General features: G+C 39.2%; 1 protein-coding gene across 1 annotated transcript; it reads left to right on the forward strand.

Annotated features, from left to right (window-relative positions):
- Positions 1–26055: 26055 nt before the first annotated feature.
- LOC118854714 (60S ribosomal protein L32-like) lies at positions 26056–32364 on the forward strand. Its single transcript, XM_036765000.1, has 2 exons — positions 26056–26264; positions 31938–32364. The coding sequence occupies exons 1-2, from the start codon at positions 26056–26058 to the stop codon at positions 32362–32364; spliced, it is 636 nt and encodes a 211-aa protein (XP_036620895.1).
- The last annotated feature ends 39725 nt before the right edge of the window (positions 32365–72089 follow it).

The raw sequence follows: 72089 nt of genomic DNA on the forward strand, positions 1-72089 counted from the left end.
CAGTGAGGAAGGAAACATGGCTTCCTAAGGATCAAGCATCCTCAACCCACAATCTCTGCTCCATGAGATGTTGGCCACCTAAAGTAAAACTCTGTTCGGCCAAATTTGTCATAGCTCTCTTCGATAAAATGGTGCTATTGACCTTGAAGTAAATGGAAGATCATCAGAAGGGAGACATAAAGACAGTGCTAAGGACAAACTTCACTTCTCTAGCAATTACATCTATGACTGGTCAGGTCTATTATCTTAATTCTTTTTTGTGTGAGTGTCTCAAAAGTAAAAATGGGAAGACATTTGCTTGTCCTCTCATCTTTGAGACTCCAATGTATTTTAGTTCTTCTTTCAAATCTATTCCTTTTTCACAGACCATATGGTAGGATGGAGGCAAGGTGACCTAATAGACTACTCCTGGTCCAGGGGTTCTGCTGCATTCTCTCTGAGCCTCTGTTTTCTCAACTCCCAAATGAGTGGGTTGAACTAGATGACCTCTATGGTCCCTTCAAGCATAAAGAATCTTTTCACTACAGTCTCTCAAGGGGAATGAAGGACCTGCATCTCCTCACCGCTCACTCTGTTCATCTTTGGCACTTCATTGATTTCTTAGGAAACTTCTGGCATAAAGCTGGGGGATTTTCCTTCTAGAAACATGTATGGAATTGTCTCTTTCACTTTTAAAATTGGAAAGAAAATAGGGGCAGATGTTCCAGCATTAAGTGCCAGCTATTGTCTTTCTTACTAAGGATGATTAAGCCAAAATTGCTAACAATTTTGCTTCCTAAGAAGCCCAACCAGGAGTCTTTCTAAAAGTAATTATATTTGGGATTCCTGAGGCCATTCTGACCTAGAGCTTTGGACTGTTCATGGCATTTGAGCATCTGGCAACATAGAGGGGGAGGAATGCAGTATACTCCAGTGTGCAATATTCTCATTTCTTTCAAAGGGTCTGTTTTGGGAAAGACAGGTATATTGTAAAGTAGCTTCAAATCAGCATATGATGACAGAATCAATCTAGGACAATGAGTTCAAATCTCATATCTGACCCTACTTAGGTCACTCTAGCTTCCTGGGCCTCATTTGAAAAATGAAAGGGTTGGATTAGTGTAATGACAAGCAGGGTGGGACTTTTTGCTGTTTTTTTTTGTTTTGGAGTGCTTCTCATCACTAAGACAATCAAGTAAATTTTAGTCTTGCCTTTGTTTGAATCAAGAGTCTTTGATTGAATGGGGAGTCTTTGATGGTCTGCTTAAGTCATGGAGAAGGCCTAGTTCATATCAGTTTAAGTCACATGGTTGTGATGCCCTCTGACCCTGAAGAAGTGTATATGTACTCTGAGGTTAGCATTTTGTTTGGGGGCTCACTCACTGGAAGAGGGTTGCGTGATTTGACCAGATGAGACTCTGGGTAGCTGTCACAGAGCCCCCTGGCTTTGAAAACCCAGATGTTGTTGCTTCTCCCTCTGGTAACAATGTAGGCAATGTCTTGGACAGACTGATAGAAGCCTGTCTGTTGATGTGTTTTTATTTGCTCTGTTTATAAAATTTCTGCTTATGATTTCTGTTTGTGTTTTCTCTGAATTTCAGGGTATTGGCTTTTCCCCCTGAGCTAAGTGAATGATGTATGTATGTTTAATTAAAGTAAGATTGTTAACCCCTTAAAGTTGCTTTCATTAGAAAAGGAGATCAAAAAACTTGTGCTAGCGGCCCTCCTGTGTGCTGGTGTTGTTGGTCTTACATAGCTACAGCAGCAGCAAGCAGCATCGTTCTTATAATTAGATGTTAGATGATTCCTTATAACTCTATAGTCATCCTTTGATTTCAAATAAACACCCACCTTCAATGGCTCAGGTATAATAAACCTGCTATTTCCAGTAGGGGTGAGCAGAGAGGATTGGGCAGACGCACAGCTTTCTCAGTCGTGTTGATCTGTTTACTTTCATTTTAGAGGGCAGATACAAGAGGGTAATTACAGTCACAGTAGGTTGTGTATAGATGGTACCTCATACATTATGAAGCCCTTTCACATATGATATCTCATGTTAATCTTAGAATAGCTTTGTGAGGTATGCAGAACAGCTCATCTACTCCTCATTTCACAGAGGAGGACAAGGAGGTTCCGAGACGGTAAGTCACAGAACTGAGAGGTGGGATGGTACAATAGACAAGGTACTGGATTTGGAGAGAGAGGAAGTGGGTTCAGATCTTGGAGTTGGACTAGATGGTCTCTAAGGTCCCTTCCATCTCTAACTCAGTGATCCTAGTTGATAAGAACTCAAACCCAGGTGTCACGACTTTGTCCATTGTTCTCATCACAGATTTGACCTGCCTCTGTATAGTGTGTCAAGGATGTATGGGGTATGCAGGGAGGACTGGCACCTCTGGCGTGAGGGCTTGCCAAGCCCTTTTCAGGGCTACTCATCCACATTTGATGTCCTCTGTCACATGGTTCCACAAAGTTGTAGCATATGCAGGAACAACAGCCCGCAGATGAACTAAACCAGGTTGAGAGTAACCAGCAGGCCTCAAACTTGTCAGTGAGTTAGGGGACGTCTACCCTAGGCATCTGAAGACTTCCCCAGCAGATAAGAATAATTTGTTCTAATGGCTATGAAGGCAGCTGAAGCAGGCACTGTGGAGTGCTTAGAGCTTGGTCAGACATCAAAGATGCCAAGGTTATCCACTGCATCCCGGGCCATTGTAATATTAATTAAGGTGGGACTTTTTTTTTTTTTACTGTTTTCTCTTTGAGAATGCTGAAGTAATCAAGTGCCTTTGATTAAGTCTTACTAGGTGCTAAGCCCCAGGCCCACAGCCTTTTGCTGATTAGGTGTGAATCCTTTGGGCCCTAAGAAGGGTATATAAACTAAGAGGTTAGCATTTTGTTTGGAGCTCTCACTCATTGGAAGAGTGTTGATGTGGAGACTCTGGGTAGCTGCTGGAGGCCCGCCCTCCCCCCTCATCCCCCCAACTTGGAAAAACCCAGATCTTGGCAACTATGTATTGTGATTTGATCTGTTTATATTGTCTCTGTTTGTAATTTCTGTTTGTATTTGCTATGAAGTTCGGGGTGCTGGCTTTTCCCCCTGAACTAAGTGAATGATATATGTATGTCTAATTAAAGTAAGATTGTTAACCCCTTAAAGTTGCTTTCCTTAGAAACGCAGATCAAAGAACCTGTGCTGGCAGCTCTTGCTGGTCTCGTTGGGTCTTACACCGCTACGGCAGCTGCTAGCTGAATTGTTGTTACAGCCATCACCAATCATCTTGAATTTTGTCCTACCACTAGACTTCAGTGACTCTGGCAGAGGGAGTGAGGCCGAAGGTTTTGTACGACTCTGCCTTACTTAAATCCAATCCACCTATGAGTCAAGACATCAGCCCAAAATGCAAAGGACAAACAACAACAACATATTAAAGAACAGAGGCAAAGTCCCATTCCTTAAGCTAATAACACAACTCAGGGATACAGGAAGATATGCACACTTATTTCATTGTCACATTTGGGTTCCAATGTTGGCCTGCCTTTGGAAGATGAAGTAACACTTATAACTCCTTCTAGGAAAATGGTTCCACTTAGGCAGAGGCAGATTCAGAATGGCCCAAGGTTTTTAGGGATTTTATGGTTTTATACATACAATGGTAGACAAAAAAATTTGGAGCTTGTAAATCAAGTACCATTTTAGGGGAATTAGACCCAAGGTATGTTTTAATATACTAATCATGAATTGTTCAGATAAGCATAATCATAAGGGCTGGTAGAATTCCTTTAGCAAGGAGCTACAGTCATGCCCTCATTAGTCGTTAAGAAGACAGCATGGTATAGTGAAAATAACTCTGGAGTCAAAGAACCCAGCTTCAAATCTTGCCAGTAGTCTTTATTGCTAGTATGACCTTGAGCAAGTCCTTCATGTCCCCTATGCTTCAGTTACATCATCTGTAAGATGAAATGTTTGGTTTAGATATTCACTGAGGTTCTTTTCAGCTCTGAATTTATGATTCCATAATACGTTTGTTCTAGCTGCTTTTATACACATGGCCTTCTTCCTCCCTCTGGAGGAAGGGCCCCAGACTAACCAGCCTGTATCACAGCCAAAAACCACATCAAACTAAACATGAAACTCATAGTAGGTAATGGCATGCTGACGCCAACTTTATTATATCAGTTTGTTTTTGTGTGGAAAATTTTGGAGGGTAATCAGTTATTTCCTTTAAAAAAAATCCAGCTGTTTCAGATTGATTATGTGAATCAGATTTTTACATCACAGGGCATATATTGAATTTAATGCATTGTTCAGATGGTGCCATGTGGGAAAACTGGCACAAAGTCTACCCACATGTTGTCTGACCCTTGCCCATGTTATGAATAGCTTTATTTCCCATGCATCAAATTCTCTGTTAGAAGACTTCTATAAACAGAAACCCCGTTCTATTTGCTTAGTTCATAGGTTTTGTAGAATTCAGAATTGGGAGAGGCTTTGGAAATCATTGAGTACAACTCTTATTTTATAGATGAAGGAATTGAGGCTCAGAGAGGGTAAGGGGCTTGCTTAGGGCTTGCCACAAGCGCTATCCTGTCCCCTCTAAGGCTGTTACACTTTCCTTAGTATCTGCTAACATTTCTCTCACCGGAACGAAGTATAGTTGGTTAGAATCTCATTGTTCCCACAAGCACTTAGTAAGTACTTCATTTACCAAACCACCTTCCCAGACTTTCTTTATGTCTTCCATATTCTTATTATAATTTTCCCCCCTTTGGATGTGGATCTGCGATTTCCTTATGTTGGGGAAATCAGTATGGAAATTCCTTTCACTGATGCAGCTCAGCAACTCTAACTTAAAGATTTAGAGAATTGGCTGGGGTACAGATGAGGTAATTACAGATGAGGTCATTGAGACCTAGAGCAGCCAAGTGACTTGTCCAGTGTCCCGCAGCTAGTATGTATCATAAGTAGAACTTGAACTCAGGTCTTTCCAACACCAAGGTCAACCCTCCATCTATTGCATTAGGCTTCTTCTCTTATCATAACTCAACCTTAATAACTAGCATTCATGGTTATCTATGAATCACAAAGTTCCTTTTTGGAAACTTTCCAACTCTAAGTGGCACAAACTTGGATTTTAATTTTTTCTTTCATTCTACACTGATGTCAAAACTATTTCAGTGAGCACAGCCTACTGCCTTTTGGGGTTATTTAAATTGGAACTGGCTCTCACAACCTAGAATGCTATAGATCCAGGTTCAAGAAAATCAAAACTAAGATGCAGGGAATGCTTCCGTCTTCTTATTTTGGTGGTGTATTTTATGGCTTCCCTTGAGGACTTTAATAAATTTGGGGTTCGTGATGAAGTTGATGCCTAATTAGTATTTTTGTAGCTCTTATTTTTCTATACTCTTGAGTAGATGCAATTTTAAAAATATTAGTCCATTATGTTTTCAGCAGATTAGAGAGATGAGCAGGGAGAGTTTTTAAAGACTCTTCAGATTTTACAGTAATAACACATCAGAAGCAGCAGCAGATGGAATGAGTAAGGGCAGAGAAGCACTATGTCGGGTGCACACACATGCACCAGACTGGCACACACAGTGCCAATACTATGCCTTTTTTTTAATCAGCTCTTCACTTGGAGACTCTTAGCAACTCTTTAGGAGGTGGAGAGACTATCCTCAGAGAGACATTAAACGAGCTTATTTTTAAGTAGCATTTACTGAACTGGATTCTAAAAATCTCCTTGGAGATTTCATTGTGGTATAGAGGTGACCCTGGGTGTTTTAAGATCATGCTATGGCATTGTAAACTCTGGCAGGTTCTTTAAAAGTTGAGAGTCCTGGAGGCCAATCCCGACAGTAACTTTGTGCTAGAGGAGCAGCTTCATTAGACATCATCAGAAGGTCAGCCACTAGACCATGAGTCATCCCAACTCATGAAGACTCTAATGGAATTGTAGGGAAGCCCTTTCTGGATGGTAAAAGAGTACTTGGACTGATGAAGTAATAACTCCTTGAAGTATTCAAATATGTATTGTCTAATGTTCATTTTCTTCAGAATTCTTGATTATGTGATATATGAGACATCCAACCCTCTGATAATAGTTCTCCTCTAGTGTATAACACAGTCCTCTTCATACAGTAGGGATTTATTTAATCATTTATTCATCTATTAATATATTGATTGATCGATCGATCAGCACTGATCATCACATTGAAATATGGTACTGCCAACATGGGAATTCCCGATCTGGAAACTCCTTCCAACACTGTAAATCAGTAATTTCCCTATAACTCAGTCTGGACAGTTGCCTGCGGCAATGAGAAGTTAAGTGAATGACTCATAGTCACATAGCTGTGTGTTAGAAGCAACACTGAGATTATCTTCTATGTATATGGTATCCATCTTGCATGTACGTAGTTATTTGGAAAAGCTAGATAGCGTCCTTGAAAGAGAGGTGTACTTGAAGTCAAGAGGATCCGAGTGCAAATTCTACCTCAGACATTTAATAGCTCTATGACTGTAGACAAGTCACTTAATCTCTCCTAGACTCAGTTTTTTTATGTGTAAAGTGATGCTAATAATGGCACCTACTTCAGAGTTGTCTTGAAGATCTAATGAGACCACATACTAAAGCAGTGCTTACATAAATATTAGTTATTATTAGTATTGCTACTACCATGCTCTCTCTCCCTTTGGAATGTGAGCTCCTTGAGGTCAGAGACAATTTTTTTTGTCTTCCTTTGTATTTCCAATGCTTAGCATAGTGCCTGGTATTCAGTAAACATTTAATAAATGCATGTTGCCTGTCTGACTGCCTTGAACCAGATCTTCCTGACTCTGAGGGTGAGATCAATATCTCACATTGCCATGTTTAAGAAGTGAAAGAGTAGTATTCTAATCAACCAAGCCAGGGTTTCCTCTTATAGCAACAGTGATCCAGAAAATTGTAAGCCAAGAGAAAACTAATGCAATCTCAGATTGTTTTAAGAGAGAAAGGGCATCCAGAAGTAGGGGGCTAGAGTGGGTGGTATATGATAATTCTAATTTACTAAGTCTTTGTCAAAACATATCTGGAGTATGGTATTTAGTTCTGACTGCCATATATTTTGGAAAGAAATTAATAAACTGGGGTGTGACCAGAGGATGACCAGGATTGTTTTTGAGAACAAGCCAATTGAGGATTAGTTGTCATAATTAGGGGTCGTTAGCCTAGAGAAGAGAAAACAAGGAGGCGCATGATGCTTTCTTAAATGTTTGATCGACTGCCGTGTAGAAAAGGGATTCGACTTGGACTCAGGGGGAGAACTCAGAACAATATGAGCAGAAGTTGGAAAGAGACAGATCTTGGCTCAACCTAAGGAAAGAAGTACAAACAATTAGAACTGTCCCTAATAGAATGGGCTGCCTTCTGACATGGTGGATGCATGCTCTTGAAACAAAGGCTGGATGATCACTCTTCAGCTTATTTGTTGAGAGCTTCCCATTCAGGGATGGGCTGCTCTAGATGGCCTCTGAGCTGTCTTCTCATTCTAAGATTCTGGGATTCTGTTTTCTTGTCTTCTTTAGGGTAATGGTTAGGGTTTGATCTCATATTGTCAAGAAGATGGAGTTATTAGCCATTATGGTCATAGAGGCAGTAGATCTGTCTATTTTTGTGAAACTTGGTGTTCACAGTGAAATGTTACCTTCTGACTGCTGGTTTTAAAAGATAACGTGTCCATTAATAACCTGCTAACCTAATAGTAAGCCTGGTAATCAGCTTGCCTGTCTTTGGATTTCCAGCTGGTTTTGGGAAACCAGATCTGTGTGATATGTATGTATGTATAAATTATGTGTATGTGTGGCTATCTGGCTACATTTCTATTCATGGTACATAGCTCACTTGGGAAATAGCCTTAAAAGCCCTTTGATGTAAATGTATTTTTTATAAGTAAGATTCTTCCTCTTTTATCCTGCTAGTTTTGATATTCTTTCTTCAAAAGGTAAACAAAAATACATTTTCTAAAGTTGCTGGATTTTTTTTTTTGGTTAGTTTCTTGGATCAGTGGAAAAAGCCTTGCCAGTTCCCTTTTGTTACTCACTCCCCTCTATTCAAAACTAATCAAAACCCAGCTTCTCCAAAAACCTACCCTGATGATGATGTTAGAAAGAATGAGAACAGACTTGCATTCCTAAAAATGGCCTGAGAATGAAACCAATCCTGGTAGGTCACACCTGGATTGAGAACCATGATTAGAATTGAAATTCTAATGGCTGCTACGTTATGATCTGGATTTTCTGAAATGGTTTGTAATTCAAGAAAAAAAAGTATAATATGAAGGAAGCTTAGAAAATTGGATATATTTTGTGAAAGCATTCGTCTTGATTTTTGGTTCGGAAAACATGGTCATCATAACCATTCTAGGATGACTCATTTCTTGGTTTGGGCAACTTGAACTGCCCCAGAGGAAAGGAAGGAAATCACTGGTGCCCTTTGGCCCTGTTTAGGAGGAAGACTTTTTTCTAGTTTAATCACATGTGATCAATCATTTAGACCTAAAAGGGTCTTTAGAGTTCAGACAGGGTCATACAGTGGAAAGAACACTGAATTTGGAGTCAGAGGATTTGGATTTAAATTCCATTTCTTCCATGAACTACCTGTATGACCTTGGACAAGTAACTCAACTTTTCTGAGACACAGTTCTCTCATCTATAAAATAAAGGTAGGGCTAAGTGACTTGAGTGATAGTAAGATTTGGAATGGTGATGGCTGAACCTAGGGTATTAAAACACTAACATTCCTACACCTCCTCTCTGCCTTCTCATAAATCTGAAATACTTTTGAAGGAGGAGGAGACACAATGCAGTGAAATTAAATGCCTGATTTGTTTTATTTGCATGTAAGCTGCTGGAGGGCAAGAACTTGGTAGGTGTCCTTCTGTTCAGTACAGTGCCTAAGTGAACTGAAGTGCTGAGTTCAGTTTTGAATTGTTCAGTAAAATTATAAATGAATGTGTATATGGCCCAAACGGAAAGACAGATCTGTTCATAGTCTCATGTTTAATATCTTTAAATGGAAATGTTTGAAACATTACTGTATTTCCATGCTGCTGAAAGTCATTTATTGGGATTTTTATGCTGGATATCCTTGACCATAACATGGGCAATTAAGCTAAAATGACCACGGGATAAGCTATTAGGTGAGCCAAGCATTCCTGTAATGAGGTAATTAAATTAGCTGTTCTTTCAATGTTATGGGATTGGTTAGTTGGTAGGCAGATCATTTCAACTCTCACTGTTGAACAGTAATCACTTCAACCCTCTCAAAACCTGGAAGATTTTCTGGTGCCAGATTCTGAGTCTATCTAAACGTGTTGTTTTACTTCAGTGGAGTACTGAAGTAAGATAGCTTCAGTTAGACAGCTGCAGTTCATTCTGCCTTCGTATTTGTTCTCCTTTCAGCTGGAATTCAATTCAGTTCAATCCAATAAACATTTGTTTAAGCACTTACTCTGTCAGGTTACAGCACTATGCTCCCAGGGAGACATGCCCTCAGAGGGCTTGCCTTCTATGGAAGGGATATAGATACAGCTTCTATATGGACAATTAAGTATAAAATGATTTCTGGGTGCCATTAGCAACTGAAGGAAATTGGAAAGGTGATGACATATGACCTGAGCCTTGAAGGGAGCTAGAAATCAAGAAAAGAGGGGAAAAAATAGGGAAGACTTAATTAAATACTGTAGAATCAGAAATACTCATGAAAGGATCCAAAAAAGACAGACACTGGCTGTTCCATTTGCGATAGTTGGTTTAGTCCCCAGAGCCGGGACTCTGAAGACCAAAGTTCAAAATCCAGCCTCAGACACCCACTGTCTGAATCACCCTAGGCAAGTCTCTATCTGGCTCAAATTCCTCATCTGTTATAATAGTTATTATGTATATCATATGTAATATGTACTATAAAATATATTATACATTATATAAAACAATATATTAACCAATCAATAAGTATACCAAGACTATTAATATATTGCAATATAATGTTATATTATATAATAAAATATTATCATATAATATTATATATATATCAACATATTAATATACAAACTAGAATAGATAATATAATAATGTATGGTTACATTAATAGCATGTACCTTGCAGGATTGTTATGAAGATCAACGGAAATATGTGTGATGTGTTTTGCACACCTTAAAGTGCTATACACATGCTAGTCATTATAACTCTAGGGTTCTGGGGGAAATCTGATGTTGGCCAGCTTTTCGTATAAGACATTTAGAAGTTGGGTGTTCATGAATTTATAACTTATCTCCTTTGATGACTCTAGGGGATTGTCACCAGGGCCTTCCTTCCACAATTGCCTTCCGGTGCAGTAGTCAGGGATCAATCATCTCTCCTGAGCAGATTCATCATCCACCTAGGCAGCCCATTCTTTTTTGGATAGTTCTGGTTGCTAATAAGTCTTCTCCTTCCATCCAGCCCAAATTTGTTTCTATGTCATTTCTACCTCTTGCTTAAAGTTCTGCACTCTGCTTCTAGGCAGAACAGATGTTAATGTTCTTCCATATGATCACCCTTCAGATTCTGAAAGACAACTCTCATGGCCCCATGGAACCTTCTCATATTTAGGTTAAACATTTTCAGATCCTTTAGCTAGTTTTCATACGACATGTCTTGGAGCCCCTTTAACATGCTTATTGAATTCCTCTGCACTCTTCTCGCCTAAAATTCAGAACTAGGCATTGTCTGATGAAGGCAGCATACAGTGGGACTATTCCCATAACTCTTAATGGCTTCCACACTACGTTCTTAACCCGTACTGAGCCTGAAATTCACTAGAGCCTTCACACACACCCTATCTTCTAAATCACAGGTTCCCAAAGTGGGTGATGCCACCTCCTAGAGAGTGCTGGGAAGGGTCTGGGGGGAAGTAGTAGCCCCAGGTGCAATTGGGGGAAATTGAATAAAAATAAGGGGTTGGTGAAAGCATAAGGAAAGAAAAGAAGAAAATTTTGAAAAACTTTGTACATTTTTGTCTATTGTGTAACAGTTAAAGTCATAGCGATTACATTATTTTTCAAATAAACACACAAAATGCAGCGGTCAAGTCCACCATCACATCTTAACAAGCAAGTGTTGGCAGGTGAGTGTGTTGCACATTGTTGGCAAGTCCAGCATGCATTGGCAGGAATGTGTGCATGCAATGACATTTAGAATATGATGCTATGTGCATGATGCAATATTATATCATCAAAATTTCAATGCAGGAAAAAAACCCACAAATTTACAATAAATTACTAAATTCAAAATCCAGTATTTAAAAAAAATTATATTATTTTGAAATGATGTTAATTAAAAAAAAACATTAAAGGGTTATAGAAAGTAGATTTCCAAGGGCACTGAGTAATTTTTTTTTTTGAAAAGGGAGCAGTAGGCCAAATACATTTTGGAACTTCTATTCTAAATAACAATAATAATAGTAACTAAAATTTATATGGTGCTTTAAGGTTTGTAAAGCACTTTACCAATATTGTCTCATTTGATCCTCACAACAACCTGGGAGGTAAGTGCTGCTCTTATCCCTATTTTACAGATGAGGAAACTGAGGCAGACAACGCTTAGATGGCTTCCTCTGGGTCTTGTAGCTGGTAATTCTCTAAGGCTGACTTTGAACTCAGATCTTTGTGACTCCAGTTCAGCCGCTCTTTCCATGGTGCCACCAAGCTCTCTTAACACTTCTGAAAAAATTTTTTAAACCAAAGTATAAAAGTTTACAATTATCCCTGTTGAATTTCATTTTGGCAGCTTCAGTCCAATGTTCCAGTCTGCCAAAAATCATTCTGGATCCTAACTTATATCCAGTGCCTGCATGACATCTGGCCATTTGTAAATTTGATAGACAAGCCATCAATAGCTTTATCTCAGTCATTAGTAGAAATGGTCAATGGTATAAGGCCAAGTATAGATTCCTAGGATTCTTTGCTGAAGACTTTCCTCCAAAGTGACATCAAATCATCAATAACTACTCTTTGGGTCTGACTGTTCCGAACCCCACTACTATATTATCATCTAGCCTCTCCCTCTCCATCTTTTTCAGAAGAATATCGTGAGACACCTTATTAAATACTTTGCTAAAATTTGGACAAACTATAGATACAGAATTTCACTAACCTATCAATCTACTAAGCCTGCCAAAAAAGAGACTTGAATGAAACCATCCTTGTTCTTTAAGCTCATTGCTACTTTTTCTAGATGTCTACCAACCATCACTTCAATAATATCTTCTAGAATTTTGCAAGAAAGTTAAACTCACTGACCTCTAGACTGCACACTCCAGATTTTTGAAAATCCAGACATTTGTTCTGCAAATTCCACAGTACCTCTAACATTTCCCATAGTCTTTCAGAGATTTCTGAGCTTGACTCAGCAATCACATCAATTAACACACACTTAGTAAGCATTTGTTATATGCCTCGCACTGAGCTAGGCACATCTATGTGTTCTTGCATGTTCTGAGGCGAATTCCCCTTGGCCTTGTGACTGAACTGATCAGGGCTCACTAAGGGTTCTTTTACTAATAGTCTTTCCTCCCTTTCCGCCCCCCAAATTCCTTTTTAAGCCATTTTTTTTATTCTGTCCTTTCCAATCCAAAGAATATTTTTCTCGGCAGAGAAAATAAAAACCGAGTAAGAAACAGCTGTATATTCAGTAATCATCCTATTCATCCTGTGATACTGTCATTTTCTCATATAGTAATAAACAAATAAATACAAATGAAAAACAATCTTTTCTATTGTCCTAAAATTCATCACTAATTTTAGGTTATCCTGAGCCTTGCCAGTCCTCACATTAATCTTGTACAGGGGTGAGGAGCCTGCAGCCTAGAGGGCACATGTGGCCTTCTAGGTCCTTGGTTGAGGCCTTTTGACTGAGTCCAAGTTTTATAGAACAAATCCTTTTATGGAGAGGATTTGTTCTGTGAAGTTTGGATTCAGTGAAAGGGCCACACTTGAGGACCTAGAGGGCCACACATGGCCTCAAGGCCACAGGTTCCTCACCCCTGAATTCTTGTAGGACCCTTTCACTGGCTTAGATGCAACCCTTGAGGTTTTGTCTATGTGATTTCGCACACAGCGAAGGATGCTATTTCTGCCTTTCTCACTGATGTTTCCACTGTATTCCATAGTCTGGGACTTGAACAAAGTATGCATAGTCTACCTTGCCAGCTCTTTTAAACCTTTTTTTTCCATGAAAGATCAGAATCTGGAGTGTTTAAGGCTTCGTGTTATTGGAATTGGGGGCAGGGTATACAATAATACTCCTGCTTCTTCAAATTTCACGTTTTTCTTCTGAACTAACAGCAAACTGACAAATTCAAAATGGAGTTTAGAAATGTGGATTCCTTCTTTTTAGCGGCTGAGCCACATCTCCTATCTGTGGAAACCAGCAGAGCCGGTGTCAACACCTAAATATCTAATTTTCTAGGCCTTGGAGGGAAATCAAGTTTTCCCCATGAGTACATTTTTCAGATAAATGAAGTTTATTCCTTTAAGACCCCCATTTTTCCTGACATGACCATTTTTTGAAGGCAATATTTATTAAATGGGGTGGCTAGGTGGCCCAGGGTAGAAGACTCACCTTCCTGAGTTCAAATCTGACCTCAGATACCAGCTGTGCCACCCTGGGCAAGTCACTTCACCCTGTTTGCCTGAGTTTCCTCATCTGTAAAATGAGCTGGAGAAGGAAATGGCAAACCACTCAATGGTCTTTGCTAAGAAAAACCCAAATGGGGTCATGAAGAGTTGGACATGACTGAAATGACTGACCAATAACATTTCTTAAGTGTGTAAGTGACTTGTAAGTTAAAGTAGTAACCCATGACACTTTACTCGTCTTGGGCCTTAATTCTGCCCAGTGTTCTGAAGAAAGTAGTTACTGAGCAGTATGAGACAACAGTTGCTGCTTTGCAGCTGACTGCCTAGAGAGGACACCCTTTACTCTCTCCATTGCCACCTGCTACTGAGAGAGTATATTGTATTTTTTTTTGTTACTTGGAGGCAGCAAAGTAATTCATCAGCTAGAACTCTGTATCTGGAGTTGGAAGACCTGAGTTCAAATATTACCTCACATACTTTCTAGCTGCTCTGAGCAAGTCATTTAACTTTTCTGAGACTCAGTTTCCCTCATCTGGAAAATGAGGATCACAGTGTTTTGAGGATCAAATAAGATAACATCCGAAAAGTGCTTTATAAACCTTAAAGTGACATATAAATGGTAGCTATTATTATGATTAGGAAAAAGAGAAGAAAAGAGAGAAGACAGAAGATTCTTCTCTGTGTTCTATTTATTGTGGCTGAGGAGGAGAGAAGCTGGATCCTACCGGAGGAGAGAAGCTGGATCCTACCGAAGGAGAGGATTTGAAGAGGTTTTTACCAAAATTAGAATAAGGGTCGTTGATTTTTCCTAAAAGGCATAACACTATCAAGCTAATGGCCTCATCTAAGCCTGAAGTTGATGATGGTGAATGCTAAGTAGCTGTTGCAGAAAAAAGCCCATGTAAATAGAGGACAGGCTTAGAAATGGAAGCAAGCCAGTGTGCCAACCTGTCCCACCTACATGCTGTGCCTAGTGTGGTATTAGGCCGGTAGAGTGTGGATTAGCTTGGCTTAACAGAGGAAGCCTTTGTTCCCACAAAAGCCAAGCTTGTTAAGGGACTTTTATGGACAATTCCTGAGATAGAGAATATCAAAGTCCATGGCTCCAGTGCCATGAGTTGCCCTGGCTGCCTGGGCAGGTGCCTTATTACCCTGGAGCCCACTCAGGGATCTCACTTGGGGCCACAGAGCATTTGATTGCTGTGCCCTTTTTAGGAGTATCAATTTTAGGATTGAATTGATGTGTGTGTGTGTGTGCGTGTGTGTGTGCGCGCGCGTGTTGGGATAGAAGAAAGGGGGAGGGACATATGCAAAGCAGCAGAGAAGATGCAAAGATGCCTGGGGTAGGCTTTAATTTTTCTGGTAGATGACTGGATGCACCTTCTTGCCTCATTGAACAAAATTTAACATTATTTTAATGACTTGGGATCATCATTCTGACTATCAGCTGTTGTGATGGTCCTCAGTACTTCAGTGAGTTTTTGGTTTTTTTTGCATGTCTCTAATAAGGTCCTATTCCCATGATGCCACATTGTGGCTCTGAATTCTTAAAGGCTGTGTCATTGGCACTGTAGCTGTGGTCAGTCCAACTGAGCAGGAGGGACTTCAAGTGTGGGCCTAGCATTGTACTGTATGTCTGTCATTGGAGGGCAGTATTTGAAGAAACTCCTCACCAGAAGGGCAGAGAGGTGGTGCAGTAGAGAGAGTGCTAGGCCTGGAGTCAGAAAGACCCCAGTTCAAATCCAGCCTCAGGCAATTACTAGCTGTGTGACCCTGGGCAAGTCTCTTCACTCTGTTTGCCTGAGTTTCCTCATCTGAGGAAACTGGATGAGCTGGAGAAGGCAATGACAAGCCACTCCAGTATCTTTACCAAGAAAACCTCAAATGGGCTCACAAAGAGTCAGACACGGCTGAACAATACCATTACCAGAGGGTGATTTTTGTTTTCAACCTACAGCAATCATAAGGATTCAATGGATAATAAGCTGCAGCACAGTAGGTTTTTTTTTTAATCTCCTTTAGTGTTGACTCTCATTTCTGCTGTCAGTATGGATCTCTTATAGCTCTTCCCCCTACTAGTATGCTGTATTTTAAATCTGTCATTATCTGAGAAATTACATAAACAAGATTGTAAAAGTGAGGAAATGACTCTTTTAAGGGAGAATCTTGGGCATATATACTTTTGAGAGGGACAATTGCGGAAATGTTTCTTCCTTGACAGTTCACTTGTCTGGGGACATAAATCTGCTTCTGAGACAGGTATTTACTGAGTTGGGTCTGTCTTGGCAGCTCACTTCTGTGGGACACAGGTCTGCTCAGAGTTCTAAAAGAGGCAGTTACTGTAGTTAAATGACTCAGAGTTCTGAAACATGAGTTTTTTTATTTAAATGTGACAAACTAAAGTACATTGTAGTGAATGGAGAACATAGTATGCCTTAGTGATTGGCTGATAATAGAAGGAAGAGTTGAAGAAGTTTTAGGTTAATAACTGGGGAAGCAGAACACCAGAGCTCTTGTATATTTATAAAACAAATGTAATTTAATAATAGAAGATGAAAATTTGGTTGCTAATGGTGAGCTAAGGTAGGGTCATTTTCAGGGAGTTCACAGAATCTAAACCAGGAGTGGGGAACCTGCGACCAGTCTGGATTCAGTCAAAGGCCACATTTAAGGATCTAGAAGGCCACATGTGGCCTCAAGGCCGCAGGTTTCCCCACCCCTGGATCTAAACCCAGAAAGATGAGAGAGGGAAAGGGCAAGTTTCAGAACGGTGTTAAAGAGAGACCATGATTTTTCCCTGTACCATCACTTGTTGGGCATATTGGTTACCCAATGAGAGCCTGGACTGCAATCTACTGTTTCTGAGAGAAAAAAAGGAATAAAGACAAAATGTTGTGCTCTCTACTATGATTTGATGCTGAGGAAAACAAAGGCAGAAGATATTTCTTTGCATTGTTGACTGTTGTTGATGAGGTGGAAGAGAAAGAGAATCTTGCGAAAGGAGAAAGTTGGAGAGATCCTTTTAAAAAATTTTATAAGTCAATCTTTCTCTTTTACCTAAAAGAAGCCATTAGTACTATAACTGAAGGCATGGCTGACCCTGAAGCTGGAAGTGATAGGATCTTTGTTTTTGAGGTGTAAGTAAATCCAGGTGAAAAGTGGAATAGCCTGAGGGAAGAGAATTAGGTCACCAGATGGACTGATTAGTTTGGCTGAGATCACACCCAGTGATGTGGTAGTTCAGCCCAGTGTATTACCAAGCTTAGTGGTGGAAGCATCTGCTCAACACAGAAGCTGCGTTCTTCAGGAGACTTTTATGAACAGTTCCTGACACAGAAGGAGGACATCAAAGTTTCAGAGTTGTGAGTTACCCTGGGCATGTGAGTTTCCCTTACTTATATGACTCCTTAGTAGAGTTCTCTAAGTGTATTCCCACCCTCCTCCACAGACTCTAAGTGAATCATAGAAGAGTGTGACCCAGGTTTACATGCTAACTGTGTTGTATTTATTATTCTCACATTTCCCTCATGAGTAGCTGTGATGGTACTATTATTTATTTATTACTAATAATTATATATTATTATTGATTTATGAGGAGAGGAAGAGAGGAAAGAAGAAGCATCTATATAGTGCGTACTATTTTCTAGGTGCTGTGATAAACATTTTTTACAAATCTTATCTCATTTGATCGTCATAACCACCCTGGGAGGTAGGTACTATCAGATATTCCCATTTTACAGTTGAGGAACCTGAGGCAAATGGAGGTTAAAGTGACTTGCCCAGGTTTCCCAGCTATTACCTGAAACTGGATTTGAGCTCTTCTTTCTGACCAGTTGCCTCTCTACTATTACTAAATAAGTTCTAAACAATTAAGTAACTAACTAACTAAAATCTATTATGTCATCATTGTGAGTGACTGAATTTGTGTAAATGGAAGTACATTGGTGGGGGCTTTAGAACTATAGTAGTGATGAAAGAAGTATATTCTTCCATGACAGGTTACCCCCTAAAACTCTGAGACAGTTTGCATGTAGGGTGGTGGTAGTGGTGGTGGTGGTAGCAGTCCTTCTCTCAGTACTGAGGAGTGCCAGGTTGAAGGTTAGTTGGGGTGAGCAATCTACCTCAGCAAGTGAATGTGGAAGTCCATGCCAGGTGTGTTATGTCAGGGGTTGCATGCACAAAAATATTGTGTGTAAATTCAAAGTCATCATGACCAGAAATGATATTCCTGCAACCTTTTCTAAAGTCCTAGAGCATTGCATTAGTGTATAGGCTTGTGAAAAATTCCTGAAACTCAGAGGCTGTCCCTGTTCATTTCTAGATTCTCCTATGTATCCCGAACAGCCAAGGTTGCTGAAGCACAATCTTTGTATAAGCGGTAATGCTAATTAGGCTTATTTCACTGTTCTCTTGGAGTTCCGTAGTAATCCACATCATGATCCTCCAGTCAGACAGAATTGTAGGATCGTAGCTGCAGAGGTAGAAGTGACCTCAGACATCATCTGGTGCAATCTTTTAATTTTACAGATGGTGACTTGTTGAATGTGACACAGGCAGTAAGGATCAGAGTGATGATTTGAACCTGGGTCCTATGACTATAAGTTGAACAATCTCTCTGTTTCACTGGATTGAGAGTCATAGGATTTCAGAGTTAGAAGGAAGCATTTGGACCATGAGATGCAGTGTGCTATAGTGAAAAAAAAAAACACTTAAGGACCTGGATCTAAACCTTAGCTCTTTCACTCACTACCTGAATGACCTTGGTTAAGTCACTCCTCCATTTAGGCTTTCAGTCTCCCCATCTGTAAAATGGATACTGGGTAGCATGACCTCTGAGATCCCTTCATGATATACTTAACAAGGGGTCATTTAGCCTTTATTTGAAGGCCTCCTGTGAGGAGGATCCCTCCTACCTCCCAAATCAGTCTATCCCACTTTCAGATAGTCCTAAACTGTTGGGTTGTTTGTCCTTATGTCAAGCTATATCTTCCTTTTGGTGGCTTCTTAGAATTTCTTAGAACTTATAGTTCTGACTTCTTGGCCAAACAGAAGTACAGAGTTCACTCTACTTTGCATTTGCTGCTCTGCCTGAACAAGATGCCCTTCTCAAGTTAAGCTCATCACTTCTAAACTCACCATCATGGTGCTAACTCAAGCCGTGATTGACACCACCTCCCTCAGCTTCCTCTCCCTTCTCCTTGGAGAGCTGGAGAATGGAATACCAAACTCTTCCCAATGCCTTCCTTTATAGAGGACAGAAATTGCACTCTCAGCTCACTCTACTTTTCCTCTGTTGTGCTTCCTGGTTCCAACTCCAGGGAACAAGATGCTCCCATGCTGGGTACCTCAGGCTTTTCTTTCTTCTCTCTCCAACCCCCAGCCTTGCCCCAGCTTTCCTACTTCCTGTCGTGTTGTCTCCCCCATTAGATTGTAAGTTCCTTGAGGGTAGAGACTTTCTTTTATTATTTGTCCCAAATGCTTAGCACAGTGTCTGCATAGTAGGCACTTAATAAAACTTTATTGGATTGGATTAGAGTATACAGAATCACAAGAATTATTTCTCCATGAAAATAAAGATTCCCTTATGCAAATAAAGTACTTAAAATGTACGTACATACTCTTTGACCCAGAGATTTCATTGCTAGGCATATATCACAAGGAGGTAATTGATTTTTTAAAAAATATCCCATATGCACTAAAGTATTTGTACTAGTACTTTTTTAAGTAGGGAGAAACTGGAAACAAAATAGATTTATATTGGTTGGAGAATAGTTAAATGAATGTGGTATATGAAAGTAATGGAATATTATACTGTAAGCAAAAACAACATATAAGAAGAAAGACTTAAATGAATAGATGGAAAGAGAAGTAAGCAGAGCCATCAAAACAGTAAACAAAATGACCAAAACAATGTAGATGGAAATAATTATCACAAAACAATAGAAAATGAATGTTGCCAAATTACAAAGAGCAAGCTTGGCCCCAAAGAAGAAATATAAGGAAATACCTTCCCCTGTTCCTTTGCAGAGTTTTGGGGAAAGGAATCATATATGTGAAACATTCCATTTATCAGACTTTTTTATGAATTGATAAGTTTTATGGTTTTTTCTTTTCATTTTTTCCTTTTTAAAACTTGTTTATTATAAGAGATGCTTCTCCGGGAAGAGAGGGAGGGATGTGGAGAAAATGTATGAAAACAAAACTTATCAACAAAAATTTATTTGATAAAGATTCCAAAGCTCATCTATATATATATATATATATATATATATATATATATATATATATATATATATACATACACATATACCTCATATATTTATACCTCATAAAAAGTCAAATGGTTCCTTTTGATAATTTTTTCAAGTACCCTCCACAAAGGTCCTAATTCAGTCTCCTTATGGTATGGAATTCTTGAAGGCTATACCAGTGGAATCAAAGCTCTGACTTATCTGATCAAGCTGGAGAGGCTTATTTGTCATCAGAGAACCTACTTAGCTAAGTTCAGAGATCTTGCCGACTTCAAGATCGGTCATCAGGAAATGCTCTTCTTAAAAAAAAATCACAACTAATGAAGACTACCTCTTGATGGCACGGAGAGTATTTTTGGAGGAAGTACCCACTAAAATGAAATAATATATATTTTGAAAAGTTGGCTAGTACCCTGAGGTTATTCATTCCATGGGGACTTAGCTATAGAGATTTTTCCTCTCCAAATGGGAAGTCCTGTTCTGTAAGTTGAGTTTATGTGCAAATTTATCAACAGTTTCCCCCCACTTTCTGCTACCTATCCCCATTCACTGTGTCACATTTCTTTGAAACATGCTGTCTCTCTGTCTTCCCTCTCACTGTACAGTATCCCTTGGAGACAGAGAACATCAGCATCCCACCATTCCACTAAGGCTAAACTGTCTGAATGATTTCAAAATGAACAGGCCAGAAATGGAACATCTTGGGAGAGAAGCTCAGTAGCTTAGCCCAGTAGCCACAGTCAGGCTCTCAGGACTTCTCCACAAGTCATCATTTGCATACAATCACCCAGAAAGCTTGGAAGACCCTCAATTTTGATTACTTCCAGCCATGAGGTAGAAAAGTGGATAAAAATAAGGATGCTAACTATTGAAAATCAAACAAACAAACAATTATTTCAGAAGCGATTTGATTGCAGTGGTGCATATAAAAAGAGAATGGGTGTAATGGCTGGACATCATTGACTTTTTGGTTTGGAAACAGGATAACAAAATGGAACTTGGGAAATGCAGGAGGGCATTTGTTAAGGTCAGCCACTGACAAGCAAGAAGTCTCAGCTTGTTTCCATTTTTTTTAAATTTTCACTGGTTATCCCCCTGTGCTTGAGGTTCTCTCTTTCCTCATCCTCACTCCCTAGCTTCCCTGGCTTCTCTCAAGTCTCAGCTAAAATCCCATCTTCTACAAAAAGCCTTTACCAGGCCTCCTTAATTTTAGTGCTATAGCTCTTAGATTATCTCCAATTTATCTTGTGTGTGTGTACATATACATGTGTATTTGCAGACACATGCATGTACATATGCATACCATATATATGTGGGTACACATGTATCTACACATACATTTCCATATATGTACATACACATGTGTGTGTGTTTTTGGTACGTAGTTATTTGCAAGTAGTGTTCTCCATTATACCATGAGCTCCTCCAGAGCAGAGATTTTTTTTTTCTTTTTGCCTTTCTTTGTATCCCTGACATATAGTAGGCAATTGATAAATGCTTGCTGCCTTGTTGGCTATATAGAAATATACACTGTAGTTTTAACCACTAGGTTAATATAAATAATCCATTTTTTTGTTCAAATGTCAAGGTTTTTCGGTCTTCATCTTCTGAATTGTGTAATTCTAGGGGATACCTTGCTATCACATTGTCTGGCATTCCATTTAGTACCATGGCCATTGGTCATAGCCTGACCTTCCCATCTCATTTGGGTTAGAAGCAATTTTTCCTCTAGTTACTTTTCAGTTATGAACCTATGATCATTCTAACAGAGCAACAAGGTTTGAAGTATGCAACATTTCTTCGTCTTAGTTCCCTCATCAATAAAATGAGAGGGTTTGCTTAGATGAGTTGTGAGATCCCTGCTAACTCTAAACCCCATGATCCTCTGAAGCTCTCCATATATGAGAAGAGTTTAGTGTTGCAATCAAATAAAACTTACAACAAAGTTAATGAGACATACCTAATGAAATGCATAATCATTATTGTGCAGCATGATAATTAGGCATAAGTGCTTGACAGTTTGTATAAAGGTCTATAAATAGTATTACCATTATTCAGTCAGACCAAGGATTTCTGGGGTCAGCTGGTAGGAAGGAAGGAGATTGTGTGGAGCAAGAAGTTGCTCTGAGGCTTCTCTGAAATGTCTCTACATTTTGGGAGTCCCTGGATTATGTTTTAGTTTTCGGGTTCTTAAGTAATCATAGGGCATACACTATCTAGGTAAGATAGTTTCCTTCCATCTACTTTGGATATAGAAAGGACCCCTTGTCTTTTAACCCTTTATCTTCTAAGAATGGGACAGCTAGATTGTACAATGGATAGAGCTCTAGGCCTGGAGTCAGGAACAGCTGAGTTCAAATCCAGCCTCAGACACTTAATAGCTGTGTGACCCTGGGCAAGTCACTTAACCCCGTTTGCTTCAGTATCCTCATCTGTCAAAAGAGCTGGAGAAGGAAATGGCAAACCGCTCTGGTATCTCTGCCAAGAAAACCCCCTAAAGGGGTTGGATGCAACTGAACAATGAAACAAAAAACGAAACTTGTAAGAATGGAGCCAAAAATAATTCTTCTTTTTGCCTCCTCCCATGAGTAGCTTTACATAATGTAGCAAACCAAGTGGTATGTTTTAAGTGAAGGTCATCTCTTTAGAAATTTCTCCTTGCCATTTCACTGAACATTCGATGGCCTACTACTCCAACCTCCTTTTTTTTTTCAGATTTTATTCAGCATTTATTATCATTATTTTTTTTATTTAATATATTTAGTTTTCAGCATTGATTTTCACAGGAGTTTGAATTACAAATTTTCTCCTCATTTCTACCCTCCCCCCCACTCCAAGATGGCATATATTCTGGTTGCCCTGTTCCCCAGTCAGCCCTCCCTTCTGTCATTCCACTCCCCTCCCATCCCCTTTTCTCTTCCTTTCTTGTAGGGCAAGATAAATTTCTAGGCCCCATTGCCTGTGGGTCTTATTTTATAGTTGCATGCAAAAACTTTTTTGTTTTTGTTTTTGAACATCTATTTTTTAAAACTTTGAGTTCCAAATTCTCTCTCCTCTTCCCTTCCCACCCATCGTCCCTAAGAAGTCAAGCAATTCAGCATGGGCCACATACGTATCATTATGTATAACCCTTCCACAATACTCATGTTGTTAAAGACTAACTATATTTTACTCCTTCCTAACCTATCCCCCTTTATTGAATTTTCTCCCTTGACCCTGTCCCTTTTTCGAAAGTGTTGTTTTTTATTACCTTCACCCCCATCTACCCTCCCTTCTATCACCCCCCCTTTTTTATCTTTTTCCTCCTTCTTTCCTGTGGGGTAATATACCCAATTGAGTATGTATGGTATTCCCTCTTCAGGTCAAATCTGATGAAGGCCAGATTCACTCATTCCCCCTCACCTGCCTTCTCTTCTTTTCCTACAGAACTGCTTTTTCTTGCCACTTTTATGTGAGATAATTTACCCCATTCTATCTCTCCCTATCTCCCTCTATCAATATGTTCCTCTCTCATCCCTTATTCATCTTCAACTCACCCTGTACCCACTCTCTCTCTCTCTCTCTCTCTCTCTCTCTCTCTCTCTCCATATATATATATATATATATATATATATATATATATATATATATACACACATAAACATATATATGTATACACACACACACATATACACACACACACACACACACACACATATATATATATATATATATATATATATATATATATATATGCATATTCCCTTCTGATACCCTAATACTGAGGTCTCATGAATCATACACATCATCTTTCCATGTAGGAATGTAAACAAAACAGTTCAACTTTAGTAAGTCCCTTGAAATTTCTTTTTCTTGTTCTTTTTCTTGATTACCTTTTCATGCTTCTCTTGATTCTTGTGTTTGAAAGTCAAATTTTCTATTCAGCTCTGGTCTTTTCACTGAGAAAGCTTGAAAGTCCTCTATTTTATTGAAAATCCATATTTTGCCTTGGAGCATGATACTCAGTTTTGCTGCGTAGGTGATTCTTGGTTTTAATCCTAGCTCCATTGACATCCGGAATATTGTATTCCAAACCCTTCGATCTCTTAATGTAGAGGCTGCCAGATCTTGGATTACTCTGATTGTGTTTCCACAATACTCAAATTGTTTCTTTCTGGCTGCTTGCAGTATTTTCTCCTTGACCTGGAAACTCTGGAATTTGGTGACAATATTCCTAGGAGATTTCTTTTGGGGATCTATTTGAGGAGGCGATCGATGGATTCTTTCAATTGCTATTTTGCCCTGTGGCTCTATAATATCAGGGCAGTTCTCCTTGATAATTTCTTGAAAGATGATATCTAGGCTCTTTTTTTGATCATGGCTTTCAGGTAGTCCAATAATTTTTAAATTATCTTTCCTGGATCTATTTTCCAGGTCAGTGGTTTTTTCAATTAGATATTTCACATTGTCTTCCATTTTTTCATTCCTTTGGTTCTATAACATCTTGATTTCTCATAAAGTCACTACCTTCCACTTGCTCCAATCTAATTTTTAAGGTAGTATTTCCTTCAGTGGTCTTTTGGACCTCCTTTTCCTTTTGGCTAATTCTGCCTTTCAAGGCATTCTTCTCCTCATTGGCTTTTTGGAGCTCTTTTGCCATTTGAGTTAGTCTATTTTTTAAGGTGTTGTTTTCTTCAGGGTTTCCTTTAGCAAGTCATTAACTTGTTTTTCATGGTTTTCTAGCATCCTTCTCATTTCTCTTCCCAATTTTTCCTCTACTTCTCTAACTTGCTTTTCCAAATCCTTTTTGAGCTGTTCCATGGCCTGAGAACAGTTCATGTTTTTCTTGGAGGTTTTTGTTGTAAGCTCTGTGACTTTGTTGACTTCTTCTGGCTGTATGTTTTGGTCTCCTTTGTCACCAAAGAAGAATTCCAGAGTCTGAGACTGAATGTGGGTGTGTTTTCGCTGCCTGGCCATGTTCCTAGTCAACTTACCTGACCCTTGAGTTTTTCAGTGGGGTATGACTGCTTGTAGACTAAAGAGTTCTATGTTCCAAGTTTGGGGGGATGCGCTGCCACACAAGCACTCCTCCTTCCCCAAGAACCCCAACCCGGACTGGACTTAGATCTTCAGCAGACTCTTTACTCCTGTTCTGATCCGCCACTTAATTCCTTCCACCAGGTAGGCCTGGGGCCGGAAGCAACTGCAGCTGTAGTTCTGTAGCTGCCCCACCTCCGCTGCCCCAGGGGTGGTGGCTGAACTGCAAACTCTATCCCAGTCCCCAGCAGCTTTTCCCACACTAACCTACTCTGTTGTCTTTGGTGTTTGTGGGTTGAGAAGTCTGGTAACTGCTGCAGCTCACTGATTCAGGGCTCTAGGGCATGCTCCACCCGGCTCCTGGTCTGGTTGGTCCGCACCACCCATACTGGGCTCTGCTCTGCTCAGCTCCACTCCCCTCCGCTCCCAGCTCCGTGTGGGATAGACCTTACCCAGAGACTATCCAGGCTGTCCTGGGCTAGAGCCCTGCTTCCCTCTGCTGTTTTGTGGGTTCTGCAGTTCTAGAATTGGTTCAGAGCCATTTTTATAGGTTTTTGGAGAGACTTGGCAGGGAGCTCATGCTAGTCCCTGCTTTCCAGCCACCATCTTGGCTCTGCCCCCCTCCAACCTCCTTTTACAGACAAGGAACTGAGGCCCAGAGAAGTTAAATTTGCCCAAGGGTTAGGATTTGGACCTGTGTGCTCAGATGCCTCATCTCACACTTTGTGCTGTATTTCCCTAACCTGAGGAGACCATATTTTAATAGGCAAATTCTAATTATTGTTTGGCAACACCAGGTGAAGAGAATAGATCTGCTATGAACCAGTCTTCACCTCCTTCCCTTCCTTCCCCTTTCCTCCTCTCCTCTTCTCTCCTCCTCCTCTTTCCCCTCCCTTTTCCTCTCTCCCTCTCCTATTATTCACATTCTCAGATATAACCATTAATTGCATATTTCCATCCATTTTATTCCTTATACTTTTATAAATACACACACATATTCTTTGTATTCCTTCCTCTCTTTGCCCCCTCAATATTTTTTGCTCAATATTCTTTACTCAGCTCAATATTAGCCTAATGGCGCCTTATATACTCAAGCCCATGATATAATCCAAAAATAATTGCTGCTTTGCTTACCTGCCAGTCCGTAATGGTTCCTGGGGTCTGCTGTGGGACACCTGTGTTGTCACCTTTCCTTCTGACCTTCATATTCCTTGGCTGTATATTTTTCTCCTTCAGCTCGTGGCTGACTTACAAATACTGCCTTCGTAAGCTGTTCTTATCCAAAACTTCAGCCTTGAACCTGGGGACACCCCAGTCTCCCACTGCCATATTCTACCTGAGAACAATTTTGGGGGGGTAGGGAGGAAGGGGACGTGTCCAAGCAGAAAACTTAGACAACCAAGCATATACTGATTATAAATAACCTTTCATAGGAAAAAGGCTCTTCCTTCTTAAAGCCTTCCTCCTTAACTTTCTTTTTCCCTAAAGTTCCTGAAATTTTTTTCCCCTAAATGTCAGCTTTCATTTTTTTTTGCTCTCAAATTATAACTCAATAATAAATTTTAGCTCCATTGCTTCCTAATAAAAGGACCGTATAACACTACTTCATTAATTTTAGTAATACGGTGAAACTTTTTCCCCCTGTGGTTTATAAGAAGAAAAGTAATAAGAGCTTTAAGTTAATTTCTAGATGAATGCCTGCTAGGATAAAAAAACCAACAACACAAAAAAATACCAGAATTTGTAGGTTATAATTGTTGAGCAACATAAACCATGTTATGAATGGCACCAACAAAGGGTTTATTATTCAAGCTAAAGGAAAATACGTGAAATGTCTGTACAGTACAGAGTTGTATAGTGCAGTGGACAAGGCACTGGACTTGCAGTCAGGAAGACTAAAGGCACTCATAGCTATATATCCCTGGGAAAATCAGGGAAACCTTTCTGTACCTCTCTTTCCTTGTCTGTGAAGGGAGAGGGCCAGACTCCATGGCCCCCAGGCTCCCTTCCAACTCTAAACTGGTCATCCTATGATGCTGATTCCAGTATTTTCTGAAATGGAATCTCAGGCCCCATCCACCCTAAATTGTCAGTCACACCTTGCCCTGGTACATAGTTATGGAGTAAATCATATACCAACTCCTTTATTTGCCCTGTGAAGGAAAAGCATGAGTCATCCTTTCATGTAGCTACAACTTCTTTATATCTTTTTGTTTCACTTATATAAAGACTGTTAATATAATGTAGTTTAGGTCTTCCAGTAGTGTATTAGGTCACTGAGCAAAGATTTCACTCTTAGATATCTTTTTTTGTATCTACCTTATGTCCAGTCTCTTGATATTGAGTTCCTCTGTGCTTTATTATTCTGATTCAATTAATTCATTTTATTTTTTTTAAAAATTCATTGAGCATATAAGCATTAGGCTGATGCCATCTGTCCCTGAGATAAATACTTAAACTTTTTTCAGCTTGATAGAACCTGCAAAAGCTTGGGCTCTGCCATTATAGCTGTTGAGCACCCAGAGCTACCTTCATTCACACCATGATGAGTCATTAGACTAGTACTTTGTGGAGGCTGTAGATATTATTTGTAGGAATATGATTTTATTGATTTAGGGAACATTTAGGGAGAAAATTTTCTCTCTGACTACAGAATGGCACATACTCAACAGCCCATAGACTTAGAGAGATGTTGTGACACTGAAAACAACAACAAAAAAATGAGTTCTAAATCCACTCCTTACCTCCTGCCCCTCCCCCATTCCTTAAGCAGGCAATGTGATGTTGACTATACATGTGAAGTCATGCAAAACATTTCCGTATTAGTCATGTTGCTAAAGAAAACACAGAGGAAAAAAAAGAATCCTTCTATCTGCATTTAGAATCCATCAGTTCTCTCTCTGGAGGTGGATAGCATTTTTCGTTATGGGTCCTTTGGAACTGTCTTGGATCATTGTCTTGATCAGAATAGTTGAATCTTTCACAGCTTATCATTATTTCACTATTGTTGTTACCATGTACAGTGTTCTCCTGGTTCTGCTTATTTCACTTTGCATCAGTTCACATAAGTCTTCCCAGGTTTTTCTTAAACTGCACCCCCCCTGTCATTTTTTTCTTTTTTTTCATATTTATTTAGTATCTAATTTTCCCCAGTTACATGTAAAAACAATTTTTAAAATTTGTTTTTAAAACTTTGAGTTTCAAGTTCTCTACCTTCCTCCCTCCTCATCTCCCCCCTGCCACCCCCGCATTGAGAAAGGAAGCAATTCCATATAGGTTATATGTGTGTAGTCATGCATTAGACAGAAAAAAAACCTCAAGAAAAATACAGTGGGAAAAAAACAATAAAAGTTGCTTTAATCTATATTCAGGCATCATCACTTTTTTCTCTGGGGAAGGAGAGCACTTTTCATCCTAAGTCCTTCACAGTTGTCATGGATCATTGGATTTTTGATAATAGCTAAAACATTCACAGCTGATCATCTTACAGTGTTTCTGTTACTTTGTACCCAGTACATTTCACTTTGCATCAACTCATCAAAGTCTTTCTAGATTTTTCTGAGAGCATCCTGCTCATCATTTCTTGTAGTATAATAGTATTCCATCATAATTACATCCCACAACTTATTCAGCCATTCTCCAGTTGATATATATCCCCTCAATTTCTAATTCCCCTCACCATTTCTTATAGCAAAATAGCATTCCATCATAATCATATACCATAACTTGTTCAGTCATTCCCCAATTGATAGGCAGCCCCTCAATATCTGGTCTTTGCCACCACAAAGTACTGTTTGTTATTGTCTCATTGGAAAGAGCAGCTTCAGATGAACCAAGTTCTAGGTGAAATATCTATTGAATTTAGAGAAGAGCTTCAAGATTGAATTGGTAGTACCCAGAAGATGGCACCTACCTGATTCAGGAAGATCTCAGACTGCACCAGGTCAACTTTTCATGGTGTTCAGAATTAGATAGACACCATGAAACTTCAGCTTTTTGAGATATTCAAGCCAGTGTTGCGGACTGTGGATTAATTCTTCCACAATTTATCATTATCATTTAATTCCTCTTATTTTTATGTTCAAAGGAGTTCCAATAGAAATGATTCTGAGGCAAGCTGCTTTACCAATGCTAGTCAATTGTTTAAAGTTTAGTGACTTTTTGCATGGGTAGATACAATGATAGATTTTTTTCAATATGTGAACTCATCTTCTGGAAATTTAATGAAAGTACCTTTGGGAAAACTTTAGTAATGGATTGTAGGATGATAGGAATGATACATACTTCCTTTTATTCCCATGTGGTTTTGATTTCCTCCTTTAGATCCTCATATATTGAGAGCTTTTATTTCCTAAAGCTTAAATATTGATAGTGTTTGGTATGGCAGCATGTGTTAAAATCATTGTTCCTAATTTTTTTGTGGATTGTAGTTATGTAAGAGTGATTGTAAATGATGGAGTATTATTATACTACAGTTTGAGTCCAATTGTTAAATTCTCCCTGATATTTTGATGCTCAGTACTAGGATTTGTTAGGTGTTAATTTTTGAAGAAAAATGAGGCCCTGGTATATATTCTGGGCCCTGGCACATTCTGAGGCCCTGGTATAATTTTGGGCACTTAAGCGTGTCTTTCCAGGTATTCAGTAGGTGCTTAATTTTTGCAACCTGTGATGTTATACAAGGCAGTTTCTACTATTTCCTTGCCAACTCTGAATTAACGAGCCCAGCTTCCTTAAGAACCAGTTGCCATCCCTCTCTGGACTGTTGCAGCAGCCTTCTAATTGAACTCCCTGCTTCCAGTGGCTCCCCTTCCCATCAACCCTTCATATTTCTGAAGATGTGATCTTCCTAAAAGGCAGCCCTAACCATGTCACTCCCTTGCTTAGTAATTTCAGTGGCTTCCTTTCACTCTAGGACCACGTGCAAATAAATTCCTCTGCTTGACGTTTAAAGCTTTTCATGGGGGCAGCTAGGTGGCATAGTGAGTAGAGCACGGGCCCTGGAGTCAGGAGGACCTGAGTTCAAATCCAGACTCAGACATTTGACACACGTACTAGCTATGTGACCTTGGGCAAGTCACTTAATCCCAATTACCCTGCCAAAAAAGAAACAAAACAAAATAGAATAAAATAGAAAGCTTTTCACAACCTGGATCTTCTCTGTATTTCCAGCCTTTTAATATGTCATTCCCTTTGTCACGTTCTATGGCCCAACCGTATTGTCTTATTTGCTGTTCCTCACTATAACCCTCTGTCTCATGGCTCTATGCCTCCATAATGACTATCCCCTGTGCCTGGAATACTCTTCCTCCCACATACTGTCTTTCAGATCTCTGCCTTCCTTCAAGACTCATCTTCTCCAGGAGGCCTTTCCTGGTCCTTACCGCAGCTAGTGCTTACCTTCCTCTCTAAGGCCACTGTCTTCTACTCTCTTTTTATCTTTTATGTACTGTTTTATATATCTTATTCTTCTCATTAGAATGTAAGCATCTTGAGGGCAGAAACTCTTTTTACTTTTTCTGTGTATGTCTAGCACCTAGTACATTGTAATTGCTAAATAAATGCTTTTTGATTGATTGGTAGCAATGTATCTGATCCTGTATCATTATCAGTAACTCCTGATTCTGCAAACTAAGCTACTTAGTTCAGTCATCTGTTTGATGCTTCCTTGTTGACTTATTGTTGGTTGAGTTAATGTGGGTGTTAGCCACGGAGGTCCTTTTGGTTCCATTCTCAGGTCTTATCCATTTTCTAGGTTTCATTGAATGGCAAACCAATATTAGTTGCATCTGATAAGTCCATTGGCGTATCGAAACACTTTACTCCTGCTCTGGGAGGGTTCTCTGTTCAGGAAATAGTTCTATAAATATAATCCTTTTTGTCGTATAGTTTGAGAACGTCTTTCAGGCCTTTTCGTTATCATTATTAGCATGTTAATTTTGATTATAATTTTTGCTTGTGTGCCAATGATTATTATAGATTTTTGGATAAATCAAAAGATTAAAAAAGTCAAGGATATAAAAAATGTTAATTACTGAAGTCTGTTAATGAAAGAAACATCCAACTGACTCTCTGGACTCAGCAAACCTGTGTTCATATCCCAGTTCTGACACTCGCTACTTGTGTGACCTTGGCCAAGTACCTGGACCTCAGTTTCCTCATTTGTCAAATGAGAGGGTTGGGCTGGTTGATCTCTGAGGTTCCTTCCAGGTCTATGTCTATGACCTACAAACCTTACTCAAGCACCAAATTCCAGAAGAAAGGAAAATAGGATGATAACTATCTCTAGTTTGGGTTTACTACAAGTAATACTAACATATAGTATGTGTTATATACTGCTACATATTAAAACAGTTCCTTGGTGCTGCCAATTTTTTTTTTCAAAAAAGACTTCTATAAATACAACATGGAGAATTTAAAATGAAACTTCTCCTATTATTAAACTGAAAATGTGATTACATGGAAAATTTAAAGCGAAACCTCTCCTATTATTGGACTGAAAATGTGATTACCTGAAACAGAATTCCAACATAATGGCTTATATAAGTAAATGAAAAAAGGAGAATTATTGAGAAGTATCTTGTAAGGTGAATTATCACATTCAATATTGGCCCCATTTATAAAGCACTTAATATTAGCAAGCAATTATATTCTTTTCACTAAGTTGATAATAATCTTCAGAATAAAATTGATCTGAAAATGGATGATTTTTAAAAAAATACTATCCTTTTTGTTACTTGATGTGACTTTAGTTTTTATCACTGTATCCCCAGATTGTGAGTTCCTTCAGGTCATGGACTGTTGCATTTTTGTTTTTTGTTTTTTTTTTTTATTCTGATCACCTAGCATAGTGCCTGGTATATATTAGGTGCTTAATAAATGTTTGTTGTATCTAATTAATAGATAATTAAACATCATTAAAAAAATCTTTGGCTGTAAGATTTTTACAACCAAAATTTCATTTAGTATGAAAGGTTGTGCTACTGTAGAAATTTGAGCTCTCTCTTTCTGTCACCGCTTCCCATGGAGGGGCCGCTGTTTCTTCGCCGGCGCCAGGCCTGCCCTCAGATCTCTCACAAAGCCTAAAATCATCAAGAAGAGGACCAAGAAGTTCATCTGGCACCAGTCCAACAGATATGTCAAGATCAAGAGAAACTGGCATAAACCAAGGGGCACTGACAACAGGGTGCGAAGACGACTCAAGGGCCCGATCTTGATGTCCAATATTGGTTATGGAAGCAATAAGAAGACAAAACACATGCTACCAAGTGGATTCAGGAAGTTTTTGGTGCACGACATCAAAGGGTTTGAAGTGCTCCAGATGTGCAACAAATCTTACTGTGCTGAGACTGCTCATGATATTTCCTCTAAGAATCGGAAATTTGAGAGAGCAGCTCAGCTAGCCATCAAGATCACCAATCCAAATGCTAGACTGAAGAGTGAAGAAAGCAAGTAAAAAGCTTTGCACATTTTTATTTCTGTTAAATAAACCCTTGAAATACTTTAAAAAAAAGAGAGAGAGAGATTTGAAAACTGCTATTCTAGGCCAAGGGCAAAGTAGAAACGCATTTCATTTTTGCGTGTCTGTGTAATAGTCTATATGAAAATGGCTCAGATAGGAAAACATGGCACCCACAGTCAACACTTAATAATTGCCTTTCCATTCCATTTCAATTAAAATACTTCTGAGTGTAAATTGGAATGCTTGAAGTAATTAAGACCAAGAAATCACCCTTCTCAAAATGTGATCCTTCAGTTTTGAAGGACTGAATTAGGCTTTGGAGGATTGGCTAGGAGCTTACATGTAGGAAAAGAATATATCATTTATTGCCAGCATGGGAAAATGTTCAAAAACCCAGGAAATGTTGTAGGCTAGGTACAAAGACCTAATATTCTTAATGTTATTATTTTGATTCTGATTCTTATTATTCTGTGGTAAGAGTCAGTGTTTCTAGGATTGTGGTATAATTGGTGTTGACAATTCAAGAAGGATCCAAGATTGTTCTTTACCACTAACCAATAAAAAGTCAAAATAGACATAAAAGGATTAAAAAAAAAAGTTCTATTCTTCCCTTTGTCTTTCCCTTTCTGCATCATAAAGAAACCTAGAATTTATTAAAGTGTTTGTATGTGCACACATTTGCTTATGTGTGTATGCCTCAGTTCTTTTCAAACACCTCTCCATGGTATACAAGTGACATTGGGTTCTCCAAGGTTATGCCAATGGAGACAAAGCCCTGGCAGACGCTTCTGAACTGGAAAAGTTTCATTTTGGGGCTTTGTGATAGAGAGCATATATCTGTGGTCCAAGAACCATCCTGGCTAAGTTTTCAGAGGATCATCACCGGGCTGATCTCAAGATGATATGCATTATCATCATCACGATTGTCAAAGACCATCCACTAAATTATTTTTAAAATGTTTTTATCCTGCGAAGACTCCTCATCTCACCTAGGTTGGAATGCAGAAACTACTCATAGCCCATCCCACTACTGAGCAGCATGGGAGCTTTAATTCACTTCATTTCCAATTTTGGGCTGGTTCATCTCCCTGCCCCACCTTAGGCAATCTGGTGACACCCTGCTTGTGAGGCCTAGCCATACTGATGCCAGTCTTAGTGCAGATACCCTTTAGACTTGGTCTGCTACATCTCAGAAGCCTGAAGTTCAAGTGAATTTCCAGTCCCAGCCTCCCCTGGGAGCAGAGACTTTAGATGAGTGCTACCACTTCTGGCTGTCCACTGAATCATAGAAGGGCTGCAGTCTGTAGCACTGGAAAGAAGGAATAAATTAAAAGAATTTATTCAGTGCCAAACATTGTGCTAAACAAGGGGATACAAATAAAAAAGTGAGACAGACTTTGTTCTCTCAGTGAAGTTACAGATCCTTGAAATGTTGGACTGTATGTTTATACATATAATGGTACATATTTATATGTGCTTATATATACTCACATATTGAAGCAATCTTGTGTAGTGGTAAGAGCATCATACTTTTCAGTCAGGAGAAATCTGGGTTTTAATCTTGCCTCGCTATTTAATCATAGGCAAGTCCCTTCAACTCTCTCAGCCTCAGTTTCTTTATCTGTAAAATGAGAGTTAATACCTGAAGTAATCTCTAAGTTGTTAACACACCTTGAAACCAGTTATATTAATACACACACACACACACATTCACACACACACATTCACACACAGTGTGTAGTGCTTTGAAACTAGCAAAGGACAAAATTTTATGTAATAACTTACCATATTGGTATTAAGTAAATTCAATAGCAAATAGTGAATAATAATAGTGAAAAAAACACTCATAAATACTCTTGCACATGAACTCATATTGTATAAAACAGATAATTTAAATATTTTATCCAAATATTTCAAAGTGTGTTTAAAGATAAAATAATGAAATATCCAACTTCTTTTATTTGACATTTTTTAACTAAATAGGTGAACATTTTGTAATTTTATAAGTTCTGAACACAGAAAAAAGTTATTAAATTTGAAAAGGTCAAGGCTTCTGACATAAGTATTAACAACCCACATGCAATTACTATACTGATTTGTTCCACTGGGCTGCAAAAATGCTTCCCACATTGGCACCTCCAGAGCAATACCAAGATTTCTGTTGGTGATCTTTTCTAACTAAGAGGCAATTCTTTTGGGATTCGAAGTACTAAAGATGTGTGCTTTGAAGTCTTTGTGATTTAAAAAGGACATCTTCACAGTGGTTAAATATCTCCCGTATTACCTAGTAGGATTATAGTATCACAGAGCCAGAGGTAGAAGGGACCTCAGAGGCCATTTAATTCAACCTTCTCATGTTACAGATGGAGAAACTGAGGCCAAGGATGTTAAAGTGACTTATCTAAGGATAATTAATTTACTGCATCTACTTTTAGAATTTCAGTTAATGCAAAGCCTGTGAAACTAACCTTTCTAATGGTTGGCAAGACTTGAAAAATAGCATGGTGCTTATGCTTTTCTCCTGATTGTGGCTGCTTTAGCCTGAGAAATCAGTATCTTGTTGGTCTCTTAAGGGAAGGAGAATGGCAACACAGGCAGAGAAATGGCGGTAGCAAATTTCTTTATTACATGTCATTTAGCTATTGCTTTGAAGCTGCTGTATACTTTTCAGAAGAAAGGGTGTGTGTGTGTGTGTGTGAGAGAGAGAGAGAGAGAAGAAGAAGAAGAAGAAGAAGGAGGAGGAGGAGGAAGAGGAGGAGGAGGAGGAGGAGGAGGAGGAGGAGAAGAAGAAGAAGAAGAAGAAGGAGGAGGAGGAGGAGGAGGAGGAGGAGGGGAGGGAAAGGAGGGAGGGAGAGGAAGATGGGAGACAGGAAGGGGAGAGGGAAGAGAGGAGAGACAGACAGACAGACAGAGACAGGGAGGGAGAACAGGAGGGCAAGGAGGGTAGGGAGGGGAGATGAGACAGAGGCGCCAAGAAGGAGGGTCATGTTTGCTGTAAACGGCCATTTCCTGGTGAGGAGTCATCCAGGTGTAGGTGCTCTGTGGACTTTGGACTTCTATGATATCCCAGAAGGACTGAACGTTTAGATCTGTGCTTTGGAAATCTCTTTGCCGCACTGGCCCCTCTGAGGGGAGGCTAGAACTGGGAATTAACTTCCAAATATTGCTTTGAAATAATTACTGGTCAGTCATGGGGAAAACAACCTGTTTTGTGAGGTGAGACTGCTCTTTCTGCCTCTAATTTTATTGTTCTTTCTAATAGCAATGAACTAGTTCTTAACCTAAATTGAAAAAACAAAATCTAAGTGAAAGGAAGTTAGGAGCTCAAGAAAGCCTGCAGAGAGAGGATGTAACTTTAATGAAAAATGGTGCTCATGTTTATCTTTCCAGTCTTGGCAGAACTGAGACACTGGAGCTTCTTTGTTATAGCACTTGTTACAAACCATTCAAATGTTGAGAACAGAAAAAATACAAATTTGTGAAAAATTTGTAAGTTTCAGGACAAATAGATTTAGAACTAGGCAAAAAGTGAGTGGGTCCTTTTTAAAATTTTTTTTAATCTTTTATATAAACAAAATTTATAAATATAAATTTATACATACGTACACACACACACACACACACACACACACACACACACACAGTAAAATGTCAGCTCCTTCAGGGCAGGGACTGTTTTCATTTTTGTCTTTGTTCGGCTCCTGCCATATAGCCGGTACTTAATAAAAATGCTGGTTTAGTTGAATCAGATTTGTTGCATTTGCATGAGAGAATGTTTTGCTATTTATTTGTAAGATCATGAGAAAATAGTCAGTAGTGATCAAAACAGAGACAGGAGGATGGATTGGAGTGGGGAGATACTTGAGGAAGGTTGGGGAAAAATTGAGAAACTGGGAGATTTGTTTTGCTTTGAGAACTTAGGGAAAGTGTATGATCCAGACCTATGACATTTTAATTTTAAAGGTGGTTGAAAACAGGTCAAGGGATGTTAACTGACTTGCCCAAGGTTATGCAGTATTAAACATTACAGGTAAGACCCAGGTCCTTTGACTCTAGAATCAATGCTCTTTTCACTATGGCATCCTGATTGATGTAGCCATGAGGGGAGACTGTGACAAAGAAATCATACCAAGCTTGTGTTTATCCTTATCTGACTTACTCACATTTGACACTTTTGAAAGCATTTGCAGTCTTCCTACCCTTGTGGTTCTGGCTGTACCATGTTAGTGATTTGTGTAGGGGCCATCTAGTATATGAAAAGAAGAACTATGTCTTGAAAGGCAGAGGACCTGGTTTGAGTTCTACTATGAAGAGTTATTAATGATATCTCTCTAGTTAAGTCCATTTAACATCCCTGAGCCTCATTTCCCTTATCCATAAGAGGATGATCTCTGAGATCCCTGCCTGCTTTTGATCAATGGTCTTCTGATTTGTTTCAGCAGACACAAATGTACCTGTGTCAGAGTATTTGTAGTAATGTGTTAGAGTATTTAGTGGTGATCTGACATTAGAGATGCAAGATGATCCAATGAAATGTAATTTACTACTTCCAAATGCCATTTTTTAGTTTATCGTTGTAAATGGATGAATTGTAATGATAGCCATGTGTAGTAGAAAGAATGCTATTTCTAGAATAAGACGAACATTTGGATCCCAACTCCATGATGTTTTGTCTATGATACTTTGCTTCATGACCACAAGTAAATTGCTTCAACTTTTTGGGCTTTGGATTCTTTATAAAATGAGGGGCCTAAGTGAAACAGCCCTTGGGTTTTCTTTCAGCTATGCAGTGATCATCTTTGGGTATCCCCCAAAGCTCTTCCTTGACTCTCTTTTCCCTTTATACAGTCTTGTTAGGAATTTCATCAGCTCCCACGGATTCATTTTTCATCCCTGTGCATGTGATTTCCAGATCTCATTCCTGGTCTTTTGCCTGTACCCCAGGTTTGCATCACCTACTGTCTTTTGGACACATAAAACTGGATGTCCCATAAGCATTTCAAACTTAGCATGTCCAGAAGAGAACTCACCATATTTACCCTCACAAAACCCTTCCCTCTTTCCAACTTTTCCTATTCCTATTGAAATTTCTTCTGTTTTCCTAGTCAATCAAGTTTACAACCTTGGTGATACTCCCAACTTCCCATTGAGCCTCACCCGCATATATCCAATATGCTGTTAAAGCTTAGCTTCTGTCTTCACATCTGCTTTCATATACATTCCTTTCTCTCCCCTCACACAACTATTACCCTAGTTCAGATACTCGTTGCCTCTCTCTCCTAAGCTCACCAAACTGATTCTTCTAAAAGCATGTGTCTGACTGATACCTCTCTACTTAATTAAAGAATAATTAATTCAAATAAAATAAATAATAAAAGTATTAAAAAATAAATAAATAGACTCCTGGGGTTCACTATTACTTCCATGTTAAAATACAAAGTCCTCTGTTTGGCATTTAAAGCCCCTCTACAACTTGATTTCTACATTTCTGGTCTTCTTACAATTCACATCCCTACACATCTTCCATGATCCCCCTACACTTGCCTATTTACTTGCTCACGACACTCCACTTCTTAGCCTATCCTGGGCTATCCCCCATGCCCAGAATGTTCTTTTCCCTCTTTTCTTCCTCCTTACCTCAGCCTCTTAGCTTCTCTTGATTCCTTCAAGGCCAAACTCAGATTCCACCTAATGAAGGAAATCTTTCCTGGTTTCCCTCCCCAGGACAGTGCCTCCTCCTGAGATTCTATCCCATCTACTCTTTATATATCTTGCATGGACATAGACATACACACATGTTGTCTTTCCCACTGGAATGTTAATTTTTTAGGCCAGGGACTATATTTTTACCTTTCTTTGTATACAGAGTGCTTATCTCAGTGCCTGGCACAAAGGGGTGTTTAATAAGTGCTTGTTGGCAGAATGATTCTATGATCCTTTCCAGCTCTATGGTCCTAGGGGAGTTCTACTTGACTTCAGGTGCAGACCTATTCCATCTTCTTTTTCTCCCTCCAGAACAAAATTCCATGTGATTGGGGGTGGGTAAGAATTCAGAAAGAATGTGAAAGAACCTTGCACTCATTTCCCAAACATACAGCCATCTTTTTTCTGCCTGATAGGCCTGCTTTCCTTTACCTACCATCTCTGATGGGGCTGAGCAGTGAGGTAGGTTTCTCATATCTAAAATCACCGTTCCTTTGCCCATGGGGCAGAGGGGAAGGGAAGGGGCTCGAAGGATGCCTTCTGTCTTTGTAGACAGCCTGACACAGCTACATGCAGTGCAGTGCAGAGGTGTACACACACAGAGGATAGTTTGTCTGATGAAAAATAATTAGTTTTTGTTCAACAGTGCGACCAATTCATTACAAAGACTTTCAACCCAAGGCTTCGGTGTCTTATTGCTCTTAAAAATGTGCTTTGAGGGGAAAAAGAGAAAAGTGGTTTTAGTTCTCAAAGATCTAATAAAGATTAAATTATGCCTCTTTGACTGAGCCAATGTTGCTCACGTAGAGCTGCCTGCTTTTGATTTATTATAACATATAAAATGCACACATTCAAGGAGCTGAACTTGTCTGCAGAAAGCAAAGTTCTTGGCTCTGCCAGTTTGCTGTAGTGGTTAACCCTCTGTGGATCTGGGTGCAGAGAACATCATTTGTAAGAAAAAGCTGATACTTAAAGCTTGATTGGCTCCTTCCTGAGGAGGTGAGCCTCTCTGTCCTCTATCCTTCCCTGGGGTTCTTGTATCAGGCTCACGTCTTCCAACCCTTGGCCTCTTCTATCATTGGCCTTTGAGATTATTTTTCTTTTGTTGTTGCATCGAAATGACTGGCAGCTAAAAGAATGATCCCTTAGGCCAGTGTGTCCTCTGTGACAAGACATCCTCTTGGGATCCCCCTTCTGGGGATGAGCATCAGTCATGTATTATATCATTTCCCTGATGGTTATCTTCATAAGGGAAGGCGCTCAAGGAGTGTCAGCCTCTGTACCTTTTCTTCTCCCCAGCCAGTGTTACCCTTGAGGAAAAGAGAAATAGGAGGGGCTGGGGAGGGACAGGAGCAGAGAACACTACATATAGTAGTATGCTTGATAAGTATTTGTTGAATGAATGATCAGCTTCACCACCTGGAAAATCTTAAAAATGTCCCTCTTCGTTATTTTCAGATGAGCAGTAGTTTTTCAAACAGGTGCCATGTTTCATAGAAAGAATTTGGTAAAAAAATTGATTATGCTATTTGACTGGCTGGGATGAGATTTCCTGGGAGTAAACAGAAATGACAGCTATCATCTACATTCGTTTTTATCTTCCTTTACGCAAATTAGAAGCAATAAATGCTAAATCACATTTTGAAAGTAGGCCCATTTCAAGCTATATCAAACTCTGAGCCTTCCCTCTGCATCAATGATATTATTAAAGGCTCCCCTGAGGCTAATGTCCACAAACAAAAACATCGACTAATTAATTAGGGTTATGTTTGTCCTTCTGTTATCAACTAAAAATATTTAAATCGAAATTTTCTTTTTTTTATTATACTTTATCACTGCTTCAGTAAAAAATAATGTTAAAAAACCTGACCGTAGGTATTATAATTTGACAATTTTACCTAGAAAGGGCTTGTCTTTTGCCAATATTTTCATAGACTTAAGTACTACTTCGTTGGGTGAGGTAGAAATAGTGGAGAGGAGAGTAGTGGGATGGAAGGTATAGACACTAATCTGGGTTCTAAAACTCTATGTCAGACATAGAGCATAGGAAAATGATGGTTTTAGAGGACCTGAGTCCTAATTCTGACTGTGTCACCTACTATCTGTGAAACTATTATACTAATGGATTTCTGAAAATGGACAAGTCTTCAGCTCTCTAGGCCAAAGTTTCCTCCTCTGCAAAATGACAGGGATTGGACTAATGATGACTAATATTGCTGACTATTTTGTATCTACCATCCTACAATCCACTTCTCGGGAACGGCTTACCAAACTGGAGAGGCTGCAAGTTTCACCTGCTATTTGTCCTTAAAGGACGAGCCGGTCTAAGATGAGAGAGGCCCACTGCCCAAAGGTTGACCATTAGACCATGAGTTGTTTGGGGGCTTTTAAGCCAGAGAAGTTCATGAAGCATCCAATTTAGAGACGTTTTGATCTTCATTGAGTACCCGTGACAATTAAAGCATAAATCCTTAAAGTTTTAAAGCTGGGCTCTGAAAGAGGGTTACTGTCTTACCAATGAAGGAAGCATATGACTCCCTTATAATATATGAAACATCTATAAAACATAAAACTTTCCCTCATCCTTTTCCCGTTGAAAACAATCTCCATATAAACTTCCGCATTGCCAGTGTTCATTGAGCCTTCCTTTTTTTGCCTCTCTATATTCTCTTTCAATGACTTTGTCAGTTTCCCTGGGTTTATTATCTCCATGAATATCTTTCATATATATATATATATATATATATATATATATATATATATATATATATATATATATATATATACATATATATACATATATATACACACATATATATGTATATATATATGAAAGATACATATATATGAAAGATACATATATATGTGTATATATATATACACACACATATATAGAGATGTGTATCTATATCTATCCATCATCTATCCATCTATCTATCCATCCATCCATCCATTCATCTTTTTATCTATCTATCTATCTATCTATCTATCTATCATCTTCAGCCCCAGTTTCCCTCCAGTCTCACATCAACAGTTGCCCATTAGACATTACAAAGTGAGTTTCCCAGAACAATCTCAAACTCATCATGTCCAAAGCAGAAATTATTATCTTTTCCCCAAAACCGAACAAGGTTCTAAACTTCCCCATTTTTATTGATGACATCATCCACTAGTCTTCTGATCTCTTGGGTTTGTAACCCTGGAATTATTGTGGATTCCTGATTGTGGATATTCCCACCCTACCCATCTAATCTCTTTTCAGATCTTGCTGTTTTGACCTCCATGACATCTTGAGTATCTGACCTCTTCCTTCACAGAGCTCCTACCTTAATTCAGGCCTTCACCTCCAGCCTGGACTGTTACCATGACCTCCTAATTCACTCCACACTCCTATCTCTCTTCTACATAGCTGCCAAAATGGTTTTAAGTACACATCTGACTATATCACTACTCTACTTAATAAACTGTAGTGACTTCCTACTATCTCCAGGATAAAATATAATTTCCTCCAGCTTTTGAAGCTCTTTACAACTTGGCTCCAAACTATTTTCCCAGTTTAATGAGACATTACTTTTTTTTTCTTCTATCATACATTACTTCCTTTCTTGAATTTTTGTTTTTACTGGATCTGTGATTTCACTGATGTCAGAAACTCTTGTGGAGGAAAATACCTCTGAGAACTTAGGTTGGCACATGTTTGGAAACTCCCATAGTCATAGAATTGTCTAGAAGCATTGAGTCTTGCCCATAGTCACATAGCCAGTATGTCTCTAAGGTAGCACATGAACCCTGCCTTCAGGGTTTTGAGACTGGCTCTCTGTTGAAAACATAAGGCTATCTCTCCACCCAAAGTATAGCCATATAAAATACAAAGTTCTGTCCATGGGTGGGGAGCAATAAAAAGTATGTTGGGGGAGTGGCCTCTTATAGCAAGTGGCACTTGGGCCAAATCTCAAAGAGAATTAGGGCTTCTAAGAGGCAGAGAATTCTTATCATAGACCACAGCCTATGTAAAGGTATAAAGGTGGGATTTGGAATTTCATGCATGAGAAAGAACAAGTAGTCTAGTCTGACCAGAATGTTGGATGTAATATGGTTTTAATAGCCAAAAAGGAGGAGGACAAGAGGGATCATTGTAAGTTTCCTAAGCAGTGGAATGACATGACCAGACTCATGCTTTAGGAATATTGATTGGGTATTTGTATAGGGGATGGATTGGGGGAGGGACAAGAAGACGGAATAAGAGGCTACTATGATACACTTGAGTTCTCTCTTTTTTATGTTATTTGTATACTTGTCCTAGGTCCCTCTTGATTGTAAACTTCATGAGGGAGAAACTCTGTTTATTTTTATTGTTATATATTTCCCAGGCATAGATTCGAGAATTCCTTTTGATATGTGTTAAGTGTGTGACCTTGGGGCAAACTACTTAACATCTTAGTGACTCATAAAATTCTCTAAGATTATAAGTGGTAGTGAAGGCGCCAACATGCTTTGGTAGAGAGTTTTGCCTATCTTATCATTTTCCATATCAGTGAAACCAGGGGTCCAGTTCTTTTCCTCATCCCTATTCTGTCTTTCCCAGGGCCCCAGGAAGAGCCACATAATAGAGATCTAATAATGGGGCCTGAATGAATGAGTGATAGAAACAAAGATAGGCCTCTAATTAGTTTCCTCTGTACAAATCAGCCCAAGTTCTCTCAATACATCTTATTGTCAAATGTTGCTGCTTTTTCTTTAATTTTATGTCCTCTCTCTTCTCCCCAAAACATATTCTGCCCTATGTTTTACCTCTGCCTCAAGAAGAAGAAAGGTGAATATAGTCCATGGTTCATTTGATCATCATCCTCGTCATTTTTACTAGCATTTACATAGAGCTTTAAAGCTTACAGAGTGATTCATATATGTTAACTCTAGTGATTATTAGTCATCTGGATTTGACCAGCATTCTTTAATGATGTAGCCAATACACTATTCCTTAAGTACATCCAAAATGGAGCATGCTATAGGCCCTAAGAGCCTAAACTGAGAGTAGCCAGAGTTTCCAGTTAAAGCACACTATCCTTCTGCCTCAAGGGGAAGTCCTCATTGATCCCCCCTAGTGATTAGTACTCCTCAAATGATCTTGCACTTAGTTATCTGTCTATATGTCGTGTTTTCTAGCAGAATCTAAACCAGAATGGGAAACCTGTTGTCTCGAGGCCTCATGTGGTTCTCTAGGTCCTCAAATGTGGCCCTTTGTCTAAATCCAAACTTTGAGGATTCAGTCAAAGGGCTGCACTTGAAGACCTAGAGGTGGGGCCTCAAAGCCACGTGTTTCCCACCCCTGATGTAAACTCTTTGAAGACATGGACTGTTTTTCATCCTTTGTCTATATTCCTGGTATGAAGGGTCCACAGAGTAGAGTTCATTCACTCAATAATTTTGTTGAGTAGCCTCATATATCACATCTGATTTCTAATTTTCTCTTTGGGGAAAAAGTTCCTTTCTACTCTGTGTGTGTATGTCTATGTAGGTATGTATGTATGTATGTATACATACACGTATATAAACATTATATATACGTATATATGTGTATATATATATATACATACATATATATACACACACACATACATAAGAGAAATATCTTGGGAGTCAGCCAATCTGGGTTCAACCCTCCCCCTGCCCCTTCTGATTATGATAAGGTCAGCAGTAGAGTTTTCTCTTTGAAAACAACATGTCTCCTTGTTTCATTTTGGAAGACTCCTGATTATGAAAATAAGCTCCCGTTAAAGGTGAAAGTCAGTGTCACGGGTCGGTGCTGAGCTGTCTGCTGCCCTGTTTGCCCTTAAGGCTGGCGATGCTGTAATGTAGATCTTGGTGTCTTGAACCAGAGCATTCATTACTGGTGCATACATTTTCCCTTCCCTGATTTCCCTTGTCTAGTTAAGGAGCTTATAACAGGGTTGGCACTTAATCTCATGCTCGCATCAGGCTGCAGAAAGGTGTGTAACATTCTCTAATGGTTGGAATTAATATGAGAGGAAAGAATGGAAGTGGAATTATAAAATGGGTCTTTTTGGTTTTGTGCATGAGGGGTGTCTTGGTTGTTCAATCCCCCTATCCCCCATTCCTTTCCATCCCCCTGATTGCTTCTCTGGTGTTTCTTTGTACTCAGAATCCTCCTCTTGGTCATCTTTTTAGGGCCACCAAAATATATTAGGCAGGTCCATGGTGTTTGAGAACTGTCCACTGACATTTACAAAAGGGCACAGCCTTTCTCTCTTCTTCCCAAGGGCACCCAGGTCAATAGCACATCCTTTTCTCCCAGTCTCATTGAAACCTCAGCTGTCTCTTGCCTGCATTCAGTAAGAAAACATCTTTGTATTTGCTTTGTGACCCTAAGCTGGAATGTAGTGTGCATTGGAAACCTGAATGCATAAGGCTGTTCCTTCTACTCCAGCCTGGCTCTGAGAGAGAGCTGGGCTTTAGCTGCATGTAATGAGAATTTGATGTGACTGGAAATTGAACAGAAGCATCTTTTTATTGAAGGTGCTGAAGTCTTATAACCATCATCCACTGGCAGAAATTATTGTTTTACACATTACTCTTTCAGCTGTCAATCCTCCCAAAGCTACACGAGAAAATCCCCATCCTTGTTAGAGCAACAACAACAGAAAAACTCCTGAACTTTTCCTTTACGTTCACACAAAGCAAAATCATTTGGGCTGAAGAGCTCTCTCAGATTCCCTCTATATTAAAGGCCTTCTTTTTCTTTCTCTAGGTCAAAATGGCCTTCTGAGGAAATAGAACCTTTCCTCTTTTTCCCTTATGAGAATCTTGGTGGCAAAGAATTCTGTTCTTTCAGGCATAAGCATTGAAAACTAGAAACTCCAATCTAAACTTTTGCAGAAGATATTCTTTAATTTGGCCCCATACTCTCTGGCCATGCAAATAAAGTATAGTTTCTCTCTCTCTCTCTCTCTCTCTCTCTCACTCTCTCTCCCTCTCTCTCTCTCTATCTCTCGCTCTCTCTCTCCCTCTCTCTCTCTCTCTGTAAGTAAGTGCATATGGATTTTTAAAAAGTCTCCTTAAGGTATCTTGCATTTGCTTTTGTATAGGAATGCTTCTCCCAGTGGACTGTGAGGTCCTTGAAGTAAGGGACTATTTCTTTTTTTTTTTTTTTGCCTTTGTACCTTGAGCACTCAATAGAATGCCTAGATTATTAAAAAAAAAAACCAACTTTGTGAAAAAATTAATGGATTGAATCAGAGAGCTGAACTGGTTAGTATATATATATCCATTTTCTATCTTACCCTGTGCTTTGATTTTGCCAACTTAAATAAGTTGTAGAACCCTTCTGTTTCAGTTTTACCATCTGAAATGATAAGTAGATAAGTAAATATATAGAGCATTTATTAAGTGCTTATTATGTACTAGGCACTGTGCTGTGTCTTGAGGGCCAGAGAGGAGCTGACAGACCAACAGGGGGAGACAAGACATAAAGGGGAGCTAGAAAAAGAAAGAAGGGTGTCCTTATGTGATTCTGGTTCCTGGTAGAAGACAGAGAGATCTGGAGAGTGAGGAGGAGAGCTGGGAGTAAAGTAAGCATGGCCTGAGACCTTGAATGGTCTCACAAAATGGTGTTCTGGGAAAGGTGTCCTTCAATCAGAAGAGAGGGCCTCCTAGCAGAGATTGTCCCAGGGTGAAGAGAGAGCTGACCAAGAGATGTGGAAGTCAGGAGAGTGAGGAGCCAGGAAGGGAGTGAGCACCGCCTGGAGCCCAAGAGAAGCCTGCAGGGACCCAGGGAATGAATAAATAGGAATGAATATATGTGTGAATGAAGGAAAGGCATTTATTAAGGGCTTACTGTGCTTTGAGCCTTATGCTACCTGTTGTGGGGAACAAATGCAAAAACGAAGGCAATTCTTATTCTAAAGGAGCTTCCATTCTAATAGGTTAGTTAAGATGGTACATATAGGAATATCATGGCCAGGGTATTTTGGTGTGGGATTTATCAACCATTCATCAAGCATTTATGAAATGCCTGTGATGTGTCAGTTACCAAACTCAGTGCTGAGAATATAAAGGAGAAAATGTTTTGGCCTCAAAGAGCTTACATTCTCTATTGGGAGACAGTGCATACAAATGCAAATCTCTATAAAAATAGGGATAAGGCTTAAGATGAAAGGCTCAGGGATCAAGAGTGGGAAGATACCTCAGAGTTTGTGAAGTCCATGCTCTTCATTTTATAGATGAAACCGAGGCACAGAGAGTTGAAGTGATGTGTCCAAAGTCAAAGAGGTGGATAAATAGTGGCAGGACTCATAGTTGAACAGAGTCCCCTGACATGATATCTAGCACTCAATCTGCCTCACTTTTTTTCAAATGATTGAGCCAATTGCTGTGTATGCAGAGAGAACCTTTCATTCTCAAATCAACGCTCTCTTTAAAGATTAAATGCTATCAATAAAATACATTTGAGATGAGGTGGTCACCACCCTTCTTCAGTTGACAAAACTTGGTTATTAATCATGACTATCATCACAAATTAGGGGAAAGGGGGATTCATATTCTTCTTCTCTGAAGATGATAGCAGAGAGGAAAATTATTCCACTCTGACAAAAAATATTCCTTAATGCCATTACTAGGCACAACACATTGGCCTCCATGGACCCTGGGTCTGTTAGAGTGTGTCATTTCTTACATCCTTATATTTCTATATTTCCCAAGTACCTTAACAATGGAACTGAGAATGATCCCTCTTCCCTGCTTTTGCCCTCAATGGCAGTCTGACTTCTGAAGAGGATGGTTGTCTAAAATACATAATGACAGCATTCCAATAGCTTTCGTATCCTGGAACCGTATGTGCATGATTCCCACTAAGTTGTATACATAATTCTAAAGATCAGGATTGTGCTTTCCCCATATGCTGCTCAACTTTTCAATCACTTCAGTGTGGATAGGACTTCCACTAGAGTAAATGCCAACACATCCGTGCCTTCTTATCTGGTATGATTCTTGGCCATATCTTGCTATAAGTGCTCCATAGGAAGTCTCCCCAAGGTACTAGAGACCTTCCTTTGGTTCTTAGAAAGTTCTGTGACTACCAGTATACCTCAGGGGCTATCCAGCTGTTCTCTTCACTTTCACATTACAAATGACCCACCTCCTTTTCCAATCAAATATGTTTGATTTTGTTTATGTCCTCTTCCCCTAAGCTGAGAAAAACTCTAGAGTCTGGATCTTACTTTATCAGTGCATTTGGTCATCTATTGCATTTATTTGTTGTTGTTTTCGTTTAAAAAATATTTTGATTACAGCCTTGTTCCCTGTAACATAACAAAACTACATAATTGGTAAGTTAGCTCTCTCGCACTTTGCTTTATGCAAATGCTTTTCCAATTTATAATGCTAATGTGGTCATTATTTCCTGAAGAAAAACAGGTGAAGCCAAACACAGATTGCAGACTCACATCATTTTACACCAAAATGAAAGCTTAGATCTGATCAGCTAGCTGTGAGGCAGATGTCTTTTTGGATTTACAATGACATCTCAACGCAATCAGGATTAAGAAGTGTTTTGAGGGGGGAGCCTCCATTGCTGCATAAACAGCTGACTGCTTCGCATGAGTAAGTCTCCACCAGCTGCTGGAAGTTCTGCTGGAGCTCCAAGGCTCTTGCTATTCTAGGCATGTGCATACATTTGAACTAGGGTGGTAACTGTGGGGGATCCGATTATTGGGGGGGGGGGGCAGCTCATAAACAACCACAGACTTTAAGTCTTGAGAAGTTTCGGTGACACAGCTAATAGAACAGCAGTTTACAGCATATTTTTGAAAGTAACATAGAAAACATTTTATTCTCATGAATCTTTTTCATTTAGAGTGCATTTTCCATGCAACTCTATGGGATATTTGGTCCTTTTGTTCTACTTATGACTACGCCAATGTAAAAGTTCTTAGCCTAGGGTCCATGAACTTATATATATTTATACATATATATTTATGTATACATACACATATTGTATACATATACATATGTATTTATGTATACATATATATTTATGTATTAGGTATGTATATATGTATATGTACAAGACATTGGCCTATGTACCTACATATGCACACATATACATTCATATGTATGCGTGTGTATAAACTATTTCAGTGCAATTGGTTTCCTCTGTAATCCTATGTATTTTATTTTATACATTCACAGTCATTACTCTGAGAATGGGTTGTTCATAGGTTTCACCAGGCTGCCAAAGGGAGCCATGTTACAAAAAAAGGTTATGAACATATTCTTGAATATTATGTCAAGAGATATGATGAGGGTCCCCAAAATACCAATCCTTGCGTATCAGCAGGGCAGCTCTTTGTAGATCAGGTGAACAAACATTTCCGGTTTCAGTCCTTGGTCAAACAGGGAGTGTGTGTGTGTGTGTGTGTGTGTGTGTGTGTGTGACAGAGAGAGAGAAAGAGAGAGAGAGAGAGAGAGAGAGAGAGAGAGAGGCAACACAACAGGATTTTCACTTTCTTTCTCTGAGAAGCATAACTCAAAGGTCCTGGGCAAGTCACTCAAACTCTATGTGTGTGTCATAAAAGTTTCTAGGACTTAAAGCTATTAAGCCATAAATACTCATTTACACCTGCATAATTCCCCATCTTGATAAAAGCACAACCCTTGCATTTCATATATACTTATGTAAACCCACATAGAAATTTATATGTGAATATGTACATGTGAGCATAAATATAGCTTACCTTTTTGGAGCTTGCTGCCTTCATATTCTCCTTGAAAGATCAGACACATATGTCATTGTAATATACATCAAAGAAAGAGCAAAAGAATTAGAGCAGCCCAAAATACATTTTTTGTGAGGTCAGAGTTGCTGATGGGAGGAATAAGGAAAGTCTTCATGGAGTATTTGATGTTATTTGGTTGTTTTTTCAGTCATGTCTGACTCTTCGTGACCCCATTTGGGGTTTTCTTGGCAAAGATACTGGAGGGGTTTGCCATTTCCTTCTCCAGCTCATTTGACAGATGAGAAAACTGAGCAAACAAAGCTAAGTGACTTGCCCAGGGTCACACAGCTAGTAAGTGTTTGAAGCAAAATTTGAAATCAGAAAGATTGAGTCTTCCTGATTTTGGCACCAGCACTTTATCCGCTGTGCCACCTAGCTGCAGATTTGAGATCTCAGTTGTATTTTAAAGGAAAATTGGCATTCTATAGGTGAAAAAATGGAAAGAGTACATCCTAAGCAGAGGCAATATCCCAAGGAGAGGCATGAAAATGGGAAAGCCCAGAGTGTGCTCTGGGAATAGGGTGGTGTCTAAGTTGCCTGGAGTGTTTGGAAGGGAGTATTGAGATAGGCTATAAAGGGACTGGGGGTGGGATGGAGTAGGGAATTATGTGGATATAGATTGAGGCAGCAGATTTTAGAGGGCCTTTAATATTAGGGTAAAGAATTTGAAATTTACTTGGTAGGTAGTAGGAAATTGATAAAGATTTTGAGTAGGGAGATAATAATGTGCCACAGAGGTATGAAAATAGACCAATAAAGCAAATAGAAACCTACTTTGCCTTTCTCCGGAGTCAACTTGGGACTATATGAAAATTTTTAGACATTGAAATTAATTGATAATCAGATTCAATAAATATTATTAAATGTTCATGGAGGGGGGCGGAGCCAAGATGGCAGCTGGTAAGCAGGAACTCGTGTGAGCTCCGTACGGAGTCCCTCCAAAAACCTATAAAAAATGGCTCTGAACCAATTCTAGAATGGCAGAACCCACAAAACAACAGAGGGAAGCAGGGCTCCAGCCCAGGACAGCCTGGATGGTCTCTGGGTGAGGTCTGTCCCACACGGAGCTGGGAGCTGGGAGCTGGGAACAGAGTGGAGCAGAACCCAGCCTGAACGGCATGGACCATCCAGACCAGAAGCTGGGCATAGAGGGCCCTAGCGCCCTGAATCAGCGAGCTGCGGCAGTTACCAGACTCCTTAACCCACAAACACCAAAGACTGCGGAGAAGGTTAGTGGGAAAAGCTGCGGGAGTGGAAGGAGTGGAAGGAGTTCGCGGTTCGGCTTCCAGCCCCGGGGGCAGCGGAGGTGGGGCAGCTACAGCTGTTGTTACTTCCAGCTCCAGGCCCACCTGGTGGGAGGAATTAAGTGGCAGATCAGAGCAGGAGTGCAACAGCCTGCTGAAGATCTAAGCCCAGGCCCGGTTGGGGGTTGGGGAAGGAGCAGTGCTGGTGTGGCAGAGCTGGCACGTCCCCCCCAAACGTGGAACATAGAACTCTCTAGTCTACAAGCAGCCATACCCCACTGAAAAACTCAAAGGTCAAGTTAGTTGGCTGGGAATATGGCCAGGCAGCGAAAACGCACCGAGATTCAGTCTCAGACTTTGCATTCTTTCTTTGCTGACAAGAAAGACCAAAACATACAGCCTAAAGAAGTCAATAAAGTGCAAGAGCCTACACCAAAAGCCTCCAAGAAAAACATGAACTGGTTCCAGGCCATGGAAGAGCTCAAAAAGGATTTGGAAAAGCAAGTTAGAGAAGTAGAGGAAAAATTGGGAAGAAAAATGAGAAGGATGCGAGAAAACCATGAAAAACAAGTCAATGACTTGCTAAAGGAGACCCAAAAAAATAGCGAAAAATACACTGAAGAAAACAACACCTTAAAAAACAGACTAACTCAAATGGCAAAAGAGCTCCAAAAAGCCAATGAGGAGAAGAATGCCTTGAAAGGCAGAATTAGCCAAATGGAAAAGGAGGTCCAAAAGACCACTGAAGAAAATACTGCTTTAAAAATTAGATTGGAGCAAGTGGAAGCTAGTGATTTTATGTGAAATCAAGATATTATAAAACAGAACCAAAGGAATGAAAAAATGGAAGATAATGTGAAATATCTCATTGGAAAAACCACTGACCTAGAAAATAGATCCAGGAGAGATAATTTAAAAATTATTGGACTACCTGAAAGCCATGATCAAAAAAAAGAGGCTAGATATCATCTTTCAAGAAATTATCAAGGAGAACTGCCCTGATATTCTAGAGCCACAGGGCAAAATAGAAATTGAAAGAATCCATTGATCGCCTCCTCAAATAGATCCCAAAAAGAAATCTCCTAGGAATATTGTCGCCAAATTCCAGAGCTCCCAGATCAAGGAAAAAATACTGCAAACAGCCAGAAAGAAACCATTTGAGTATTGTGGAAACCCAATCAGAATAACCCAAGATCTGGCAGCCTCTACATTAAGAGATCGAAGGGCTTGGAATATGATATTCCGGAGGTCAATGGAGCTAGGATTAAAATCTAGAATCACCTACCCAGCAAAACTGAGTATCATGCTCCAAGACAAAATATGGATTTTCAATAAAATAGAGGACTTTCAAGCTTTCTCAGTGAAAAGACCAGAACTGAATAGAAAATTTGACTTTCAAACACAAGAATCAAGAGAAGCATGAAAAGGTAATCAAGAAAAAGAACAAGAAAAAGAAATTGCAAGGGACTTGCTAAAGGTGAACTGTTTTGTTTACATTCCTACATGGAAAGATGATGTGTATGATTCATGAGACCTCAGTATTAGGGTAGCTGAAGGGAATATGCATACATATATGTTTATGTATATATATATATGGGTAAATGTGTATGTATGTATATATCTATATGTGTATGTATATATATACATACATACATACATATATATATATAGAGAGAGAGAGAGAGAGAGAGAGAGAGAGAGAGAAAGAGAGAGAGAGAGCAGACACAGGGTGAGTTGAAGATGAAGGGAAGATATCTAAAAGAAATAAAATCAAATTAAGGGATGAGAAAGGAACATACCGAGAGAGGGAGATAAGGAGAGATAGAATGGGATGGATTATCTCCCATAAAGGTGGCAAGAGGAAGCAGTTCTGTGGGAGGAGGGGAGAGGGCGGATGAGGGGGGAATGAGTGAACATTGCTCTCATCAGATTTGGCCTAAGGAGGGAATACCATACATACTCAATTGGGTATCTTACCCCACAGGAAAGAAGATGGAAGAAGATAAAAAAATGGGGGTATGGAGGGGAGGGCAGATGGGGGTGGAGGTAGTCAAAAACAAACACTTTCGAAAGGGGACAGGGTCAAGGGAGAAAATTCAAAAAAGGGGGATGGGTTGGGAAGGAGCAAAATATAGTTAGTCTTTCACAACATGAGTATTGTGGAAGAGTTATACATAATGATACACATGTGGCCTATGTTGAATTGCTTGACTTCTTAGGGAAGGTGGGTGGGAAGGGAAGAGGGGAGAGAATTTGGAACTCAAAGTTTTAAAAACAGATGTTCAAAAACAAACAAAAATGTTTTTGCATGCAACAAGAAAGTAAGATACACAGGCAATGGGGCATAAAAATTTATCTTGCCCTACAGGAAAGGAAGGGAAAAGGGGATGGGAGGGAAGTGGGGTGACAGAGGGGAGCGCTGACTGGGGAACAGGGCAACCAGAGTATACGCCATCTTGGAGTGGGGGGAGGGTAGAAATGGGGAGAAAATTTGTAATCCACACTCTTGTGAAAATCAATGCTGAAAACTAAATATGTTAAATAAATTTAAAAAAAAATAAAAATAAAAAAATGTTCATGGAACTTATGTCCTACTGGGCTGAAGATACTAAAAATATACAGATAAGTACTTGTAATACGGGGTGAAAAGGAGAGATCCGGACCCATGGGCTATAGCAGCATTGTCTTCTGAATTTTTTTCACCTGCAAAGTTTTGGGAAAGTATTATAGAATCATAAACATACAAAGTTAAAACGGTTTCCAATTACTTTAGCAAAGCAAAAGAAGCCCAAATTTAAATACCATCCTCATTCCTAATTTTATAAGGAGAAAATTGAAGAAACCTCTGGGAAATTGCAGGTATTTCAGAAATAAAGTATGATAACTAGAGATAGGTCTGAGAAGCCATTGGAAAGTATTTGTTCAAGTAATTAGGCTTCCAGTAAAAATATTCATCTCAAAATGCCTGTGACTTTTTTATTGAGTAGACTAACTCCAAAAGAGAGGCTTACTCATTTTCTTTCCTTATATTAAGGCTGGAGCTTTTATTGGTTGAAATCATATTTGAAAGTAGAAAATGTCAGATGTTCTTGGTCAGTGGGAGGTAAAAAGGATTAAGTATAAATAATTCTTGGTTAACTTATCCAGCACCCCTAAACGCAAAGACTGTATTATTTGGGGATCTTTTATAATTCTTTTTTTTTATGAGCTTGTCCATCAAATAGATGTGAGATACTGGACAGTCACATAAGTTCTAGTTCAAGAAGTTGCTGTCTCTACTGGTGCTCCAGAGGTGACTCTGTTCCATGTGAGCTTTTATATGCTCTGTCACTTTAAAATCCGTTATTTACTAGTTTTTGAAGAGGTAGATATTTGAAAAGCAAAAGCATCACCACCAACAAAAAACTTCAAGCATTCCGAAGAGTTTGCACTGGGCAGCTCTCACCAAAGCCTAAACATCTATGCTACTAATGAATGATGATATGAGAACTTAATAACCTCTAACATTTATACAGTGCTTACCATGTGCCAGGTACTGTGCTAAGTGCTGAACAATTACTATCTCTTTGGATCTGAGTAACAGCTCTGGGAGGTAGGAGTTATTATTATCCCCTTGTGAGAGATGAGGAAATTGAGACTAGCAGAGGTTAAATGACTTGCCCAGGGTCATGCAGCTAGTAAGTGTCTGAGGCTGGATTTAAACTCAGGTATTCCCTATCAGTAATTCTTCAGTCTTCCAAAAGAGTCACAATTTACTGTATTTTACAGATAAAGCATACTAAGTTTTGGAGAAATAAAATAACTTCCCCAGAAAATATAAAAACTTGTGAAAAATATAAAATTTAATATATAATTTTATACTAATTTAATATAAATAAGAAAAATAAATAAAATATCAATATAAATAAAATTAATACGAATTACAAAAGAATAGAGGGGAAAAAAAACTGGTTTCTGTTTTTTTTTTTCCCTAGTAAAGGAAAGGGCAGGACCTTTACTGAGAAGGAAAGAAGTGCTGTGAGTGCATAGAGGAAAGAAGATTTTGAATAGCTGCTCTTGAAAATAAGAGAACTAATAAAAGGAGATTAAAAAATATCCAACAATGGAGGATTGCCTTTGAAATAATCACTACACTCATTTAGAGGGAAAGATCATAGCGTATTGAAATACACGAAAGATTCAGAATCAGAGGACCTAAGTTTGAATCCCAAATTCTGCTGCTTTTTGCCTGTTCTGACCTCAAGCAAGACTGTTCCCTTCTCTGAACCCTAGTTCCCTTCTCTATAAATGGGGGGTGGGGAGCGAGGTGGATTTGAGTTCAAATCTGGCCTCAGACCCTTACTAGCTAAGTGGACCCAATCAAATTACTTACCTACTGTTTGCCTTGGTTTCCTCATCTGTAAAATGGAGTAATAATAGCCCCTACTTCCCAGGGTTGTTGTGAGGATCAAGTAAGATAATAATTTTAAAGTGTGTAGCACGCTGCCTGGCAAATAATAAGCACTGTATAAATGTTAGGTACGGGTATTGTAATTATTATAATACTGACTTAATGATCGAGAGGTCCCTTCCTGCTCTTAATTCTTCAGTGAATTAAACTTACAGGGCTCGGGGATTCATGTAAGACTGAATGTGCTGCCCAAGAAAATAAGCCAGAGGTACATCAGGAAGGCTGGAGGCCTGCATGTAGTTTAAAATGATGCTGAAGATGTTTATGGTGTGATTAGAGACCTCTCAGAGCTGATGAAACAGGGCTTTTACTTACTCGAATTAAGCTGTTTGAAGATGTAGGAGGTGTGCTGCTACTGAAGATCAGATATTCATCTTGTTGAGGGTGATTGCTCATGAGGCTCGGATATCCTTGGGAAAGTTTGAAAAGCAATGGAGGGGGGAGCCAGGATTAGAGCCCGGAGCCCTGCCCCTGCTGGCCCAGTCTTTTTTTTTTTTTCTCTTTCTGTCCATGGATAAATACTGCCCAAGATGTTTCTGCATTGCAGGTGTGGCTGTAGGGCTATTTATTTTGAAATTATCAAAAAGATGAAAGGGCTTTTCCTAGAAATTTTGCTTGGGGCCTAACATTTTCTAGACTGTTAGATTGTCTGCCAAAGGATTTATCTTGTTCATCTGGAACAGGGTGCATAACCCTATTAATGTTAATAAGTTAATGAACTTGTGCTTTTTTTGATCATTATATTTTGATATTGCTTTCCTTTGCAATCCTACAAGTTTTATTTTATGAATTTGAAAACATTATCCTGAGAAGAGGACCTTAAGTTTCATCAAAATGAGAAAAGGGATTCATGACACAAAAAAGTTAATTATTCCTTTTCTTTCTCCTCTTCCTCCTCCTCCTTTTTCTCCTTCTCCTCCTCCTCTTCTTCTTCCTCCTCCTCCTCTTCATATGACCTTTACAAAAGGACTCCAGGCTTATTAGTTTTATTTTGTAGAACAAATAATATCTGGAAAAAAATGAATGCTATGTTCATCTTGTGTGGAATGTACATATTGCCTTTAATTAGACTCCTGCAATATCATCTTTATTTTAGTTACATTTTAATATATGTTATACGTGCCTCTGGATCTCTAAGACACTTAACTTCTTAGTGTCTGGTGCAACTCTCTAAGATAAAAGTTAAAGAAAAATTGCCAGTCTATGTTGGTAGACTCAGTTCTTCATCCAGAGTTTCCCATACCAATGAAATCACAGGTCTAGTTGGTGGAAGACTTTTTATACATATGCACATACATATATACACACATTAGACACATGCACACCCATATTCACACACACACATAAAATATGTCGTAGATATCACATATATGTACATATATACCTATATATGCCCACCTATGTAAATGCATGTAATACATGCATTCAAGTGGATGGACAGACATATAGATATTTGATGACTCAGCTTTCCTGGCTTCTCTTTCCTCTAATGGTTGCACTTTCACTCATATTCATGACTCATTGGTTGTAATGGGATTCCTTTTTGTTCCCCATTGCCACTTCTTTCCCTGTGCCACCATCACTCAATAACTTCTTCTTCTTTGAGGAACATTTTTCCACATTTTTCTTCCAGTCTAGATTCTGATAGCTGTAGTCTAAAGGTCTCCAGGATGCTCACCTTCCTTTCTTAATGAATTCAATGTTTGGCTCAGTCTTCCTTTCCTCTCCAACTTCTACCCTCATATTAAGGGACTTCAAAGTACACATTCATAATTCTTCAAACACTCTCACCTTCCAACTCCCCAGTTTACTCATGTCCCATGACTTACCTCTTTGTCCTATCACTGCTACTCGTAGATATGGTCATAGCCTGGATCTTTGCCATCACTTGCCAATGTTCCACACCCACATTCATGAAATCTCAGATTCCTTTATCTGAACATAATGTGTCATCATTCCACCTTCCCTTCTGCCTTGCAACTCCAAACCCTATTCTTTGTCCTCCCCATGACCTTGAATTCTTCTACTCTTCAGTTACTGACTTTCTTCCCTCCTCTATCTTCACCCTTGGGTAAAACAGCTGGACTCTCTACTGGCCTTTTCTCTTAAGTCCCTTGTGCTTTTCTTATATCAAAGATCTTGACCTTCCAAATACCAGCCTTGGATAATTCCATCATCTCCTGTCTGTGCTCCTACTCACATGCTGCTGAATGAAGTTAGAGATAACCATGAATCAGTGCTGACTGGGGCCACTATAGCTGTGATGATGATGGAAATAAAGTATGTTAACTAGCATTTATATAGTGCTTTAAGATTTGCAAAACACTTTATACATGTTAACTCATTTGACCCACTGCCATTTGATATTACATAATCTCAACAGGGTCCTGGATCCTCCTTGTCACCATGTATTCCATGATCCAGTGACACTGGCCTTCTTGTTGACCTTTGCACATGACATTCCATCACCTGCACACTCCATTTCCTGCCCATTTCCCTTGACTGACCTCCATGCCTGAAATCTCTCTCCTCATCACTACCTCTAAGCTTCTTACAATTCTCAGCTAAAGCCCCACCTTCTGCAAGAAGCTTTTCGGGGTCATCTCTAATTATACAGCTTTCCCTTTGAGACTACCCCCAATTTATCCTACATAGATCTTGGTTCTAAATAGCTGTTTACATATCGTCTCTTCCATCATACTGTATGCTCCTTGAGGGCAGAGACCTTGTTCTTGCCTTGCTTTATGGTTCCAGTGATTAACAAAGTGCCTGGAACATAAGAGATGACTAATATATACTAGTAGATGACTGACTGATATACACACAAATAAATACAAATATATACATATATAAACATACTCATGTATAACTGCCTGCTTAAAAATAACGAGGGAAGGGGACAATACTGAAAATGATTTAAAACCTTCTGAGCACAAGAGAATAAATTCAGTTGACTTATGAGATTGTAAATAAGTGACAGTATATGAATCTTTCCCCCTTGAGGTCATGAGGAGACTTTAAAAATACACACACACACACACACACACACACACACACACACCTCTCTCGGATGTATATACACACATATATAATCTTCACTGATTCTTTTGTTCTTTCTCTTCTTTTTTTTTAAATATTGCTCCCATTTTCCAATAAGTATCACCCTCAAAGAACCCTCCCTCATCACAAAGAAGTATGGTAAAACAAAACTAATCAACACATTAGCCACATCCACCCAACATTCCAGAAGGTTGAGCCCTTCTGGTATGTGGGCTGCTGTGCTCTTTTCAGGGCTGCTCATCTACTTTTGGTGTCAACCTGGCACTCAACTCTCACCTGTGGCTGCAAGAAGCTGTAGCATGCACAGCATCCATACCCTGGTAAAACTGTCTTAACAGATGGGCTAAACCAGGTAACTGACAATTGATTCAAACGTGTCAATGAGTTAGGGGAATGTCTGCTCCAAGCATATGAAGACTTCCCATAGTGGAATGGGCAAATGAGAACAATTTGTTCTGATGACCATGAAGACAACTGAAGCAGTCACTGTGGTATGCTTAGAGCTTGGTTAGGCACTGCATCCCAGGCCATTGCCCCTTGTCCTGACTTTTGTCTTACCACTGGACTGCTGTGACTCTGTAAAAGATAATGAGACTGATGACTTTGTCTGCCTCACTTGAATCCAGTTCACACAGGAATCAAGACATCATCACCCCATCTTGTCATTAGTTCTCTTTGAAAATGAAGGACAAACAATATCATATTCCACCACCTCTCTGACATGTGACAGGCTTCATGCTTCATCATTAGCCTTCTGAAATCATGATTGATCACTGCATTAATCAGAATGTCAAAGGCTTTCAGTCTTGTTTTCCTTCACACTGTTGGAGTAACTATGCAAATTGTTTGCTGGGTTCTGTTCATATTCCTTTGCATCAATGTTCAAGTGAGTCTTCCTACATTCTCTAAACTCTTTATATTCATCATTTCTCAAGGTAAAATAATATACTTTTAAATTTCATTTTGTTTTGAACTCAATCATCAAGAAACCCAAACATTTCATTATACAAAGAAACAAAAATTATTAAATAGGAACTTCTGTCAGAGAAAGTGTACATTAAATATAACATGACTGCAACTGGATTTTCTTATTTGATTTCTCTTCTAAACATGTTTTTAATTTCTCCTATTTATTTTTAATTGATGTGCTTTCCTTTCCTTCTCTTTTTGCATCTCTGTCACTCTCCATACTTACCCTTTCTACTTCCTATTAGAAGACCTCTCTTGTAACAAATAAGTATAGGCAAGGAAAATAAATCAGCATTTTGGCCATATGGGAAAATGTGTGTCTCCTTCTGTACCTATATTCTATACCACCACTTTGGTAAGAAGCAGCAGACATACGTTATCATCAGTTTTCTGAAAACACAACTGCTAGCTATCTTGATTTAGAGTTTGAGAGTTATTCAAAATTGTTTTCCTTGGCAATATTGTGGTCATTGTGTAAACTGTTCCCCTATTCTGTTTATGTTACTCTGTATCAGTTCAAATTCATCTTCTGAAGTTTCTTTGAATTCTTCATACTCAGGATTTCTTCTGGCACAGTCATAGTCTATTAAAGGCATACATTACATTTTTTTTCAATCAATGGGCAGACACCTTCCTTCTAGTTCTTTATTACTATAGAAAATTTTGCTGTGAATATATGCATACATACATGTATATGTATATTTGACTTTTCCCTCTGTTTTTGTATCAGTAATTAAGGTGGGACTTTTTGCTGTTCTCCTCTTAAATGCCTTTAATGATTCTGGCCTTTGTAAAAAGGGATCTTTTTGTCTTGGAGTGTTTTCTCAGCACTAAGACAATGTAATGGTAATCAGGGCAGGACTTTTTATTGTCTTCTCCTTTGGAATGCTGAGGTAGTTAACTACCTTTGATGAGTCTTGCCTTTCAAATGCAATGGCCAGCAAAATGGGAATTTTCCCAGTTCTTTGTTTGAGTGCTTCTCAGCACTGAGGTAATCAAGTGCCCCAGGGTCCTGAGACAGCATATAAGATCCAAGGTTGGTGTTTGACTTTTGGGGGCTCTCACTCACTGGAAGAGTGGCCTGTGACTCTGCGCAAGCCATTGTAATTGTCCCCTGGCTTTGCTATCCCAGATGTTGGTTTGTATTTGGTCTGTTTATAATGTATGTTTATAATTTGTCTATTTGCTCTGAAGCTCAGGTTGCTGGCTTTTCCTCCTGAACTAAGTGAATGATATTCGTATGTTGGATTAAAGTGAGATTGTTAACCCCTTAAAGTTACTTTCTTTTGAAAAGCAGATCAAAGAACCTATGTTAGTAGCCCTTCTGTATGCTGGTGTTATTGGTCTTACACCCCTACAGCAGCTGCAGGCCGAATTGTTGCTACAGTCTTTGACCTCCTTGGAGAGTAGGACAAATAGTTATGTGACAAGTTTTCTAGTTGGTTCCCACTCATCCTGAAAGTCCTCTTTTGGGTCTCCTGTCTTCTATTTTGTCACTGAAGTTCCTTCATTGCATTTTAAAAAGTGACTAAAAATAAACATACTGGATATTAAATTCAATTTAATTTGGCTCAAGACAAAGGGTAACTGTCCCCAGACAATGTCCCTGTATTTGTCCAGACCTTATGGAACTTTGGATAATATTCTTTCGTCTCCCCATAGATTCCCAAAGTGGGTGATACTGCCCTCCGGGGGGGGGGGGGCACTGCAACAATCCAAAGGGACTGTGGTAGCTTTGGATGCAATTGGGGGACATCGGATTCAAAATAAGGAGTCAGTGGAAGCATAAAGAAAGAAGAGAAGAAAATTTTTAAAAACTGTTTGTACATGTTTCATCCATTGTGTAACAGAGTTAAAGTCTTAGCGATTACATTATTTTCCGAATAAACACACAAAATGCAAGTCATAAGCGATAAGTGGTCAAGTCCAGCAATAGATTTTAACAAGCCATTGTTGGCAGGTGAGCGTATTGTGTGTTGTTGGGAAATCCAGCATTATTGGCAAGAATACGTGCATGTGCTGACTTGTTTACAATACGATACTGTACAATTACACGATGAAATATTGTGTCATCAAAATTTCAGTGTAGGGAAAAAACCTACAAATTTACAATAATTATTAAATTTAAGATGTGTCATTAAAAATATTTTGCATATTTTTGAAATTTCTTTTTTTAACAGGAACAGTAGGCCAAAAAAGTTTGGGAACCTCTGGACCCTGTTCAGGGTAGGGAGGGATACTAAAGTAATTAGGTCTGTGCTGCCAAAAAAAAGTCATTATGATCTTTTGAAAGATTACATTGAGGAATGTCAATACACCAAGGGCCTGTTTTTTCTTCAATGTAAAAGCACTCCAGATAGAACAGACCACAACCTCCTTATTTCTTTTAGTCAGTTCTTGAGGCTCAGCTAAATTAATCACTTTTCTATGGTCATTTATCTAGCAAATGTCAGAGATGTGATCTGAACCTAGGTCTCCATTACGCCATGTTGCCTCTTCAGGTGAGGGAAATAAGTGGCATTCACATATGAAGAAAAGTTCTGTAGTATAGAAAGATGTGGCTATAACCAATAGATTCCCTGCCCCCCACCACTCCCACCCAGCAGCTAGGTACTCACATACATAAAATCAAAATTTGCCCTACTACCCACTATCCATCATCACAAAGATAATGTCCTTCTGCAACAAAGCTGCCTGTTGCCCCTTTGACAGATCTTTTCCCATTAAATGTTACTGTTTCCAAGACTTTAATATGATTTTTACTTATGAAAAATTTTGGAGAAGGGGTCTGTGACTTTACCCAAGAAATCCCATCATAGGTGACATTCTAGCCCTGCCACCACATACCTCCTGTTTGGGGGATGACTATTTGTTTTTTCTAGGTGTGATTTACGTTTACTTTTAAGACAGAGAAGCTAATGCCCTATTAGAGTGGCTTCCCTTGGAGATGAGTTGAGTAGAACAGAATAAAGCATATTTTAAGTGGTCACATGACATCACGGAGGTCACCTTAGCATGGTGGCACTCATTCTAATCTTTGCATAACAAGTCTTGTGCTTGATTATCCTTATTCCTATACCATTATGTCTTGAAATTTTCTTAGACCTTTTGTGACCCATTCATAGCACTCCAAATTCTGAGTTTACATTGAATAGATTCAGTATAGAATGTTTGCAGCCTCCCCAAACTAGAATTCTGTGGCTTGATTTTGCCCCTACCCCAAGTTTCTGGGAATCTCAAAATTTGTAAATATAACTTATGTTTAAGACTTCACAAATGGAGGTAAAAGGGTTTTTATCTCCCATCCAAGCATTGAGGTTAACAATAAATTATAGAGTATAGGACAGCCATTATTTTATCTCATAGTGAAAGCAAAACACATACTATAGATCTACAATAGCCAAAATATAATCAGTACAATTTCTCCCTCTGTCAAGTTAAGTCATCCCTTCCCCCCACGACCTTCCTCACTCCCCCAGATTCGTGGTGACATCCTGTGGCTTGGACTTCCCTCATTAAGAAAAATAAATTGAGATTTCTAGACAGGCAAATTCCCTGATAGTCTAGTGATTCCCACTTTTATATCTAGAACCTACACAGTCTTCCTGCCTCATCACAGTACCCTAAAGGCTTGGGCTTACCTGCCAAAGGAAACAAAATTATTGCAATTCAACATTGTAGAGTGCTGCTTTTGTCTGGAAACCTAAATGAGCCTCATGGTACTACTCTGATGATTTGGAGTCCTCCAGAAAGTAAACACTAGGATTGCTAAATAGATCACCCCCTAATGTCCTGGTGGATTCCACTTTAACCCAGAGGCCCATATAGGTACCTAGCTTTATGATACTATCCTGAGGGCTCGGATTACTACAGAAAGAAAAAGACCATGGGAATACCAGAGAGGCATCCCCTTCTTATAAAACCTGCCCTGTCTAAATAACAGATGGTAGTAGTGGAGGACAAAGGCCTCCTTCCTGTGGCTTGCACTCCCCTACTGCACTTCAAGGCTTGAGACCACATTCATGATCCTCTTCTCCCCAGGAGGCTGGCTCTGCCAAGGAACTCTTCGTTTTCTTTCTAGAAGTCTGGATCCCCAAATTTATTAACTTGGTGTTACTAGGTGGGAACCTCAAGGTAGCGATTCCAGTGCTCTCCCTAGAAAAGGCTATATTCTCTCTGATCTTCTTACTCCTTAGCCAGATAGTACTCATCTCAGTGCCACAAAGTTGAGAGTATGTGTGATTGCCATGTGTCTCTCTCCTTATTTTCTTTCTAGCATCTTAGTCCAGCATTTTTTCTTTTGATCACTCAGTCAACAAGCATTTAAGAGCTTACTATAGGGGGCAGCTAGGTGGTACAGTGAGTAGAGCACTGACCCTGGAGTGAGGAGGACCTGAGTTCAAATGTGACCTCAAGACAATTGACACACTTATTATCTGTGTGACTTTGGGAAAGTCACTTAACCCCAATTGCCCTGCCCTCCCCCCTCCAAAAAAACAAAGTAAAAAAAAGAGCTTACTATAGGTGGCAAGTACTGCATTAAGCACTGGGGATACGAAGAAAGGTGTAAACAAGGGCCTTGCCCCCAAAGAGTTCAGGTTATAATGAAAAAGAGAAATGCAAACAATCATGTACATAGAACATGCTATTTTTTTCTAGTACTCATTTTATTTTTTAATGCAGTGGTATTTTATTTTTTCCAATTACATGCAAAGACAATTTTCAACATTCATTTTTAGAAGATTTTGAGTTCCAAATTTTTCTCTCTCCTTCCCTCCCCAAGACAGCAAGCAATCTGATATAGGTTATACATATACAATCGTGTAAGATATATTTCCACGTTAATCTTGTTGTAAAAGAAGAAAGAGAACAAAAGGGAAAAAATACGAAGTAGAAAAGTCTTCTTCCCTCTGCATTTAGACTCCATAGTTCTTTCTCTGGATGTGGATATCATTTTCCACCATGAGTCCTTTGTGATTGTCTTGGATCATTGTATTGCTGAGAAGAGCTAAGTCAATCATAATGGATCATTGCACGTTTCCAGCAATTCTTGTGAGTGAGCTAATGTTGACCAGGAATTAAAGTTCACTCTTAAGTCTCTTTTGTCAGTGCTCCGAAAAGGAAACACACGCACATGTGCACACATGTATGCGAGCGCACACACACACAGCTAAGTCTGTGATGAAGAATCTCTAAAGCAGAAAGGGGTAAATCTGACCCACAGTAGCCTAAGACTGAGTCAATTAATTCACCCCCAGTCCATGATACAATCAAAGTACCAAACAAAGGCTGACCTCCAGGTATACTCTTTGAATTGATCAGGGAACTCCCTTTTGCTTCCACAAGTTCTGAGTCTTAAATGCTGGCTTTTAAATTAAACTGACATCCCCAGTAGAATGTAAACTCCTTGAGGACACAGATTGGTTTTAGTAAACATTTGTTAAATTGAATTGAATCAATGATTTAATTAGATTTTTTTCCCCTAGAATTAGGATAACTTGGAATCAATGTGGAAATTTATGCAAACACTGTACCAATTAGGACAGCACCATATTGAATAGGAAAGTAAATCTGGTGGCTATATTTTTTATTAGTTTAAGCTGTCTGTAAGTTAATAAAGATTCGAGGTTAAAATAACATATTGGAGTGCCCATTTTGAGCCAACAGCAATAGGGAACTGATGACTAAATGAGGAAAGGAAGCTGGAGAGAGAATGATGCTGAAGTTATGCCAGTTGGAAGTTTTCTGTTTTATTTTATTTTTAGATACTGATGCCATAATTTTATTTTGATGTGAAAAAATAAACAAAATGACCAACAACTATGCATATTTCATGATAAAATGACCTTTTGGTTACATAGTGTGATTTTTCACTAAAAGTTTAAACCCCTTCGGAAAGAAGTCTCCTATTTTTTTTTTCCACCTCTTATCTGGCAGCATAATTGTCATTTGGAAAGGGATTACTTGGGTGGTAGTGGAAGAGAGTTTGCATAATTTCATTTACTGGAGAACAGAAAAACTTATGCTTATAAAATTTGTTGTTTCATAAGGAGTGCTATGGTAATAAGTATAGGAATAACTGAATTAAGCCATAATTAGGTAGAACCCAAGCCTATAATGAGAAGTAGCATTTGTTCTAGTACCGTAATAGAATGATAGAGACTGCTAAGGAAGTCAGGCAAGGTTTTTGTCTCCCCCTCCGACCCCATCTGCCTTTGGATCAATGTATCTAGATGTAGAAATCTGGCTTCTCAGTTTGCAAATTTAAGCAAGGTAACCTTTATACATAGTATACATGCACCTGGGACATTTTAAGAAACGGGCCTTTAATTCCTATTAATAGAATCTTTAGACACCAACAAAATAGTTTTTTCCAGTCTTCACACAGAAAAAAAAGAAATGAAAGGTATTTTTCACTTTTTCATGAACATGCTACATTTTTCTTATACCAGAGCTGCTCATTTTGAATGTGGGAGATTTACATTGCTTACAATGTGTAAAGAGACTAATATACTCGGTGGGTTTTACTTGGCATATGTAGCATCTCATTTAATCTTCCTGACTTCTGGGTTTCGGAAGGGTGGCAAATAATCTAGCTATTATTGATGTAGCAAAGAGATTTCACTGCTGTAATATATTCTTTGTTTCAGAGGAAATCAGCTCCCTCCTTAATCAGTTACTGAAGATGAGTACAAAAAAGCCTGTGGCCCTGGAAGTCAAGATTAATTTTTAGCACAAAAAGGGGAAAATTGTAATATACTCTTGCTGTTTAATATTTCATTCCTTGGTTGTGGATTAAGTTTTGGATGCATCTTAAGCAGTTGCTTAGTGTGTGTTAATTTGAAACAGAACAATTATTCAAAGATTAGCAGAACTTCTACATTTTGTATCACAGATGACGTTTGAGAAAACCAACTGATTTTGTTAGGAGACATTTTCCCTGTGTGAGCAATGAGGTTTAATTTATGTTTTGGTAAAGAACACCATATGTTCTGGGTCACAAAATGGTCCCTCCCAGATGAGTTGTGATGTGTTCTAAAGTCTGGATAGGACTGAATCTTTGGTCTCAAGGGTGTGCCTTGGGAGTGACACTGCTTTTCTGATTGGCCCTGGTCCCGAATAAGGAGGTTCAATTTCAGTTAAAATAAATATACTTTCCTTTGTTAGGATCACAGGATTGCTATGTAGAAGGGTCCTTAAGGGTCTTCAGTCTGACCTTATTTTACAGAGGATTTTATGGTTCAGAGAAGGAAGTTAACTTGCCCAAGATCACACTGCTAGTAAGCAGTAAAACTGGAATTCTTTCTCCAACAAAGAAGTATCTTTTTTTTTTTTTTAAATTTTCGATGCTATCCCCTTTCACTCTTAATCCCATGCCTCTTCTGGATCCTTTAGGGCCTTGTCATATCAAGCATCCCTTTTCTATTTGTGTCTTAAATCTGTCCTTCCTCCCCTCCTCCCCTTCTCTCCAGACTCCTTCCTCTCTTGCAAATATGTCCTGGTCTTTCCCAGCCTAAAAGCAGAAAATAAATGAAGAAGCAAACAAAAATCCATCCTGTAGACTGTTTGTTCCCAACGTAACACTTTGGGATACCTTAATATTTAGTCTCCTCCTCAGTGCCAAACTTGTTCAAAGCCCTGGCAATTCTACCACCTCATTAGCCATACTCCTTATTCCTCTGCAATCTAATTACTTAAACTCTTCTTTTGTATGTCGGTAGTGATAGGCACCATGGTACGTATGGTGGAAGGCACTTTGGATATAAAACACTATGGGCCTGAGTTCAAATACTTGCTCTTTTACTACCTGTGAGACCTTGGGCAAGTCACTTAACTTCCTTGAGTCTCAGTCAAATGAGGGATTTGGAATAGATGGCCTTTATGGTTCTGTCCAGTTCTAGATCTATGATGCTATGACCTCCTGGCTATTGCATTCCTTGGCTTTTTCTCAGTCCTCGCCTTTTTCCTCTCTCCTGACTATTCCCTCCTTCTTGACCCATCTTCCTTTGGTTTTTGTTGGAGTGTAATTTCCTTCTATTCTTAGTTTTCGTTTTATAACTTCTTTGGTGACTCCTCTCCTGTTTCCCTAGCCCCAAGCGCTCTGTTCTAGGCCTTCTTTTGTTAGGGCTTCATCCTTACAGACCTCACTGCTTTCAAATATAGTTGGTACTAACTATAGGTTACTAAGGTTCCATAGTGGGTGAAATGATGGAAATTACTCTTTAATGCTGGCTGACATTGTGGTAGTTCTTTTCACTCACAGCACCATCACTCCTCCCTCCACATATTCTCCTTTGACTACTTTTGGAAATACTGCCATTTGCCCTGTTTGACCAAAGTCTTCATTTCCAAATCTTGGCTGAAATGAAATGAGGCCATTCCATTTACTTCCTCTCTTTCTCAATTTTTCTTTCTTTCTTTTTTAAAAATATTTATTTAGTTTTAGTTTTCAACATTCACTTTTATAAGATTTTGAGTTTTAAATTTCTTTCTCGATTTCTGAGCAAGATGTTTCTGCTTGACCAGCACCTTGTATTGAGTCCTTTTGTGGACCCAGAAAGACACCCACATCTCGTTTTCGACTCTGTTTCCCATCTTTGCTGGCATTTGAGTTGGATAATTCAGATTATCTTTGACCACATTTTTGGAGGCTTCTCCAAAAATCTCTGAAAAGGAGCAGGGAAGGACAGTAGAGGCTATCACTAGTCCATGGCCTAGTATTGGTGACTTAATTGGGAGAAGGGGCAACTTTTCCACAACTGGGAAGTTTCATATCTCTAGTATATCTTTATCCTGTAACTCCTAACTCATCTCATCATTTCCTGGAAAGCCTTGCCCCTCACACCAGAGACTATGCCTTGGGGGTTTTAACACCTTTATATCTGGAACTTCTGCCCTCTGGCCCAGACTACCCAGAATAGTGATTTCTTCACCAGATCCATTATTTCCAGAAGACCTCAGCTATTCTTCACTACCTACTTCGTGAACACCTAATTGCTGCCACTCCCTCTTTTTTTTTTCTTCTGTCTAGTCTCTCAGACTGTGTCCCTTTAAGAATTTGGGGTGTGACTCAAATCTTCCTTCTGTCTCAAGGATTTTATTACTCTCAAATCTCTCTGTAAATCCTGAGAAGGCAATGTTTGTCCTTCTGAAATACAAAATCCCTGGATGCCAGTTACATATCATAACCATATCACACATTTATGACTCATCAATTCCTACCTTTGCTTCTGATTTCCAGGTCCATATTTCTATTGGCTTACTGGACATCTCCATCTAGATGCCCTGCCTGGACCTCAAGTTCAGCATATCCTAAACTAATTTTCATTGTTACCCAAGGATGCCTTTTGACCTGACTTCCGTATTGTTTAAACCCAGGGAAGTACCAGCTATACTGATAGAGAAAGATAAGGAGGGATTGTGACCCGTACTGGGACTAGGCTGAATAATATTTGCTCCAGGAATCACCATTTTTATCACTAGATAATGACAGTGAAAGAAATCAATCTGAGATTCTGAGCTCTCTCCATCTGGCTTGAACTTTTTTCCCCTTCTACTCTTCCCCTTCATATACTTTATATGAAATTTGGCAAAGTATAGGAGTTGATGAAAGCCCTGCAATTTCCTGGGGGAGTGCTAGGTTCCATGTGTATCCTCAGTTTGGGGAAAGAAATGATTCAAAAGAAAATGCTTTCCTTCCTTCCTTCCTTCCTTCCTTCTTTCCTTCCTTCCTTCCTTCCTTCCTTCCTTCCTTCCTTCCTTCCTTCCTTCCTTCCTTCCTTCCTTCCTTTCTTTCTTTCTTTCTTTCTTTCTTTCTTTCTTTCTTTCTTTCTTTCTTTCTTTCTTTCTTCCTGCCTTTCTTTCTTTTTTTTTTCTGAAATGAGATGAATACTGAGCAGACTTAAAAGCATAATGCATCAGAAAATCAACTGGTCATTAACACTAGGTGGTGGTGTATGATATCTCAATGTTTTTATTAAACAATAATTGCTGTCTTGGAGCACTGAGTGAAGATCAAAAGAAGACAGATTTAACTTATTCTTTCCTATATCACTTCATTGAATTTAGCAGTAATGCTTTCTGAGAAGTCAAGGATGTGAGTATTGGAACATAGAGTCCTTGACTGTTTTTAATTATGCTTTCTTTTTAAAATATTCTTTAGTAGGCAGAAGATATGATCACAGCAAGACCAAAAAATGGTCAAAGCCAACTTGTAAAGTGTTTTACCCACCAGAATTCTTTATTAAGAAGAAATTCTGTGTGTCTTTAGCACAATCATAAGCAACAAGCATTCTAATAACTCTACAGCAAAGCTGTAACTAAGGAGAAACAAGCAGGACTTTTTCCTAGGGCATCGAAATTGACCATAATGATTTTATAAAATAGTGCACAATTTTCCATTTGTGACCATTACATTTTGGCAGCCCTTTGACCCTTTCATCTGAACTTAGCGCCTCGTTAGCAAGAATAATAAGTTAAAAATTGGAAGCTACAGGTGGCATGTTTCCAAACTCCAAGCGAACTGTACTCTGGGTTTGCCCTAATCTGTATCAGTGCTTATCACTGCCCAAGCAGCAGCTTTCCCAGCATCTCTGGCCTATAGTGTCCCTGAATCTCTATCCAACAGAGCTTTGAACAGGCTTTTCCCTTCCACTACCACTATCACCACCACCATGTAGTATCGAGTTCTCTCTCTATGGGGAATTGGTGTCCCAGGGTCTTTAATTGAACTCAGTCCTGTAAGCCTCTACTCTGCTATTTAATAATATTTATCATTTATTTGTAGTATTTATCACAAAGAATTATAACTAGAGTATTATCGTCTTGAGAGGTAACATCACATAATGGACAGAGGGCTGGCCTTGGTGTCAGGAAGACTAAGGTTCACATCCTGCCTCTGACACATTTTGACTATATGGTGCTACTTAAACCTCTTCATCTCTCAGTGACCCAGATGGCTGTGTAGATGATAAGTAGCAGAGCAGGTTGTAGTAGTTCCTCAGAGGTCTGGCTAAAAAATTTGAGCTTAACCCAGGGATTCTTTACCTTTGGTGTATGTGTCATGGTCTTCTTTGGCAGTCAGGTGAAGCCTATTAAAAACTCTTCTCAGAATTTAAATTAATTAAATAAAATGCATAGAATTGCAAAAGAAATCAGTTATATTGAAAAAAAACAGATATATGTAAATATTCCTATAGATATATATCTATATGTGTATATGTGTGTATCTATATGTGTATGTACACATATATGTACATATGTCTATATGCATGCCCATATATACATGTAAACACATATGCGTGTATATACATGTACATGCATATATACATACACACATATAAGTTTACAGGTTAAGTGCCTCTGTCTTAACCTCTGACTTAGCTAAACTTGCCAGTGGCTGAAATTTGGTGGTGGCTTATCTCATACACCAAGGAATCTAACGTTATATGATTTGGTTGACTAGATCTCTTAGGCTAATGTTTTGTGCTTTATAGACATAACCTTATTGACAGAAGAGAATGCCTCAAGAGCAAGCCGGACTTTACTTTTATAAGGAAATTTTATATTTAGTGATTTGCTTTTTCTGGACTCATTTCGTTGACAACTTGGTGCATTTTCCCCTCCCACATATTGCTAGAGCTTTGAAAAAAAATCACCTAAAACTGTGCTAATTAATTTTTGGTATGATCCTACAGAACACATTTAATTGCACACATCTCTTTGTTTCAAGAAGAGAAGGTTCAGAATAATTTGTTTGACTGATAGAATCGACTATATCTATCCTATGGCAAAAAAACAAAAACAAAAACAAAAAAAAACAAAGAAGAAAAAACCCTGTAAGTCTAGCTTAATGCTTAGCCCCTGGGGTCAGCCAGTCAGGAATCTTCATTTATTAATTTATTAGTTATTTGTAAATGCACTTATGACATTCTAGACACTGTGCTAAGCATGGGGGATATAAAGAAAGGCAAAAACTTCCTGCCTTCAAGGAATGCACATGCTAGTGGGGGCCATAGCATTCAAACGATTCTGTACATACAAGATACATACAGGATAAATGGGAGGTGAACTCGGAAGGTAGAGAAAGTTGGGAGGGATGTTCAGAAATGAAAGTGATATAAAAGCAATTAAAAAAGAAATTGGTGGGCGGAGCCAAAATGGCAGCTGGTAAGCAGGAACTAGTATGAGCTCCGTACCGAGTCCCTCCAAAAACCTATAAAAAATGGCTCTGAACCAATTCTAGAACGGCAAAACCCACAAAACAACAGAGGGAAGCAGGGCTCCAGCCCAGGACAACCTGGATGGTCTCTGGGTGAGGTCTATCCCACACGGAGCTGGGAGCTGGGAGCTGGGAGCTGGGAGCTGGGAGCTGGGAGCTGGGAATGGAGTGGTGCAGAACCCAGCCTGAACGGCGTGGACCATCCAGACCAGAAGCCGGGCGGAGGGGGCCCTAGCGCCCTGAATCAGCAAGCTGCGGCAGTTACCAGACTCCTTAACCCACAAACACCAAAGACTGCGGAGAAGGTTAGTGGGAAAAGCTGCGGGAGTAGAAGAAGTTCACGGTTCAGCTTCCAGCCCCGGGGGCAGCGGAGGTGGGGCAGCTACAGCTGTTGTTACTTCCAGCTCCAGGCCCACCTGGTGGGAGGAATTAAGTGGCAGATCAGAGCAGGAGTGCTCTGCTGAAGATCTAAGCCCAGGCCCGGTTGGGGGTTGGGGAAGGAGCAGTACTGGTGTGGCAGAGCTGGCACCTGCCCCCCAAACGTGGAACATAGAACTCTGTAGTCTACAAGCAGTCATACCCCACTGAAAAATTCAAAGGTCAAGTTAGTTGGCTGGGAATATGGCCAGGCAGCGAAAATGCACCGAGATTCAGTCTCAGACTTTGCATTCTTTCTTTGCTGACAAAGAAGACCAGAACATACAGCCTAAAGAAGTCAACAAAGTGCAAGAGCCTACACCAAAAGCCTCCAAGAAAAACATGAACTGGTCCCAGGCCATGGAAGAGCTCAAAAAGGATTTGGAAAAGCAAGTTAGAGAAGTAGAGGAAAAATTGGGAAGAAAAATGAGAAGGATGCGAGAAAACCATGAAAAACAAGTCAATGACTTGCTAAAGGAGACCCAAAAAAATAGTGAAAAATACACTGAAGAAAACAACACCTTAAAAAACAGACTAACTCAAATGGCAAAAGAGCTCCAAAAAGCCAATGAGGAGAAGAATTCCTTGAAAGGCAGAATTAGCCAAATGGAAAAGGAGGTCCAAAAGACCACTGAAGAAAATACTGCTTTAAAAATTAGATTGGAGCAAGTGGAAGCTAGTGATTTTATGTGAAATCAAGATATTATAAAACAGAACCAAAGGAATGAAAAAATGGAAGATAATGTGAAATATCTCATTGGAAAAACCACTGACCTAGAAAATAGATCCAGGAGAGATAATTTAAAAATTATTGGACTACCTGAAAGCCATGATCAAAAAAAGAGGCTAGATATCATCTTTCAAGA

This window comes from Trichosurus vulpecula, chromosome 6 (assembly GCF_011100635.1).
Source record: "Trichosurus vulpecula isolate mTriVul1 chromosome 6, mTriVul1.pri, whole genome shotgun sequence".
NCBI lineage: Eukaryota > Metazoa > Chordata > Mammalia > Diprotodontia > Phalangeridae > Trichosurus > Trichosurus vulpecula.

Coding starts and splice junctions, on each gene's coding strand:
- LOC118854714 (XM_036765000.1), top strand. CDS start 26,056: ATGGTTCCTGGGGTCTGCTGTGGGACACCTGTGTTGTCACCTTTCCTT. Junction 26,265..31,937: donor CTGAGAACAATTTTGGGGGG/GTAGGGAGGAAG, acceptor CTTCCCATGGAG/GGGCCGCTGTTTCTTCGCCG.